The sequence below is a fragment of the Haemorhous mexicanus genome, chromosome 4 (genome assembly GCF_027477595.1).
Source record: "Haemorhous mexicanus isolate bHaeMex1 chromosome 4, bHaeMex1.pri, whole genome shotgun sequence".
NCBI classification, from domain to species: Eukaryota; Metazoa; Chordata; class Aves; order Passeriformes; family Fringillidae; genus Haemorhous; species Haemorhous mexicanus.
In genome coordinates, this window is record NC_082344.1 from 53,142,184 (window position 1) to 53,214,272 (window position 72,089).

Genomic DNA, 72,089 nt, shown 5'->3' on the forward strand with positions numbered 1-72,089 from the left:
ATCTTCACTTTGGAGCTTTCTGGAAGGTGCTTCAAGAAATCCTTCAAGAAAGAGGTGCCCAAGCTAAAGGCACTCAACAGCTCTGCCAATAAGCCTGGATTTGCCAAAACACTAAAGAAGTGAGAAGGGAAGGGTGACTTTGAGCTTTTAGAATTTATTAGATGGGGAATTATTATTTTTCACTTTCAAGCCTCTAAACTTCTGTGATATATTCCAAGTAATCGCTTTAGTTCTGAAATGAAATCTCATCTTTTGCAATTAGGATATGTTCTCCTTTTTACTGTTAACAATCAATCAAATGCATTGCCCTTCTAGTAAATCCTGTCTATTTTTTTGTTATTTTTTTTTAGTTCAAGATGAGAAAAAATAGGCTTTGTTTGTAATACCTACTTATTTCTCTATGTTTCAAGGATTTAGGAATTGGCAAATTATTCCTTTTCATTCCCTGATTTTTACTATTCTTACTCATCCCTGAGGAAGGAAAACTAGCCAAATCCCCAGTATATTATGAAACAATTTTTGTTTTCTAGGTCTGTAATAAATGCGTGCCAAAGCTGACAAGGTACCTTAAAAATGAGACCAGTGTTAGTTTTGGGTTTTTTGACAGTCAATATTTTATTTGCCTTACACAGACACCATAACTTGCTGACATAATGGCTCCAACGTGTGTCGTATTGCAGAGACTGCACAGTTCCCCTGTGTCATATTTCAGATTGATATACTGGGTAATGCAACAAGCCAGGGCCTGCTGTAAATTCAGGTGCTGTGCCCATGTGAGACAAGAGGTGTGAAAGATTTAAGGAGAAACTATTTTCTTCCAAGAAAATACATGCAAATATTTAGGGACAAGTGATGCTATGATTATTTGCATAGCTTTGGCATCTGAGCTATGGTGCTGGATCAGCAGGAACCCTCTCAAAGGGGATTTAGTCTACTGCATCATTAAAATTCAGCCAGCTCATCCAACTTGTGATATATGATATGAGCTTAAATCATGAGCTTAGAGCAGCTGAAATTATAGAGAGAAACCTGCTAGATTAAGAGAGGTGGTGGAACCAGCATCTACTTTTCATCAGGAACTTAAAATCCAAAGGAAATCATCATCACTACAAAACAGGAATGTTTTCACTGCCTGTTCAGTCCTGCTCATCATACTTTTCATTTGCAGCATCTCCATCTTACTTATGTATATAGTTACATCATGTAGCATGATTAGAGACATGCAGTGACAACTTTTGGCTAATCATTCTTCCTCAAAGATATCTCTACTTTCCCTAGAATTAAATAACACTTCTGCCCCTTTGGTTGTTATGCCAATTACTTTAGGATTGTTTTAAAAGTCTTTCAACATAATTTGTGCTCTGCCAGAATTTCTGTGGCATTCAATCCAGAAGACATTTGATCTTTGCATGATTACTGTGTGCAGGCTGTCTTTTTCCAGCAATATTTTTCAGGATTCCATGACCTTTCCCCATGAAGTAAAAATAGACCAACAAATTACTACCTCCAGATCAAATAACTTTGAAGGCATCTAGGCAACATTTTTGCCCAGTCTGTCTTATCTACAGCTATTACTGTGTACAGTCTCAAATGTTTTCTCTTGTTAAAGAACTCAGTGCTGCTGAAAATCTATTCTAAAACTGCATTTTCAAGTTCATTTGCTGTAGATCTCCTACAGTAATACAAAGTTTGCAGCAGAAGTTACAGTGCTAAAAGATCTGAACTTGCTAGAAACTCAATAAAAGGCTGCATGGCATAACTTAAAGTATCATGTATCATATTTTTTTCCCATTACAAGTCTCATGGTCTCACTGTCTCTTCTGGTTTGCCTAACAGACTGCTTCAAGTTTAGGGTACTCGACTCAGTCCTTTCCTCCCCAGAAACAAAAATTATGCATAAATTAGGTTGCATTTAGGAGAAAGGACATGGCTTCTGGTGTAGCTATTATGAATTTCTTTGTACTGGATGGTGATTTGTTCCAATGTGATAGGACAGAAAGACAAAACTAACCAAATAGCAACATTATATTATCACAGCAGGAACATTCACAGTTAATATTAGAATGCAACTCAACTTCATTGCTTTTTATTACAGGAATGAGACCACTGTGTCACCAGAGATGTGACTTTTTAGTGCAGCTGCACATCAAAGCTACTTAAATGCCATTTTGGAGAATGCCCTTAGTTTCAATGAGCATTTAACATGATCACTGACTCTCAACTGAGGCAGCAATTTCCATTTGATATAAGGTTGTGATACATTTAATCAGGTTAATTTTCCCTGTTATTAAAAAAATGAATTCATTCTAATGGAAAGAAAAAAAAATTCTTCCTCATTTACACAAGGAGACTGTGATGCCAGTAGTGCTTTGCACCAAAGGAACCTTTTCACTATTCAAACCATTAGGAATTTAACTGTTGTGTAACTTTGATACAGGACACAAAAGTTTTGCTTATATAATTGTCTTAGGTGGATTGATGACACCATAGAAATTAGAAACAAATCAAGGTTACCTAAAGGAAACTGGTCAAGAAGCCAATGCCAAAGCCAACTTTTACGGTGTACTTCAGAGGGACATTATTCAGAGTAGCAAGATTGACTTGGATTGTCTCATAGTTGCCTTCCAGAACAAAAAACAACAAATTAGGCAAGATCTCATCATTTCATATAATTCTCTATCCAAGGAGTAATGAGTCTGAAGCTATCCTGCTCCAGCAAAGACCAGAATGGCACTTTGCATTTTCTCTCAAAAAGGGCAAACCCAGGTCTCTGTGGAAAACTCAAGGTTCTTCGGTGTTAAAGAAAGAGAATTAGTGAAGAATATCCATATTAAAAAGAAAACCCAAGAAGCTATAAGGCACAGTAAAATGTAACAGAGAGCTTTCCAGAACTTTAGAGAGGAAGGTGTGAGGTCAGTGTAAGACACTGTTAGGTTGTGCCCCTGAGAACATAGTGGAAGAGAAAGCATTCAATTTGTTATTGAGATGAGATACATATAGGCAAGAGAAAAGAAAAATGTGAAGAACTTGTGCAGTGTTGAAAGTCTGGAAAACTTCCAGATAAATATTTGGAAAACTTTTGGAATGCCATGATTTTTATTTATTATTATTAAATGACTGATGTGAACTTATGCATTTGTGGGGGAATTTTATTTGTGGTTATTTTAAAGCTATATGAAAAAAACCTGAATACACAGCTTATGTTTGTTCGGGGCAAGTTTTTTTTTTTTTTTTCCATTTTACTTTACAGGATAAGTTTCACAAATTTAAGAGCTGAGTTGGTATAATCTCCTTCATCTGTAAGAACTGACCTTTAAACATTTCTAGGTGGAATGTTATTGGAGAGCACTAGAGGTACATGGCTGACCATGGGACCTTGTGAGAAGAATTGTCCTACCTGACTGCAGGTGCTCCAGGATAAATCACTGACTGCTCTTCCAGCATATCAAATACTACTAAACATCTTTTACTTAATAAGTATAAACACTGCTACTGATTAAATGTATACTTTGTACAGACAAAAATGCACTTCTGCACATCTCTTTCTGAAATGAAGTGGTTACTGAGAAAAGGGAACTGGAAATATACAAGCTCACATTCTAAACTGAATATTTCAGACTGCATTTCATTTGCCTTTTGTTTTCAGGTGTGAAGGTGTTTGTTTCTTGTTTGAAGCTCTTTTATGAGCTGTAGGTCTATACACACTTACTAGTAGGAATTGCTAAGCTTAAAGTAGATGGTATAAAGTGAAATGTTAAAAGAAGGTACTTCAAAACTGTAACAGAAATCAGGTTAATCATGTTTGTATTGGGTAACATGACAGGTGGTTGAGTTTATTTTGTGGAACACAGAAACCTCACCTAAGATCTATCATGTTCCTACTGATGGCACAGATTTTGGCCAATTCACAGAGGCACATTAGGAGAGGTGCTAATACATGCTACAGCATCCAAAACTCACTTGCAGTGGGCTGCACAAGGCATGGCCACACGTAGGGCATGACACAATACCCAAAACCTCTGCTGAAGTGCTGCAGTTTTTCCCAGTAGAGTCTGCTCCAGTAGAGTCTAGAGAACACATAAGTATTGTGCCAGGAGCAGGTTCTTCCACTTCAGACCCACTTCTGAGAATTTTGCAATAAAATGAGAAGGGCATGTGGCATTGCGAGAGCAGCAAAACAAATTCCTGAGTACAAGGACACAAACATTCAAGTTCTTTTCTTCAGAAACAAAGGAATAAAAATGGGGCTTTACTTTTCTAAGTTTTGGGTTTAACTGTGTGAGGGCTTAGGCCACAGCTGATGTCACTTGTGGTAAATATAATGGTTTCAGTTATTCATAATCTTCCTTCAAATGCAAGCAAACATTGCGAGCAGATTGTACATATAACAAGTTCTGGGACAAAAGTGCAGGAGAGTAGGAAGCTAAAATGTAGTTAGTTAATAAATCTTTATTTGGTTGATTTCATTTAATAGTGAAATGCATAAACTATTTCATCCCTGAAGGGTGGTAGATATTTTTCTTTCAACTAGATAAAGTATCCAGCTAATGTATGTGTCATAATTAAGTTCCTTCTCTTGCAGTCAAGGTAATAGCTGTCTTTCACAAATAAGATGCATTTTCTAGTGTTTGGTCAATAGAACAAGCACTGAAAAATTTTCATATTTCTGTGTGAAATGACGAAATATTGGCAGCCAGTTTCAATTGCAACTTACAGGAGAAAAAAATCTATCACAAGTGCAATGCTCAAAATTGAAAAATTTTTGAAAACACTGTGACAGCCTTTATTATTATGAAATGTAAATTTTTGTTTCTGTAGACATAGTCCAATCCTTTTGCACTATCACAAAAAACCACTCAGAATGTAATGACTGAATATATTAATAGTAATTTCATGTCATAGAATCAAATACTAATAAAGATAAAGAATATTGCCAAACTTCCTACTAGCATGTCACTGTGGACACCTATCCCTAAGAAGCAATGATGACATGGAGAACCTGCTGCTTCATGTTAAGAACAAATTTGTGACAAAAAAGATAATTTTTTAATGTACTTTGCAACACACTTGATTTTATACACACTTAGATTTTTAAAGTTAAAGCAGATGTTACATCTATGTTTAAGATGTAATTATTTCTAGATATCTAATAATATCAATAGAGGAAGGAAAGAAGGAAAGTTAGAGACTTATTCTCTGGTATAAAGCTTTTGGAAAAACTTTATACTTAAGAAAGGTAAATACTTCAAAGAAAAAATGTTTAGGTGTAGAAGACTTAATGTATTCCAATTTCTGCCTGATAGCATCTACATGAATCTGGGCATCAATAAAAATTGTTTTTATCTGGAGATTTAGATTCTGTGCCTCTGAGGCAAGCTGGGATGTTAAAACAGGTGTGTTAAATCTGATTTCCTATTCAGAATTGTTGTGCTGGTCTTCTCTGTTTATTGAATACTTTCAGACTCACAGCCAAGCAGTCCTCTACCAGTTTGTAATCATTACTTTCACTGTCAGTATGAAATGCCATGTTAGGAAAAAATGCTTCAGGGATTTAGTACAACTTGAAAAACACAAATCTCAAGTTAAGCCAAAAAGATACTGTCTGCTTTGGCTTTGTGCTGTTTCTCTGTAGGTGCATTGGATGAAGAAAGTTGGTTACAGTAAGTTAATAGCCCCCCTGAGGTGGCACTCAGGAGATCTGAAGGACAAAGATGACACCAGCTGAGGATTTAGGAGAGAAGGGTGGGAAGAACGACCTCTATTAAGCAGGACAGATAAACAGTTTGAAAGAGAGGGGATGCAGCAAGTGACCTGGGATCAAATTCTAAAACCAAGCTATTTCATAGCAAGAGGTTGTGGTCCATAATTTATAGTACAGCAAAGACAGAAGACAGAAAATGTCCCAGAGAGGACAAGAGGATTTGTGAGTAGGCCCTGAGGCTATAAATCATACTGTAAGCAGATATACCAAGTTCTCTGAAGGTAAGCATATAGTGTGGCATGATAAATTTGGCATTATTGAACATCAGATGCACTGCAAGAAGTATAAGCTGCAATAGGAAAGACTTATTGCCATCATAGACCTGATAAAGGAGTGCAGAATAAATATGGAAAAATATTCCAGGTTTCAAACCATATTGCTCATGATGTCTTGCAAGGTGAGATTTGGTGGCTATAAAGAAAGGAGATGGTTTACTTGTTAACTTTCCTTTGACACAGGATGTGAACATTTAGTTAAGAACATGAGAAAAGACTGGAAAATTTAGGATCATTATGTTCCAAACTGGTAAAAGAACATGGGATGAGGATAAAGGCAGCACAGCACCACCTGTCTTGGAGCACTGTGTGCACTGTTGAGGATATCACAAGAGTACAACATCAAATAGCAAGGAGCCCCACTGGGAAACTCTGCATCCCACAGAAAACACATTAATGCATCCCTCTAAAACACTGAGGAAGAGGGCTACAGACTAAACTTTCTGATTGGTTTGTCTGCTAACCTTGCTTTGGCTATTCTGGTGTTTTCTGAGTGAGAGCCTAAATGATGAAGAGAATAATAATGATAATATTCTACTTAGGTTTAAAAGTACGGTCCTGATGCTTGATAACGCTCTGGCAAATTTTACTCAGTGATTATGTTGGAAAGGAAAACTTACCAGCATCAGCTATTACCATCAAGCTGTACTGAGAGGCAGCATGATTTTCTTTATAATGTTAAAAGCAATGATTGCAATATTGCAAATATAAGAGTAACAATAATAACTGTTTATTATCTTTGTGCTTATACTTAAAAAAAAAAAAGTTTTTACTGAGTGTAATTTTGCAGGCTGAAGCATTGATCTGATGTTCACTCTGTCTGGTTGGATCCCTGAGGCAGCAGTTTAAAGCATTCATTGCCTGTGCAGATCTATTGATGCACAAGGATTAAGTATATCATCCCACAGGTCTGGAGGATTTCTGCTGGATTACAACATTCCTGTCCCACTGTGTCCTAGTCCCATATGTGATATGGTGAGGAAAGTTATTGTGCAAATGAAGCTGGAGGGCAAGACAGTGTCTGGATGTTCTTCAAAGTCTCTGATATTGGCTCAAATCAGGGGCAGAGTTCCAAAATAGCAGTATAATTCTGGGACTGGGAGTTAGCTTAGAGAGGATTCACATTTAGATGATGTTTTGTGTATTTGTCATCCTCACTCATTTATAATTTACCTGACTTGAAATCAGAGAGAATTTTGTCCACATCTGACAGACAAGAATGCATCCACTAGATTAAATATTTATAAAGTAAAATAGCCACTTTTAAGTGGTAAGTTGATGAGTGCTCACATTTATATGGTGATGATTGATGAATTTATATTGATCATCATTTGCCTGCTTTGAACAGATCACAATCAATAATGAAAATAGCAACTTGTAGTCAACTCTTCTGACTGGTCACAGAACTGTTGCTTGTTTTGTGTTGTCACAACAGGCTTTTTCTCCAAAAATAAATGTCAGCTGCCAAAGGGCATTACCCTGCAGCATATTTCTTTCAGGACACTAAAAGAAAATTTTTTTTGTTGAAATAAACTTCTGATTATTGGGACGGAGAGGAGTCAATTTAAATAAAACTTTGTTTGCAATATTTTTTTTTTTCCATCAGTAGCAAAAACATGACATCTCAAAGAAAAAAGAGCAGTATGTGTCTTATTGCAGTGTGGCTTTTCTTGAATGGAAAACTTACTGGTTTTCATAAACCTTTTAACTCATTTGAAACCAATTTTTCAAAGTAGAGCTGATAAGCTTGAAGAAGCTTAAACTGCAAGTGCTTTTTCACAGTCATTTCCTTCTAAAGCAATTACTTCCTGATTCACTATCCCTAAGCAAATTAATGCTAGAAGAAAGAAATTGGATTAAACAAAGATTTAGTTCTAATAATTTTTACTTTTCAAATTATCGTTGGATTACAATGTCCTTTACTATCATCTCTGAATTATTTAAAGTAAGCTAAGAAATCTTAATTCTCCTTACTAAATTATTTAGGGCATAAATATTTCCTGTTGAATGCTTTTGTGGTCAAATAATGTCTCAAGCTAAGAGAATAAAATTCATTTTAATGCAATTATAAAATGGCAATAGCTAGGAACAATACCTGGAGTGTCTTCCATTAGGTATTCACTCATGAAAAACTGTGGAACTCATGTCAGTAAGAGTCATTCCTTATTTTCATTTATAGAACTCCAAAATTCTTAAGAAATTCTTGTTACTGTTGTCACAGGACACTAAAGTCAAAAGCAGAAAGCTTTCTTACAATGCATGTTCACTCACAGGTAAACAGGTCTTATTTCAAGACCTCTCAGATCCTTTTCATTCATTATGATGAGTTCACAGGTATAGGAGAAATAAACCAGAGTGTGCGTGAACACCTTGGAGGGCTTCAAGACACCATATTCTTACTTTTAAAGAGGAATTTATACTGTACAGCATAAATGTATACAGTGAAGCATTAATGACATCATTCTGTATTTCACAGCACTTCACTTGTAAAGGGAAGATAGGCTAGACCCTATCAGGTCCCTCAGACAGGACCATGTCTGAGGTCAGAAAACTTCAGAATTAAACATGGAGGTCAGTAAGATCTAAGCCTGATGTAGTTTTTAGCTTTAAATAAAAGGCTAAGCTTGTTTTAGTGGCTCTGCCTGCAGGAACTCTCACCATTACGAATTTATATAAAATATTTTATTACAGTAGCCTGTTCACACATAACTGTGAACAGACTGTCTGTTTCAGGTATCTTTAGAAAGAATATACAATGCAAACAACGTTTGAACAGAAAGCAACCCCCAGATGCACTATCTCTTATTGAAAATGCCCAGAGTTTTTCCCCACAAAATTAATGTCCACTGGTATGTTAAAAGAGCAAACTACTCCCTAACAGAAAAAAAACCCCAAGTATGTTTATTTAATAGTGAAATATTAAATAAAACTTACAGTCCCTACTCCTTTAGTGTAAGTGAGAAGAAAATGACTCTGAAATAACCCATTATAAAGAAAGAACAAACAGGAGGAGCTTGAACACCCTGCTTTATGTGGTCCTCACTATTTAGAGCAAGAAAATCTTACCCTCTGCTCTGTCACAGCTGAGAGAGCCACAATACACAGAGTCTCACCATACAAGGTCAGAAAGCTCCAACCCAGACAGAGCAACACCATCCCACAACAGAAGGATTTAAGTGTCTGCCTTTCTTCAGCCCAACCTTCTATACCCCTCATGCTGATGCATTGCACCGTGTGCCCTCTGTTCCCCTTGGTGGTTGGTCAGTAACCTCAGCACTCCATGGCTCCTTGCTGTCAATGCTGCCCACCTGCTTTTCACAGCTGTACCCACTGGGGATGAGGCTCAGCCACAGCCCCACTCCCAATTACCACAAACTGTGTTCCTGCACTGCTCTTGTGACAGCAAAATTCTCTAGGGAGTTAAAAAACAGCCTTATGCTCAGATATGTAGCCCATTGGAAAGAGTGCTGCAGCTGAAGACTCCAAACCATTCTCTTTCTTAAGTTATTAAGACTTTTGCAAAGAAGCAGCCCAAGGATTCCCTTGCTCTCTGATACTGGCTCTCCTATAGGCCAATATGCTGAGCTGTCAGGCAGAGAACATTCACTTGGATCCTTACTTCAGCCTTGTCATGAGGGCCAGAAACAAGAGAAGCAGAGCTTGATGCATTTAGAAACAGAACATTTCCCATACAAAGATGCAGCTGGATGAGTCTTATTTGTTAGAGCAGAGGAGATGGCTGCTAGCTTCTTGGAAATAAAGATGCACTGCTGGTGTAAGTCAGAACAGACCTGCATAGCTCATTTTATTGCAGACTGACATAAAAGCTATATTGCTAGCTGCCTGATGCATCTCTTATACTAGAAACCATCATATCTCTCAACTGGCTCCTGGGCTTGCCTTTGTAATGCTGTCATTCTGCCACACTTAGTGATTCTAGGATGGCTGGGGAGAGCTGAGAAGCCAGACCCCAAACACTAGCAGAGATTGTAAACAATACAGTAAAAATATCTCCTTTAAAAAAAAAAGTTTTGTCTTTCACTCAGGCTGTTACAAGAAAAATATAACTGGAGAGAAAAAGCTAGCAATTCAGTTGATGAGAGAGGAGAGAAAAAATCCTTTTCTAGTATACCAACAAATACTCAGTGCCTGAAGAATACTATGTTTGTCAGCATTAGGTGTCCTGTGTCTCCCATAAAGATCCTTGGGGGGAAAAAAAAGGTTCTGCAAAGCTTGACCTTTTGCTTTCATAATTTTTCCTTCTAAAAAAACCCAAAAACTAAGGAGGTTTTGCCTTGTCTTTGCTCATTGGCATTAGGTGCCTCTGAAGGGTTAGAACCTTGGCTAGGACAGTCTGTCTAGATTTCTTTCACAGAACCTGGAGATGAATCAGGAAAGAAGTGGGATTTGGTGCATTTGTTTCACTCAGAAGAGAAGTGATTTTCTGATTTCCTGAATGACAAGAAAACCAGCTTCAAACCCTTCTTCCAGGTCAATGAAGAAATTTAGTTTTCAGTGAACCTGAAAATGTTTAGCATACTTTGTCAAGTCATAGTAATTAGTTCCTATGGTGGGTGAATGGTGATATGAACCATCTCATCAGGCAATATGTCCTCTCAGGGGTGAAGGCTGTGGGATTGCAGTATCACAAATGCTCTGGCATTTTCTTCACTAGTAATTTCCCTCAAGGATGAATTTGAGTATGCCATCTTGAGCTCAGTATTCACTACTGTGAATGTTCTCCCTCTCTAGATCCATAGCAAGTTAAAAACTGAAAAAGTTTGTTTTCATGCATCAGAAATGATGACTTTCTAATCATCAGTATTCTGCTTTAGGCTGCCTTTCATTCTGTATCATACCTGTCTGGACTGCAATATTAGCTAGAAATAGAAGGTGCACAACTGTTAAATAAAAGAAGGATAATGTATTTTATTTCTTCTCTTCCTACCCATGCTGTAAAAAAGTAAGCACATCTGCAATTCAGAATTTTATAGATGGGATGCTGCTAAGAATTATGGATGGCCTTTGTATAAAATTTAATCTCTCTCATGCTATGCCGAAGATCCAGATGCTCCCTCTGAGCCTCAAGGTAGAATGTGCAGGAGCAGTAGGATCGTACAAGCACTTCCAAGCCTGCACATTCAACATGCAATAGAATATGTATGAGTCCCTTAGATTCAAATGTTGAAAGAGATAAGTAAGCTCAGCTTGTCCATCTCTTCAGCACCAGCTGCAACCTCTAGACACAGCAAGTGGAAGGGAGGTGGAGGAAAGATGGTCTGATGATTCAGTGAGGAAAATATGACATCAGAAAAACAAAGGTCTTCAGAGGGTTTGGGTTTTTTTGCAAGCCATGTTCTGTGCAGCTGTGGCTATCCTGGTTTATACCACAGCTGTGCTGTGCCCAAAACACTGAAAGCATTCCTGGGTTTTTCATCACTGAGAAATTAAGGGAGGTTATATGGGAAAGAGGGAAGGGAAATGGGGTACCCAACCAGAGTAAACAACATTTAGTAAAGCAAACTGCACCTACCTAAACCCCAGTCAGCACAACTTTACAAAGAATAGGGAAAGAGGCATAAATTACACGGCTCAACACTTGCTAATGCACCTTGGGCAGGGTGAAATGACTACCAGGGAAGCCTTTTCTAGCCAACACCAATCTCAGCAAGATGCTTTCCACTACCTTTCTACCACTTGTGCCAGTACAGACTGGCAGCAGGAACATGAGGCAGATGTGCAATGTCAGAATGAGCAGTTGGTGATGGCTGCTAAAGTTACCCTGTTAAAAAATATTCTGTGGAAGTGCATGAATGGAAATCCACTTCCAAACTGGAATGTATTCAGTGTGGAGAACCCACAGCCCATGAGACCGATCGCTGACTAATTCTCTTGTGCTTGTGTTGGGGAAACCCACTAAAATTGGCAGAGGTATTTACAGTACGAGAGTTGTCTGGCCATAGACCTGGGCCTTCCTGGGGAACAGATGCCCTGAAACAACCATGCCAGGCTAGCCATCAAACCTCAACATTTACTAAGCTGAAAAAACTGAAATCTCATCCTCAATTATTTTATATGCAATTTATAAAGCTGTCAGGTGTTCTCACTGAATCATTTTAAGATCTACTGTGACATACAGGATCATAAAGCTCTGAGATACTACCATGGTTATGAACATCTAGCATTTTAAATGTTTTCATAACTTTGTCTAACAACAAGAACAAAGAGAAAGCAGTACTAAAAGAGAAAGTTGATTCATGGGACTTTCAAGAAATGTTTCTATTCTTCTGTTGTCACATAGAATTCAGGACCAAATTCAGCCCTAGTGACTTTTCAGGGAAGTGCTGTGTGGAACAGTCTTGGGCAAGTCCACATTACAAAACCTTTATTTTCACTGAATTTGAAAACAGCACTGCTCAGTAATTTGTAGTTGAAGCTTCATTCTGCTGCAATTTTGAGTGCATTACTCAAAAACACATATGACTGCTGATGACCCCATATAGGAAAAGAAAGAATTCATATATGTGATCAGTTTTCCAGACTACAAATCTATCTATAAGGAAACTAGAAAGATATATTTTAGAGTTCATTATATGATCGACAGTCAAAGATTAAAAAGCTCAAATGCTCAAACCAGAAGTATACAACAAATGGATTTTTATTGACTGCTTCGAATAAATGGATTAATTAAAAAAAATACATATTACAAACTGGTGCAATACCATAAATGAAGTTTGAACTCGTGGAGGTGCCGTTTTTAGCCTGCACAGCTCCTGCAGCGCTGGAGCCCGTTCTCGTTGCAAGCAGTGCACTTGAGGGCTTTGAAGGAGTCCGTAAAGCAGTTCCGGAACACGGACATCTTGCTCCCATGGCACGCTGAGCACGGCAGGAAACCAAAGCCCCCGCAAGAGAGGCACTCCTGAGGATGCTGGACTCTCTGCTCAAAGAATGAAACAAAGACAAACATGTTACCTCATCAGCCACCATAAGGTCTAGGACAATCTCCAGGACAGCTGAAAATGCACATCCTGGTTCCCATTTTGGGCAAGGCCCACCACCCCATCGCATGCCAAACCACCAGGGAAGAGCAGTAGGTCTGCTTTTTCCTTTGGCCAGATCTACATGCAATGTCAGAGAGGCTCACTGCAGGTTCATTGGTCACTTAATACCTCCGTAGCCTGCATTTACACTTGCCAAAACAGCAAGCTAAAGGATAGCTTGCCTGCATTCCTTGGATGTTGTTTAGGTCTAGATTAAATCTAGGAGGTATTGAGATGATTGAATCCAAACTCCAGGCAGTTTATGCTGATGTTATGTTTTTCTGTGCTGTACATTGACATATATATTATTACTTTCAGCATTTGCATGCTCTTGCTGAACATATTATACCTATTACAGTTAAAGCTGATGATATCAAAAAGCCATTCATAGCTTCTGACAAGTGGTACTCAAGGAAATAAGTGGTCTACTCAAATTTATGGGTGCAGAATGCTGAAGCTTTAAGAGTGAAGAAGAAAGATCAATGTCCTGCAGTTATACCCAGAGAAAATTGCTTCAAGGAAGGCTTAAGGCCTCTTAATTGTCCCAACTCCCAAGTAACACAATAAATTTACTCTTTTTTTCATTGGATTAAAGACAACGGTGCACAGAAGAGGAGATTTCAAAGACTCTTTTAAGTTCCACTTGCTGAAAATTTGGCTAGTTTATTTAACAATTTCCCTAAAGTTCAAATCAGAGAAAGGAAAGGTATGCCACTTTGGGTACTTACCACCACCTGTTTTAGCACTGAACTGCTGAGTACGGACTTTGCAGGTTTGTTCACAAAGAAAGAACAAAAATCCATACAATTCCTGCTACTGTCAGTCTGAAGGATTATGTACCACTACAAATTAGTGACAAATTATTACCAGAGTACAGAAAAATGCCCACAGAAAATGTAGCACCTGGAGCACCATCGAGAAAAATGAAAATATTTCTGCAAATCCATTAATAATAGCATTCACCAATTGAAAACTCAGATAAACAAGCAAACAAGGCATTTTTTCTCTTTGTTCTGTAGCTCAGAAACTTGCTGTACTTCTTCACAAGGCAAACAGCTCCTATTACTATCAGCTCTTCCAGGGACAACAATTGGAAATATTCAATGTAAAATTAACATTCTTTTTATCTCAGGCGTGCTCCCATCTTTTGTAATTTTTGGTGATTGTTTACTTTATTGAACATTATTGCCAATAATCTCAATATTTTAAGATAATATTTTTTATCTTTACGTTCATTATTGCTCGTTGGGCTTGGAAATATACAGATACATTTGGATGTAGCGAAGAGAACTAACTAAAGTTACAGAAACAAAGCAAAATTGCTTTAGCTCAGTTTCTGGAGCAATGGCCATTTCCTCCTTGAACAGATGGCACTTTGTGGAACCACTTTTGGCATCTGCAGCAATGAAGAAAACAGACTGCTCCTTGCAATTGTAGGAAACCCATTTTTGAGGGAAAAAAAAATAAAAGAGAGGGAAAAATCCCCAAACCAACTGAACACACCCAAAAAACCACCAAAAGGCACTGAAGCAGTGTTTGTATTCAGTGAGAAGTTATCAGTTTCCTGTCGTCTGACGTTGTTTGTCCTGTATATGTACTTTTTTGACCCAAGATTAGGACACACATTTGGCTTGGTAATAACATTTTAGGGCCTCCACCTCAAAACAGTAAATCAAAAAAAGCATTTGGGTTCATGAGTTTATAGCAGAAGAAACGGAAATGGCAAAAAAGAAAATTTACTCGATTACAAATAGTAAAGGTATATTCCCTGTATTTATTTGCAGAAATACAATTACCTCAATTTTGGTTAAGAGATCCTGCAGTTCCCCAGATTCATTCATTAGTAAAATTTTCTCAGCACCCTATTAGGAAAAGATGAAAAATGTCAGGTATTTTACCATGCAAAAACCAGAGATGATTAGAAGATTTGGACTGGAAACTTTAAATAGGCTGAGGACAAATTTGATTCACATTAATTATATTGCAATTAGGTCAACCTTAGTAAAGCTAGAAGGAGAGGAGAATCTAATCACAGGTCTGATAGCAATGCCTAAAGTTCGTTAGCAATGTGACATCTCACATTGCCTTTTCTGTAAAAGGTAACACAGCTTGGAAATTCTGACTGTCTTCCCCTTATTTTACAGGGTATGTTTCCTGACAGAATAAAAAATATTTCTAGTTATTATGTCCAAAAATTACAATTTTGTAAATATACAACACATCAGAGAATGCAGCAAAATGAGAAGAGGAGATTGTATTTCAAATATTCTGGCAGCTGAGCATTGAATTAAGACATAATGTGCCTAATGTATAACAAAAGGAGAAAAAGACTAATGAAAATACTCTAAAACATTAAAGTCAGACACAAAAGTATGTAATAATAACTTAGTCTGACTGCATTGGGCCTCTTAGGGTTCTGTGTCCTGAGCCAAAGCTCTACTGAAGCGTTGTGGATTTTTTGACTCCAGAAAGTAAATGCTAAAAGATCTGCAGACAAAATTCAAGTGTTAGGGAGGATTTGGAACTCTTGTTCCCTTCTCTTCTAATTAGAGCACCACAGATTTGAACATCTATACTTCACTTAGGGAACAAATTTCATTGAATAGTAAATATTGTGAAATACTTGCAGACACTTTTAACGAGAAACCAACAGAACTGAGGAAACTGAGGCACAGATACACAAGCCTTACTTGCTGCCGGGGCACTTGGCCACATCCTCACCCACGGTGAATTCATGCCTTGTGCTGCCCCAGTTTGCTGGTCCCTGCATTTCCAAATTGTTACATTTTGTCTTTGAGCTTGCTTCCATCCTTAGCTAGAAGGTGTGGTGGGGCACTGGCCCAGGGCTGAGGGGCAGTGGGATGCTGGCCCGGGGCTGAGGGGCAGTGGGATGCTGGCCCAGGGCTGAGGGGCAGTGGGATGCTGCCCCGGGGCTGAGGGGCAGTGGGATGCTGCCCCGGGGCTGAGGGGCAGTGGGATGCTGGCCCAGGGCTGAGGGGCAGTGGGATGCTGGCCCAGGGCTGAGGGGCAGTGGGATGCTGGCCCAGGGCTGAGGGGCAGTGGGATGCTGGCCCAGGGCTGAGGGGCAGTGGGATGCTGGCACACATCTCAGATGTGCCATTAGCTTGAGCTGCCCGTGGTCAGCCCCAGCTCCTCTCCAGCACCTCTCCTGGTTCCTGGGCGGTAGAGGAAAAGCTGCTGGTGAGCACAGGGAATATATGTGTGACTCTAATGTACCTCTAAGTGCCCAGCCATTCACACAACCTTGCTGGGGACTACTGAGGCTACGAGTGTGTAGCTCAAAAGACAACTAAAGGCAACCAAACCTATCAAAGTTTTTTTTATGACACCCTACTAAGGTTATTTTCCCTATAGAAAGTATTTTTGCTTAGGTGAAAAAGCAGCAGCACTTTTGACTTTGTGTTTGATGATTTTAGTTAAAAAAGAAAATGTTAATATTTTAGTGGATGTGGAAAGCCACACTTTCAGTGGACACTACTCTTATATGTTACACTTTCAAAGAGAGATATTTTTTAAAAAGTATCACACAAGGTAATTAGTTGTAGTTAATTAGTCAAAGAAGATGACAGGGGACTGATGAGCCCTGTCTGACTGATTATTGTGCTGACTCTTGTACTGAAATCCATTACAGATAACGGGCACAGAGTGCACCAGCTCCAGCATGTTCATGGGGCTGTCTGTGTCCCCAGCAGAGCAGGTTTTAGCAGTCTGTTGGCCCCTTTCATGCTTGACCTCCCATCTTTGCTTTCACACAGAGGAGCAGGCAATGGGAGCAATTGGCACAACGTGGCCAAGGCAGCCCATGGAGTATTAGCTTGGGGTTTGAATACACTGCAGCAGCTTAAGACAAAGCTTGTGCTGCTCATCTGAAGTAGAGACATTAAGGATTTGCAGCTTTATTGATGATGGGATTGCAGCACTCCAAATTCCTTAAGCTGGACAAGCCTCAATTTGCCCCCTTCAGGAAAAGCTCTCTTCTCTGTTGCCACAGGGAAAAGCATTCCTGTGACTTCTGCCCCATGTTTCTGTGATGATGTATAATGCTAATTGGCTTTTACAACCCGGTAATTAAAAGTTTGACAGGTTTCCCATTATAGCTTTATATTTTAAAGGATTTATATTTCTGATGACATTCAGTGAGTCAGCTGTGTTCCTTGCAAAGTAGAAAGCCATGGTTTTTAAATTAAAGCCCAAACATCAGAATGACTATCAATGTTTTTAAATGCCGCTCCATCTTCTCTGACTAATGGCTACCCCAAGTGAAATACAAGTAAAAGCCTGTAGAGGTTAACCTTCCCTCTGGATCTTTGGGTCTTAACACACAGAATCCATAATTAATAGAGTAATTAACACAGCTGTTAAGTCCAATAGGTGCTTTCTGACCAAAAGTGATGCCTTTCTTTTTCTTCCTAGGTTGTGCTCAGTTCTCAATTACTCAGAAAGGTTTGTGAAGCCTTAAATCATCTGTCCCTCCAGAGAGTAACATAGGGAGTATGAGGGACAATGGGCACAATATTCAGTAGTAGAAGTGAGTAGAAGTAGAGAAGTGAGTTTTCAGGTTTTTTACCCATCTTTTTCAATTTCAAAGCAGAACCCTGTGAATCATTTACCTACTAATATTGCTGAATCTCTCTTTGCTGAATTTTGCTGGAGGAGCCCAGGGGTCGTAGTCAGATATTCCACTGGCAAGGAAATGCCACAGACTTGGCTAAATCACTCAGCATATTTTCCAGATCCTTTCAATTCATAAAATTATTTTCCCAATTTTTCCTTGAGGACATCCAGAAATTAACATCATATTTCAAACATTAAATTTCCATTAACTGTAGAACTAGGACAAGGTGCACTAAGTTTTCTACTGCCCCAACTCTGTCTGGTCAATAAACCTGTCTGTTGCTACCTATCTTGGATATAAACCATTACCATCTCCAAGATGTAATTCCTCATCAAGGAATAAACACAGATATATGGCACTGCATTTGGCTTTACTAGAATACCTGCAGCTTTTGGGAAGCAGCCTCTCTTCCACATCATTCCTTATATACTGAGAAAAATTAGCGAGGCCCCACACCATCCCTCTTGTGGACACATTTGCAGTGCAGATAAATTGCATGCCCAGTTTCCTATTTTGCTGAGCACATCAGCAAGGCCTCTTGTTAAGGCAGCAAGAATGCACTGACACACTTCACCATCACTGGCCCACATTGTTCACTGGGATGTTGCAAGGAGCTGGGCTGTGTGTGTCCTGTCTTTGCCGCAGCTCTCACTCCCTTCTGCCCACACCTCTCACAGCCAGGGGCCCCCTGGAAGCAGGGACACAGAGGGTACAAATACCTGCCTGGAAATCTGCCCATAAACTGAGAATATTGACACTGCAACATAGCAGCAGCACCAGAAAGTGCAGATTTGCTATGCAAAGAACGGGAAAGGTTGATGTGTAAAAAGCAATTGAACTCTGTGTTTCCTGACATGTTAAACTGCAATATGGAGGAAACAAGTGGGAAAATGCTAGGTGACTGTTGTTGAATGCAATAATTAAAGAATAGTTTTACTGTCACAGAGCCATTCATATCATCCCATCAAGTGAATACCAGAAGAATGTATTTAACAAAACACAGAGAACAATTAAATACATACGGCCACTGGAAATCAGCTAAAAGGAAACTGTTGATTCCTGTTTCACAAAAAAAAAAAATTATACACATATATTTGCTAAAAGTCAGTTACAAAAATCCTCATTATTCTTTGGAAAGGATCATAAACAATGTGTCAAATAAAATAATTTTACTATAAATCTCATACTGCTTTGGATTCATTCTAGCTGGGAAAATGAAACAGGAGATATTTTCTTCAGGAAAAACAGTCTTAAATTCACATATCTGAAAAAAATCAAGGAGGTATGTAGGGCAAGTGAACGCTGGAATTCAATCATATATTTCAAGTGTAAAAAAAATACATGTATTTTTAAAATACTATGCTGTGAGTTGACATCTTTACAAAGAATTACTTATTTGCCTATTTTATTTGCATCCCTTTTCCAGGAGTATGGGTCTTTGCATAACATAAACCTTTAACTATTCTGAATGCATTTATATGAGAAAATAAATCCTATAAGAGTAAATAAATTATTTTTTTCTGTGTGGCTTTCTGTTTGCTGGAAGCAATTTTTTATTCTGCATTGGTATCCCAGCAGATGGCATAATTCCATTTCAGATGGAGACAACTTCAGGTGAAAAGAAGGGATTAGATCAGCCAATAAAGAGCATGCAGCAGAGAGAAACAGCAATTTCCTGACAGACTGATATTTAGACAGTGTGTGTCAAGAAATACAATGGTTCAATCCTGAAAAAAAAGAGAAGATTAAAAGCCCTGCTGTACTGCAGCATGCAGTACTTTCCTTGACAGGGGCTAAATACGATTTTTTTTATTGCTTCTGCCCAAGTCATGGATTTGTTTCATTGTCCCTGTGAGGCAATGATAAATTCCACAGCACTGTGAATATTTATCCCCACAGCCTGCAATGCTCAACCAACTTTGTCCGTGCTTCTGAATAGCTTGGGTAAAATACACTCTGTCAGATGTACATATGCTGGGTTTTGGTGCTTTTGTTACTTTTATCTCATTAAGAATAATCTTTCACCTTTCAAAACTGTTCATATTTTATTTCAGGGTTGGGGTTTTTTCTTGTTATGACTCATTGAAAGCTGCATAGCTCAATATGATTCTGCTTTGTAGTGCTCCATGCAATCTCCTTCAGGGAGGGATTTCTCAGGAAACAAATATTCAAAATGAAAAAAAAAAGAAAAAAGAGAGGAAAAAAAGGAAAATAATGCATGATTTATTTACTGACACACCACGCTTTGGGATTTCTGTGTTTCATTTGCATATCAGAAGTTAATTATTATGAAAAGCATTATAGAAATATCCATGTTACCAACGAGACCAAATTCTGTAATTAATTCTTGATTGCATTTGAATGAAACACAAGCCTGACACAGGTTCCAGCCAACATACAGCCTTTGGGGTCATGATGCACTGTCTTCTGAAGGTGAATGGACAGAGCTGGGGTGGAATACTTCATTGCCAGACCTTCTCAACACACGCCTCTCCTTATTTCTCTAAATGAACGCATTTCAGATTCTCTTGTGAAGACATATAAGACAGAGAAAAAACTGCCATAAAATAGTGTGACTGGCCACATTTACCAAACAGAGCGAGGGCACACAGGTCCCTTGAGCCTGTCCAGGTGACAGGCTGTCCTGGGGCTCTCCTTCCCAGCCCAGCAGCCGCAGGTGCTCTGCTCACAGCCACAGAGCTCTGCCCATGTTACTGCCCTGCTGACACTGAATTGGCTTTCTCATCCTGCTAAAGCACACCTCCTCCCAGCCAAAGCACCCAGAGTGCTGCTGCAGCTAGCTGCAGTGCCTGCCATGATGATAATTAGTGGAGAGCATGGAGGGCACAGACCTTGTGCAGGAGGAGGGGTGAGGCAGACGCTGCCATGAGCTCTCTGTGAGCGGAGGAGCTGTCTGATGCATTGTTCCCTGCCTGCAAAGCTGCTTTCCCATAAATAATGTCACTCTTACATAGAATAACTCTAATTAACTCATTAAACTAAAGTTTTTTTCCAGCTAACTACAGTGTACATAAAGTTGAGGGGAAAAAAGAGGAAAAGAAGCAGTAAAACACACCCATATCTGGGGATTTTCCTGGTTTTTAGCAGCCCAATGCTTTTAGTTTTCTTGTGCTAAACAATGTAAGTGGAGTTTCCTTGCTGCAATAAATGTGTCTAGATCAGAGCACTAAATAATTTCATTTTTCTTTACCTATAGAAGGTAGATTTGTCTCTTCCATAGTAAGCTATCTTCCTAATTCACTTGCCTTCTTTTCCACACCTCTCTAAGGAATCTCATACAGTACTTAGAGAGTTTTAATGAGATTTTATTGGGTTTTACACTGTCACTCCTCTTTTAGAAAACAAGTTGCTCACAGTCTTTGAAAACAAACAAACAAACAAAAAATCCCCCACCTGGCAGTGACTTAATGGGCCATCCATCATACCAAAATGACCATATCCAGGCATTTCCTCCAGTTAAGCAAATAATTTATTTAATCAGCTTCAGTATCTTATCTGAATTCTTTTGACAAATTGGTCATATGTGGACTGAGATTTTCTTGGAGACAATCATAACTGACTACTTACACTTTTAACAAAATAATTACATGAACAAATCTTCATCTGGATCCTGTTGAATTTTAAACTGCTCTTGAATGTAGCACTTTTACTCATGGCTGGCTGGAGAAATCTCCAAATCGGAGTTTGGATAAAAGCATATTGTACAGTGAATTAAAAATCAGCGTCTGCCAATGTTCTGCACACAGCTGGTTTTACAGCTGCTCTAGTGGTCTGGCAAGGCCTTTGACTGCAAATGCATTTGTTATAATGCTCAGGGAAGCCTAACTCATGCAGAGCACATGGAAATCTTGGAAGGGATGGGGAAAAAGAGGAGAAAGTGTTCATACAGCCCCAATATTTATTATCCCTGATTGTTGGTTACACTGCATTTTATTACTTAAATGCTTTGTAAAAATGAAAGCTGTAAGTGATGCAAACACAGTAACCTTACTGTGTTTAAATATAGTTTGCCTTCACAAATCACAGGCTCACAGTTGGTGCTAATTGCTAGCTTTTCACCACTCAAGACAAGTACCTTTCTGAGTTTTCAAGCTGTTTTCTTTGTGCCACTTTCCAGAATCTTTTTGTTTTGATATTTTTTTCTGTTTATGAGAAATACATTTCAAATATACAGGTTCAATAAAAAGGTGATTTCAAATGTCAGTAGGCTTCTAGACCTAGAATAGTAGTGTACAAATTGGGATTTTCCATTTGGAGTTTATGTTTTGTAGTAGGGCAGTGTTGGGCTCTTCTTCTCTCTCTTCTACAGCCAGGCTTTTTAAAAAGTAAATATTAAACAATTTTGTATCTAAAATATGTTCAGTTGATTACAGATCCTGATGCAGACTGCATCATCTAAAATTCAATGTATATTTAAAGTCTGACACTCCAAAGTGTTAGTCTCTTATTCAACACAGATATTAATAAATGACAGGTTTATGCTGTGTGTATCCATCTTCCTGGGTCAATCATACATACAGGTTCTCATAAGGAAAAAAAAATCAATTTCTCTAGATTGTCATGGTTTCAACTACACAATAAGATATTTTTTTAAGAAGCAGATGATATCTTAGATGCATTATTGCCTCTTACTCCCTGGTTATCTTTTGCACCTTCACATCAAACTTATCAGTGAGGATCTGTGCAGCGTGTACTACAAAAGGATTTCTGTCTTAGCTTGTTACCATCACTGCAGCATCATAGGAAATTTTCCAAAAATCCTGCTTCTCATTCATCAACATTTTCATCTGCTCCTCCCAACTGTACAATAAAATATAGGTTCATTCTTTACTTACCCCAAGATAATGGCCATCAATGAACACAACAGGGAGTGAGGGAACCTCACAGACACTTCTGCATCTTTCATCTAGTTCTTTTCCGTAATCACTGTTCAGAGCAATGTTTTTTTCTTCAAACTTAACTCTGTGATTTTGAAATATCTTTCTAACCAGTTCACATCTTTCAAAAGTGGTTCTCACCACACGAAGACTGGTAGTATAAATTACTATGCGGCCAAACTCTGGGACTGTTGAGACCTGGAAAAAAAATAATTCCCATTACATTAAGCAAAGGGTTAATATCTTCCAAGTATTGATTAATTTTATTTAAAATATTATTAAGGAAAAAAAAAGCAGCATCTTAAAAACACAATTCAACTTTCAACTTTTATTCAAATATGAAGATGGAACAGGAAGAAGGAAGTTCCTGAAAACAGCAATTTAAGGCAATCTAAGTTCTTTAAGTAAGGTGCAACTTGACTTTTTTGGAAAGTCTTAGAGAAGGTAAGTCAACATATATTTTCAAGAAACAGATATATTTTAGATCCTGATGGACTTCCAAATGGGAATAAATTGACCCTGTTCTGCTGATGTCTGATTCTGTTAATACAGTCACTTGTGTTTGCACAGTTTGATGGGACCCAGACTAAGACTAAACTTACTAGCTTAGATGTCATTGCCAATCTGCTTCAAGACAAGAGCCTAAGCTAAGCCTCAGCACATCCATGACCAAAGATTAATTCAGAATACTTTAGGTCTCCATGCTGAACTAGATTATGACTGCAGAAGGTACAGATGTATCCCTAATTTTTAATGTAGTTCCTCAACAAATTACTCTAACATCCAAACTACCATAAAAAAATATATTTTTTGCGTATTCAATGTCCAATCAAAAACCTGCTGCAGTTGGCTGGAAAAAAGGTTCACACTACAATTCAGACTTTACTTTTTACCCCACTTTTCAATATGTGAAAGTTTATGCTGTTTCTTTCCTTTCTAGGATGACAACAATTAGATAGTGTAAATACTACGGGGATAAATTTCCTCAAGAGTGTGTGATAGATTTTCAAGAAGCCTAAGAATCATCCTTCTAAATAAAGATATTATGTTCAAATATATAACTAAAATCCCATCTTTTTAAAAGGGTGGTAATGCATTTCCAAGCTTTCCAAATTATCCTTTGTATTCAGCAAATTATATTTAATTATTTCATCAGTATTCCAGGAGTCAAAACACAAGTTAGAAAACAAAAAGCAAGGATACCTCTACTATACTGTAGCACTGTATGGAAAATGAACCTTGATGGGTGAATAGATAATTTTTTACCTATCTCATGAATTAACTATAAAAGCATAGCTGTTAAATTGGGCAGATGTTATTGCAGATTTTGCGATATAGCCAGTCATCATTTAACTTGCTACTTGAATACCAAAAAAAAATCCTTGAAAAAGTATTTTCTGCTTAGAGAGCTGTTTACAAGGTTCTTCATATAGTAAAGAGTTCTCAGGAAAAATATTTGCATTTCACAGATCACTTACAGAACACTGGAGGTGTAATTGCCAACATATGTAGCCACGGCTTTCATCTCCCATTCAGGAAAGGAACCATGCTGTGATAGGTCAGTATGTTTCTCTTAGAATGGACATCAGAAATTCAGTTTTAAGAATAAGTTTTATAAAAATGGGCTACTTTTCTGCAGCCCGTTTTTAGGTTGAAAATCTGTTGCACTGCTACTGCAGTATGACTCTCCTCCAGCATATCATTCACACATTCCAAGCCAGAGAATTAGCTCGTTCTCTCCATAAAAGACAACTACTCCACATAAATACTGCAAAATATTTTTGTAACAAAACATGGGTTGCTTGAAGGAAGAGGAGTTTGCTGTTTTCATAAGTAACCAAAACATGTTCTTAAAATATTACATAAATAGAAAATTTCATGTATTCCTTATTTCTTCCTCTTTGGAGTGGCAATACATTTTGAAGTGCAAAACTATTCAACAGGAGGGAAGCTCTTGTTCCTCCATAGCTCTAATCTCTAATGCTGCTTGTTCCCAGACACTAGAGGCTGGCAGTATGGGTACAGACAGTCATTATCTGCTGCAGCATCAGGACTGTGGTGTCCCTGCAGCATACAAATAAGCAGCTGAAGAGCTGGAAAAATGGAAAGTTGTAAAGTGATCTGGAAAGATATCAAGTGGAAGGGGTTTACAAAGAGTCACTTTTATGTTTATTCCTTTCTTTTTTCCTAAAGTGGCAGTGAAGAAATACCATTTTTTGTCCTGCAAAGAAGTATCAAGAACACTGATAAAACAATTCTTCAGGGAAATTTTCATAGAACGCTTGTTTTCTATGCTACAAATGTACACAACTTGTCCCTGCAAGGACTTTTGCCATGGAAAGGTATCCTTCTTGCCACCTGTCTGAAAGCAACATTGGTAATGAACAACAAGGGGGTTATAACCTATATTAATTCTTATTTTTCTAAGCAATACGGAGGTTGAAAACTGCCATATTTAATTACCAGAATACACTCTTGAAGTAAACCAGTAAACGCTGCGCTTTTCCTTCCTAGGTTGGAACTGTGGCAAAGCCATAATAAATAACAAGCAATGTAAACAAATGAAAAGACACTTTTGAAAATGAACTCTTACAATATTGCTTCGCAAATTTGAAATTCAAATCACTTCATGTAACTCACAAATGTACATAAAACTCTAGGTGAAATTAAACAGAAGGCTATTCTCTGGTTAACGGGCATGACAAAACTTTAATAAAGCTGTGGAAGTTGGACAGATTAATATATCAAAAGATTTGGAGGAACTTATATTAACCACTTATTTGCACTTCTTGTAGGTGGAATTCTCATTGAAGCAAGAAGCTTATGATCCCTAAGCTTTCTATATATTTTTCATATATTTGTAGCTTTTTAAATAGCTACTGCATGGCTGTAGCTCCAGTACTTTTCCTACCCTTTTCCCCTAGATATTAGAACAATAAGCTAACCTTGTAATACATTCCTGAAATAGTGTTTAGTCTTATTGTCAAGTAGATCGCCTACAAGAAGAAAACTTTTCTTTCCAACCAAAATCTGAGACATGATAACAAGAAATGGGGCAAAGAAGCCCTTGGACCAAAGCCAAGGGGTTGACCAGGGCTGGGTTACTGGGACAACTGAGTCTCCTATTGGGCATATCCATTAGATATCCTAATTAATCAACATTGTAAAAATTGTAGAAATCCAGCCAGGTGTGCCTATCATCACTGGGACACCTGGAAGCTTCCAAATCAAGGTCTGCTTTTTACTTTACCATTCTAATACTGTTGCAAGGCTTTTTTCTCTTTTGATTATAAGTAACACCTATGGATACCATTTGACCTAAGGTGGCAACTACTGCGTTGTATTCTGGAAAACCCTGTGCACACGGGGCAGGGTTGTGCTTCAGAGAGAGTGTCTGTATGGAAAGATTGCCAAAGAAGAAATTCAAGTTTTCAGGAGGAAATAAAGTTGCTTTAGTAGTAGTCCTCTACATCATTTGCAGCTCTTAGTTTAGCAGCCCAATGTTACCATCTCTCCAAGAGTCTAAGGGCAAATTCTGCTTTACTGCCTCAGCCTGAGGAGCTTGCATTTTCCTAGGGAGAATTGAGTAGCCAGCAACAGCAGCAGTGTGACCTGCATCACTTCACAGCAGAGCTGCCACTTCCAGCCTAAGAAACAGCTGCCCTTTTCTTCTGTCTAGAGAGAAAAAGTAATTGCTTCAACAGTTCAATCCTGTTCATGACTGAGCATGAAAAAACCACAATGTTACTTACTTTGTTCCTGACTCAGTCTTTCCCAGAGTTCTTTATCAGGTCAGTCAGGGCTTTTGCAAATCATAGAATTATAGCATCATTGAATGGTTTGGGTTGTAAGGCACCTTAAGGATCACCTACTTCCAACAGCTCTGCCAGCAGCAGGGACACCTCCCACTAGACCAGTTTGTTCAAAGCCTTGTCATGATGTACTGCTGGGGGAAATCTATCCCTCTGCCATCCCACTGTTATCCATCTGACATGGCTGACTAAATACAATCCTTAACTGACTAAATACAATCCTTGTCATCCATGAGGCTAAACTTTTGAGCTCATTGTCAAGTGGCACCACAAAAGAAAGGAAGAAATTGCTGATTAAAAAGAGAAGGCTTAATAGAGCAAGCAGATGAGGAACAAAATGAAGGGATTCTGGGACTGAAAAAGGGCTGAAAATACAGAACCAAAACCTAAAATGTCAGGAGTGAGAGAGCAAGAGTAGTAAACACTAAATGTAGAAATAAAAATATGACCAAAAAAACACCCCAAAACCAGGCAGTAAAACAAAACAAAGTAGATTATAAAACGGAGAGAAGTTCACTGAAATCCTGAGCCTTTTTTAAAAGAAATCTCAGTAGTCAATGTAACTGTACAACAAATACATTACAGAATACTTGAATCTCCAAGTTGTTTAAAAATTTTGGAGTGTCTTTAAAAAAATGGTTTGTATTACTAGAGCTTCAGAAATATGAAATATTTGAGAATCATATTCCTAAAACTTGTCTTTGAGAATTTTCCTTTTTCCTATAACAGTTGCCTCAACAATAATAACAGACTTCTCAGTAGCTCTGAAAAGACAATACAATAGTCAGGTGTTTCCATGGTGCTTCCGAAAGCCAAATAAATACCATTAATCTCATTCATATTTTTGGGTTCAGACTTTCCCCACTATATCTCATCCCTGATTTTTGGGTCCAGCTGCAACTGAAGCAGCAGCAGAAGTATCCATGTTTTTCTGTTGGTCTCATAGTTACCTTGGCCCTGACCTGTCCCACCAGTCTGAGCAGATATTTCTCTTTGGGAGGGGAATTTATAAAATTAACAATTGAATAACAATACCAAATAAATTCTTCAGCATATTTGCCGTGAACCACTCTCTAAACACTTTAGATTTTATGTAATATATTTTACATTTTTGTCGGTTTGGTGACTTTGAGTGGCTTTTTATCTTTGGACTAAAACCCTTCAGATGGACATTTTTGCAGCATAACTAATAGCTATTAGTGGTCCAAGCCAATGCTTTTTTGCTTGTAATGTAAGAACCACTGTATCCCTTGGGCATAAAGTGGTTGCTCCTAAAACAGTGGTGAAATTTGCTTTTTCAAAACCTTTGTATATGATCATGTCTGTAAACAACTAAAAAGACAAGTCCATCAGTAAGAGGAATACTGTACTCATGATGTTAGCCTCATTTTTATTTGGTTGCAAATGAAAACCATGAAAGCAACACTACCAAAGTACTCCGTCCATTTTTTTTAATCCTCTATCTAGAAAGAAAATATAAGCATGTGCTTTAACCCCATTGGTTGAAAAGAACAGCTACATACATAGATCATTAATTTCAATGGAAGCATCACCCACAAATTTACATTTGATTCTTTTAAAGAACAAAATAATAAATAAAAAAAAATTAGCTGTTATAGTACCTTGTACTCAGTACAAGCTGAAATGCTTTATCACATATGACATTTTTAAAGGTTTCTACTATGTTCAGGTATAACACTCAACATGTTATTTATGCAGTACTGAATTGCTTGTGTGACCTAAATCAAGGACTGATATACCCTTCTCTGTCTCACAATATCATCTTTCAACATCTCAGAGAGTTCTGCTGAATTATGCACCCCTTGGCTCTGTAATTAGATACTATCAGACTGGCAGAAGTATCTGCTTCCCTAAGTGGGCTGAGGCAGGAATCTAGAGCACATTACAAACCTTGTGCCAGAGATGCTTCAGTGAATAAATGCAACACTCCTGATCCAACAAAAATGTTGAGCAGAAGAAAACTAGTTATACATAAATATACATGCTTGCCTATTTTGTATGTGTGCTTGCATATCGAAAAACTTTGCATTAAACTGCTTACTTCATAATTGGCATTACATCATTTATAGCTTGAATTTGTATCAATACCAGAGTGGCAAGAAGAATTGTGATTTAACAATAAACTGATCACAATCTGGTTTGAACTTTCTGGTTTTATTTTACACTCAGAAAAATGAAGGGAAGAAAATAACTGAGTTTCTTGTTGAAGAAGTTCTGCAGGAAAAAAAACACCAACACTTAACCATTTAATTTCTGCAATATTTAAAAGCTTTTACTAGCTTTTGCAGTTTAAATGACTTCTAAAATATATACTAAAAGTAGTTAGTAGTTATTCTGAAAGATAATTTGAAAGTCTAAAGCTGACCAAAATATTTCAATTTTTTCTACATGATAATCCATGAGAACATACATGTTTTCAACAATGTACAGTGTTTTATGAAAAACATACTTTTCATCAAGTCACTGTTTATATGAAAACATGCAACATTTGAATGAGATGGCTGAAGATTTAAGGTCTACATTCAAGCAAAAACCACAATATTTGCCATCATAACCACACAGAACAATGCTAATGGTGTTGTGAACCAGTCCATTCTGTTTGTTAGTTGCCTGGCTCAAATTAAAGTTTTAATGCCATTTTCCAGGAAAAACTGATCTGCTGGTCTCTTCCAACACACTGATTTCATCTACCAAAATAAAATGTTTTTCTTGGGTAAGATCTGTTTACACATACTGAAGCTGCTGCAAGTAGTCCCCAGCCAAGGTGTGAATTCCTCATATGAAACCACATTCCCTTCCACTGCACTGCTTGCAGTCCAACCCTTTATGGGCTCTCACACAGCAAAGCAGAGTGCACATGTAAATTTGGATCTTCACTGTCTCTTAAGCACTTAATGCATTAAGACTGCAGTCCTGTTTGCATTGCCTTCAAGGACCCAGCACTACATCAATATTTGGAAAAAATTCAGAACTTTATTAAATTTAGCATATTACAAAAGCTCAACAGAATGAAGTCTGATTTCTGCAACACAGCACTCAACTACTCAAGTGAAAGCATGTACTGGCCTTCTCTTAAAATGACACTATACTTTTCCTTATGCAGTTTTGGCAGTTTAAGGGACTATGAACTGTAGGACTTGCCACCTTTGACCCCTCAGGGCAGTGGAATGATATCACCAGGAGCCATCCTCATGACTACCAGCAAGCTGGGAAGGACCATGGAGACCAATTTATAAGTGAAGCCACCAAGATCTGCACTCCTAAACAAGGTAGCTAGAGAGTCTGGGACGTTCCCAAACAGATACTAGCTTTGCTTTCTCCAAAAAAAGGGGCCAGGTCACTGCTTTTCTCAGCTTTTAAAATAGCACAGATTCTTGTGTGGCTTTGTGGGCTGTGTGCTTTACTCACCTCACACACAAACAGCAGCCCCAGGAACACCTCAGTTTCTAAAAGCTGTGAGGAGCCCAGGCTCCTCCACCTTGTAACACAGGACATGAAACATCTCTTCTGTTCCTGTCTGCATTTCATAGGGCTAGATAACTCTGAGGAGCTGGGCAGAGTTACAGGGAAGGGCTGTGATCCAGCAACAATTGGAATTCTTTGGTCTTCTAACTCCTGGGCTATGCTTGTCTCCCTGATCTACAAACACAACATATTCTGCTGATTGTAAAATAGCACAGCTTTACCTCCTGAAGGCTGACATCCTCAAAATTGTTCAACTGTAGTGTAAAATAGATCCAGAATGCAATTATACCTCAGATATTGGTATAGCATATTTATATATGTTTGTAATTCATTTGTACTTTTCAGACTGTACATCAATGATGGGGATGTCAGAGGAAGATATTTATACTGTTCCTTTTATCCAAAAATCACTTGGCAGTATACTAAAATATGAAAAACCCAAAGGAAGTCTTTCCATCCTCTGACATCATGTGTATGTGTGTCATTACCCTTTCTGTTCCTCAAATAATACAATATAACATCCCGTCTCTTTTCCTGCCACTGCAGGCTTTTCCATATGTCTTCAGGGGATATCAAAGTGTTTTCATTTCAAAGCAGAAAAAATGCTTATAATACCACAGCAAAGGAGCACAGGGCATGACCTGGCCTCTCCCTGCTCTTTGTAGTGCTCCAGCTATGGGCAGGCTCAGAAGGTACAAAGGCTACAGCTGAGCTCTCCCTCAGTGTCCTTACTGCTGCTCATGCAGCACACACTCACACAACAGGTTGCAGCCTGCTCCCAGGTGACCCGAGCTCTGATAAGAGGGCAGGTTATCTCCCCAGGGCTCATGGGCTCTGCCTTGCAGCCTCTGGAGTCACACCGTGTGATACACGTCTAGCTCTGACTCCAGGAAAAGCAGCTCCTGTTCAACAGGGCACAGCAATGCTGCCAAGTCAGACAGGGCAAAATTTATTTCAAAATAATGAAAAATACGTTCAAATTAGTTGAAAGAAGATCACTATCTCTCCATGTCTGATCAGATTTTGTTTATCAAGTGCTGAAAGTTCTATGAGTATTTCTTTATTAATGTATTTATGCCATTCAGCATATGATAGGACAAAATGAAATATTTGAAAATCAGAAGCAAATCTGTGATTAACTCTGACCTAGTCTACACTTCTCCTGGGAAGAAATACTGTAATATAATGCTTGTTTCTCTTTTGCTTGCTCAGTCCTTATTTCTCTCTTACCTCATATTTACCAATTTGACATCTCCAAGAAATTCTTCTCAAATGAAAAAAAAAGAGAAATGTTGGAAATGTTCCTCTGGCTGGTAAGAGAGGAGAAGCATTTCTTTGCTCTGCAAGGACACTCCTTACAAAGATTGAAGGGGAAGAGGCAAGAACTGCTGAAGATAGTTTTGTTCTCAGCAGTTTACATGAGACACTAGAAGCCAAAACAAGGAGGGTCCAACAATCTCCTTTCCCATTGTGCAGTTCTTTGAAGCATTCCTGCATTCAGCAGAGGCCAGACAAGATGCACCTAGACTGTCCTGTGACATTTGTATGAAGCCCCTTCAGGTAGAGCCTCCTGTGTAGGGAACAGGCTAAGAGAAGTAATAGCTGAGCTGTTACCATTATTTGAATACCCCTTAATTGTTGCAGAGAGCTGCTTGATTCGATTTACTAGTGTCCTCTTCCCTCCCATTAGCCTTATAAAGGCACCAAGAAAAACACAATTCTATGGAGCCCAAAACAAATATCAATACAATATTAAAGCCAGCCACATGGTCCAGCAGGTAATTTTTCTGCCTGTAAAAAGATGGACTGCCAATAACCTTGAAATTACCAGTACCAAAGAAAATCACAGAATCATAAAATGGTTTGGGTTGGAAGTAGACCTTGAAGTCTACCCCCATATTATGGGCAGGGACACCTTCCACTAAACCAGGTCACTCAAAGCCCCACCCAGCCTGGCCTTGAACATTTTCAGGGATGGAGCAGCCACAACATTTTTGGGCAATCTGTTCACCACTGCCAAAAGTAAGAATTTCTTCCTATATCTAATCTAGACCTACTCTCCTCCTGTTGGAAATTATTCCCCATAATCCTACCACTGCATCTTTATGACTTCTTTCGCATCAGAAAAATTCAACACAAAATTCAGCACAGTACAATTTCCTTAACAGCATTAACACAAGAAAATTATTTCAGAAAATTTTCATCAACCATCACAATCACCTTGCAAAAATAATATGCAATAATTTTCTGAGGACAGACAGGTTCAGTTCCTTGCCATTTACAGCAGGAACCTCCCAGTGCAACACTAAGGCAGCAGTCAGAAAATATCCAAGCCAAGTTTCAGCAAGGCATATGATAAGATTCCCTTTCATTTTCAATGGGTGCTGTGGGATCTCACACCAAAATAGACAACTGAAACCCCATATACAACCTTTCAGCCTCACTACGATCTCTCCTGCAAAATATGTCTCTGTAGCCAAATATTTCCTGGAATAAGCAGCACTTCAAACCAGGAATTGGGTGTTGTCCCATTGCTTTGGTTCCTTTGAGTTTATCAATCATTGTAAGCCATGGAAAGAATTACTCTAGGATGATTATTTTAGATCTATTTGTTTGGCTAACAATACACATACATTTCAAGGCCTTTAACCAGTTCTAACTGGTGACCAAGATTCAGCCTTGTAAAAGTAAATGTCACAGAGAGAATGCTCTGTCTTTCACAAGGCATTCAGTAAATAAAGTGAGTGAAACAGCAGTATTTCCTAGAATACACTAGGCAAAGGGGATGTATTTGTCATTAAGAAGGTTGACAGGAGGCATACTTCATAAAATTTGTTTCTATCTCTTGGAGCACAGTTCTTTGAGTACACATTAGTGACTATTCACCTGGCTAAAGTTCCATGGGAGATAATGGATGCATTTTACCAAATACAGTGGTTTCCTGTCAGGTGAGCAAAATGGGCTCAGACCACCAAGGGAAGTACACTTGCTTTTTCTGACATTGATCTTCATTTTCACTGAGAGCTTGAGTGTTTCTCAGCCTTCAGTGAGAAGGCCATGGCACATTCTGGCCTTGTTTTTTCATCTGTTAGTTTAGTAACTGTATTTTGTCATCTCTGAAACAAACTCATTGGGAAAGGAGAGAGTAAAGTTGGTTGTTGCTCTGATGCTGTTGATCAAACAGCCTGTTCTTATATTATCTTCTTCTTCCTTCATCAGTTCATTTAGGAGTAACAAGATTTGCTATACAAGAGACAAGGTGTTGGGATTACTTTACTTATAAATACAATATTTTCAAAATGGCTCCTTTGAGGCAGGAAACAACATTAGACCATAAAACCTTTTATTTCCAGCAAAACAAGCTCAGTTTTTCAGTGGGAAAATGCTGCTCTTTCTGATAAGTACATTTTGCTTTTCCTGGCTGTTTTACAGTATATTTAATATGAACATGCTTAATATCTACCTTGACCTATATAAAACATGGCATTGCCCAGAGAAGTTGTGAATATGGGACTCTGGGCAACCTGGTCCAGCAAGTGGCATCCCTGCCCATGGCAAGGGGGTTGGAACTAGATAATCCCTAAGGTCACTTCCAATGCAAACCATTCTATGATTCTGTGATTCCACACGGTGCAAACTCCAGTCAGCACCTGTCCTAAAAATGATCTTTCTCTGGCATTGGCTCATGCCATATTTCCCCTCTGTGCCTACTCTGTATTGCAAGGCTGATTGTAGTGTGCTGTAACCTGGCATCCAACCAGGGAAACATTTGTTTTCCACAGGTGCAGTACTAGGAGATTTATAAGCTAGTGTTCCTGATGTTTGATTATCTGCTATGTTTGATAAATTGCTTTCAGCTGAACAATCTGAGTGGCAATATAAACATTTTTTCTTTGTTTGATGTAATCATTGGATCAGGAAATTGAAACCCATACTTCTGCACAATTGTGTAACAGAGTTACAGGATATATTAGCCCTCTCATTTGCTTCTTGGGTCTTTGCATAAAATAAATGCTGATTGGAAATGCTTCTTAAATTTTATTACCCCCTCTTAATATCTAGACTGTGGTGGGTCAGGTACAGATAAAGAGTGAAATTCAGGAAAATTAAATGGTAAAAACAGCACAAATTTTGCAAAACTTCAAATTACCTTATGGTCAGAACTGAGTTTCTGGTGAAAATTACACTAAGATTTGTTCTTTTGGCTAAAAAAAAATTTACAAAGATAATTCACTATAAGATGCAGTTAAAATATATGTATTTTAAAGCTGTCATCAAAAGAATGAACAAAAGGATTAAACTTAGTGTTGGTCACCAGCAAGCGTGGTTGAAGTACAGTGTTAAAATAACCTCCTACGTACTCCCATTCATCTGTCTTTGCCAAAACTTCTGAATTCAAGTTGTAATTGAAAACCCATGTTTCTCTCATCCCTTTCTCTTTCTTTACTTCAAAGATCTGACCGGATTGCAGAGTAAGCTTCCCTTTCCCCCCAGAAAGCCTGATTGCTCCTCATCTCTCTTCCATGTCAAAGTGATTAATTTTTAAATAAGTTTTTAAATGAACATCCAATTTTGCCAGGCCTCCAGGAGTGATTTCATTTCCTCTAACAATGCCAAAACGTGGAACCCCTTTTTTTCTACTGCCTCTCACTTTTGGCTTCATTCTCTTAAGACAGAGTACTTCACTGCCACACTTGAGGTTTCTGACAGATATTAAGTAACTGATTTAAGGTGAGCCCTTACCTTTTCATGAGATTTACACAAGGTCAAAATTACAAACCTGTGCTCAGCTGGGCTGTGGGGGTGGCAGGGAGCTGATTTCCATGGTGCCAGCTCAGAAGTATTTGGCACCTCCTTGTTATGTTTCAGTAGGGCTGAGCAGGTAATGAATCAACCAAAAATGGGACAGAAGCCCACCAGAGATCTCACACCACTAAGCAGAAAGATGTCCCCAGGTGGAACCTGGGGCATTTGTGGTGAGCACAGTTTCCTGGTTTCTGCACAACTATACTCACTGAAACTGTCACAAATATCTTTCCCTTTTGTATGAAGATCATCACCGTGCATTGCCACAGGCCATGTACAGTGCCACCATTTCAAATGAACTCTGCCCTTCTGGCACGTTCTGTTAGTTGCAGTTTATGTCTGAAATGTGTTGAATTCAAAGGATTGCTTCCTTCTCTGGTAGGTTTGTTGAGGAATTCTCTGCATCCAAGTGAAGGGAGGGGAGGACCTTTGCTTCCACCAGCAATAACCTATTGTGTTTTACCCATAAAACCCCAATATCCACTCATCATCGTTTTCTATCTCATCTCCTGTACTGCTTGATGTAAGTTAATTCCTTTAAAAACCATCAGATACAAAATTTACAAAAGTTGTGAAGTACTTGATTATGTGTAAATAATTTGCAATCAGATTCACACCCAGTCCAAAGAAACCTGCTATGAAGCATTGCATATCAGTGGTCAAACTGAAAGTTCCCTCTTCTGCAAGAAGAATATTATTTCTGGCAGATATGGCTGATGTTGTGAGAGGATTGCACACAAACATTATGTTGCTACATGAATCCTGTGAGCATTTGGAGATACATTAATTTAGGACTAAATTTTGGCTTGAATTGTCATGACAGACTTCTTTTGGCTGTGGCAACATATCTGATCTATGTGAAACTAAGGGGACCAAGCTTTTAAATTATCCCAGGGAGGGTTTATGACTTTGTTACATCTATGAGAAAAGACAAGGAAAGATCTGAATTTCCACTTTGACTATTTTCAGCTGTTTATCTGGAGACAGTTTACTGAAGACTTTGCTCACAGAACAGCAGCATAGCAGTTTAAGCAATGTGCCTCAGACATGAGTAAGATACAGGCATTTTAAAATGCTGGAAATTGGGAAGTCAAACTAAATGTGAAAGTAAAAACCATTCAGAGTTTATCATTCCTATATGTTTTCTGTGTCTACTAACAGACAACACATAGTTAGAGAGCAGGCAAACTGGAAGGTCATTGTTATTTCAATGTACCTTGCAAACAGAAACTAATTAATGTAAAAGAGGGGAAAAAAGTCTACAGCATGTCACCTAAGGAAATGCTGCTATCAGTAAATTAAAAATGTATGGCTTGAGCTGCATCACATCTGCCTACCTGAAGCTGTGCCTGTAAATAGTGTGGAGGACCAGAGAACTGAAACAATGGATCCCAGATGGCTCATGAGAAGAATGTTAGTATTAATTACACGATTCTAAAAAAACTACAGTCCCAGAAATCTGAGAATAAGTCTCTGCTCTTAGAAGATTTGTCCTAGATTACATCATTTAATTTCCTACTATTTAACAGTTATGAGTTACCACTTGGTGATAACAGTTATATGTAGGAGTATGAAAATAATTATTATTCAGCAGCTGATCAGTGTTTATTTCACTTCTATCTTTTATCACTAGCAGCAGGAATAAATACAGAGTGAAATGAAAATTGAACTTTGATAAAATGGAACTTCTTCTCTAGCTTAAAAAACATCATTCAATTTTTGCCTTTTTTTTTTTCTTCTGGGCCTTTCTGTTTTCTGGTTCAACTCAATATTAGAGAGGTTGGAAACAGAAGGAGGGAGCATGTAGGTCCACTTGAAATTGTTCTGTTTAGCACTTAGTGTTTGGTCACTTGACCAAAAAGGACTTTTTAACACCTCTAGACTTGCTTATATTTGGATGTATGTATGAAATATTTGAATAAATGACTAGTTATTTTTGTGGCATAGTTATTTTCCATACTGTCAGTTGACATTTTAAGTTACTTTGGGGATTTATCTCTAACAATATGAGTAAAATTTTTCAAATATGTTTACTTCTCTTGGGAGGGAATGTTTAATCCTACTACATACTCAGACTTTGGTGGTAATTCTGCTGTTTACTTATGTACCATTTCCCATGATGACGCCCTGAATTGTCAAAAAAATAAACACAATACATTTGCCTAAAACAGCAGCTGTGGAGCTCAAATCCTATTTTCTCCTGTCATGAGCAGCTTTTCATTTTCTTGTTATTTATCACACTGTTCTAGGTGTTTGAACCTATGTTGTGTATTTGGGGACAATCATTGACCAGCTCATGTCCTCTTTGAGAATATTCTGTTGGAAAGGATGGCTTTAGTCAGAAGTGAGCTAGAACAGGACTTGCTGAGGATAGACAGATAAAAATGAAAGTGTTTGATCTCTCAGATCATGTGGAAAAGTTAGCAAACAGCATGGCTCTGAGTGAGTCCTGGTTTGTACCCTGACCCCATCTGTCTGTAAGCACAGCTCCTTCACTCAATAGAACATTTCATACTGCAGAGAAACAGACTTGTGTGATCAGCAGCAAATGGCTGTCATGAGAAATACAATGTCTGCTCTGGCCCATTTATTTTTAAGTTGGCAGTAGCTTTGGAATACCCTATATAGTGTTTTCCCTCTTTCTCTTTTCTCCTCTCTTTCACTAATTCCTTACTCATTCTTTATAAAATAGACTTCTACTGCTGTAGAAACTGATAAATGCTAATACTAACATAATAGTAGCACATACACACAGGGATCTCTGAGTCATTTTACATTTAAACATTGCCAGGTGCAGTTAATGCATGAGGTAATCTCCTTTATAATTCCCAAATTTCAGCTAGTTTGGTTAATTAATAGGCATTAGAGGTCTATGAAAACTGTATTCTAGTCTGTTGAGCTTCTTACCAATGCCATTCATCATGTTTCTGAGTGGAGCATAAAACAGTTAGCTGGTAAGATCTTGCTCATGTTATTACATGGCTCTGCCTTTTTTGGTCAGCTATGCTTTGTGTGCTAAGTGGGCCTGTTTTCCCAATACTTACTTTCAGTATATCAGACTCTCTTAGGAAACAACACAATAGTCCATTACTTCTTTATATTTGCAGCAGTGTTGCAACTGGTGATTTTCCTAGTGCTAGAGGGAATCAGCAAGTAAAAACTGGTATTCAGGAAAGCCCTAATCAGTCACACTTAGCTCAGTCAAAAATATATTGCATTTTAATTGAAAAATGTTTCAGATTTTCATGGATTAGTTACAGCCTGGAGTCAATCTGTCATATAGAACAGAACTGTTGACTCATAAACTGAAGAAGGTAATAGCATAAATGAAATAAAGTGTTACTCTCAACTCCAATCATCAGCAGAAAAAATTCAAAAATTGCTATCATTCATCACAATTTACCTTCCTAAGGAATAAAACAAGTGGAAAGGGTTAAATGAATCTTGGTTTTGATTTGGGATACACCCTGGAGTTTTCATGTTCAGCAGACAACAAGCTTTCTGTCAAAAGTTATTATACCTTTTACTGCATTCCTACAAACAGAAGCTGAAATGAGATGCACTAAAATCCTGAAACTCCCAGGGAATGGTGAGCAAATCAGGGAAACCACCACTGTCCCTCAGTTTGCAGTTCCAAACACCTGACACGTTATGTACTTTTCTTTCCTGACACTTTATATAACTTGAAGTCTAGCTGAAAATGTTCCCCATGTGGGTGGAGATAAAAACAGGCCATTGTGTAAAGGTTGGAGTTGTCATTTGCACTACACTCAAGTTAAGGAAAAGGACAACCATTTCTCAGGTGGACACGGAGCATTGCCTCACCCGGGGTCACAAAGCCCTCTGCAACCAGTAATGAATCCTGCACAGGCCTTTGAACAAGGCAGAGATCAAAGCTATGGTGTGACTAGTGCAGCCAAGTGCTGAGTCAATCCTTAGCTCTCAGAGAGCCCTATCACTCAACACGTGGAAGTGTGCAAAGGGGTATATTGTAGTTATAGCACTCCTTTGTCCTGCCCTGGCACTGAGTGATGAACGACCTTGTTCACCCACTATATTACTTAACCTAATTGGAACTATGCTCTCAGCTATCTCATTACTTAATAATACCTAGAAATTTGGTACCTTCATCTTCAAACCCTGAGTAGTTAATTATTACTTATATACTCAATATCCATTTTTAAAATTAAAGATCTGTCTACACTGCAGACTTTAGGTGCTTCATTTCCTTTTTTAAGCAACAGATTTTCAAAAAAGGCAGAGAGTTCAAGATTTTTATTCAGATACAATTCCTAGACAGCACACATAAACCAGCTCTTCCCTAGAATAGCCTACACTGTGGCTGCTGGCCTGATGCATGAAAGGGGACAGATGACTCATCCACCACTCTTCTTTAGAAGTAAAATACAAGACAACTTCATGAAGTAGAATTTTAGACTTCATTGCTGGAAAGACTTCAAGTCATAAGCTTTTGGGGTTTTTTTGTTTTTAACCATATAGGTATAATGTCTGAAAATCAGAATGTAGAAGGTTGTATGCTTTATACCAGCTCCAAAACCTGTTCGTCAAAAGAGCTACCAAGATAGTTATTATGTACATATCACATCTGCAGCTGGACTAATGTTTTACCAAGGCCAGTGTAAGCAGCTTTACGTTCTAGTCTGATTCAGGATTTTCAGAAATGTTTCAGAAATGTTTTCAGAGATGTTTATTTTTTAAATAAAATATTCATATAATCATACTTTTCATACAATAATGTTCTTATAGTGGGGCTAGAATCTATATCGTGTCATAGAGTTAAATGTGTTCTGTTCCAGGAATACGACAATAAATGAAGAAGCTGAGATTATTAAATCACCTGTCTGGTTTTCTTTTCTTTCTTTCAGTAGCTTCTTTGCATAGATAATCATTTAATACCGTGCAGCAAGAAGAATCAATAAAATTCATTCTAATTTCATATTATGTCTTCAAAAATGCTGAAACTCCACACTTGATTGCATTTCCGCCAGCTGAATAACCTTCTTCCAAAATGAGAATGGAGACAGCACAAAAAACAGGTCAGAAATTTCACTAGACCGCTCTCCTGTTTTGAAACCTCTTGCCCTTATTTATTTTGTCTTCCCCTGAGCCACTGGAGTAGCTGATGATGAAACCACTTGACTGAAGGAACTACATGACTCAAGTCTGCTCCCAGTCAGGAGCAGCCAAAAAAAAAAACCCAACACAACCTATAGTATTCATTATCTGCATTCAGGTGTAATATTGGCCAGTGAAAGTGTCCTTCCACCCCACAATCTTCCACATGAGAATGCAAAATAATATCATCCACCAAGCAGACAGGTTTGCAAAAGGCTTGACCACCCAGTAGATACAAGAGCTGTCATGGCAATATCTTCCAGTTAGATTAAAATAATCTATCTTCTGAAAAAGTCCTTTAGAAATGATCTTTTTAAATCCTTATGACAGTTTGAACTTGAAGGGTCTGAGTAGGTGCTTATATTTTTGAATTATTGTGAGATTTGAAAGAACAACTAGATTTATCCAGTGTATGTGAGTGAACCTGATTGAAGGCATCATAGAATCATAGAGTACATTGACAGGATACTTTCAACTAGACCAGGTTACTCAGAGACTCATCCAACCTGGCCTTGAACACTTCCATGGGACAGGCATCCACAACTTTCCTGGGCAAGCTGCTCTAATGCCTCATACCCCTAAAGTAAAGAATCTTTTCCTTACTATCTTTGAATTTGAAGAATTCCATTCCCCCTTGTCTGTCACTACATGCTCTTGCAAAGAGTCTTCCCCATCTTTTCTCTAAGCTCCCTTCAGGTACAGGAAGTCCACAATTAGATTACTCCAAAGCCATCTCTTTTCTGGGCTGAAAAAACCCAATTCTCTCAACTTTTCCTCATAAGAGTCTGATCAACTTGGTTGCCCTCCTCTGGACTTCCTCCAACAGGTCAATTTCCCTTCTGAGTTGAGAATCCCCAAGCTGGATGCAGCACTGCAGGTGCAGGTCTCACCAGAGACCTCATCAGCCAACACCTGGAAGGAAAAGTTCTCAAGGTATAATGTGACAGGTGGAAAGAAGCAATAATGCTTAAACCTCTCATTTTTCACTGTGTCTATCAATCTGCCTCTCAGGACATTCTCCACTTGAACAACAAGGAAATGTTTCATAGTTGCCTGCAGGGCTAGGAGGGAGAGTGCTTTGCATTTGAATGTAGTAAACAAATAGCAAGACATGAGCAGCTGGGCAGGAAAATATAGCATTTTCTTTAAAAAGCTGTAAGTTCTTTTGAGAAAAAGTTCCTTCTGTGTTACATAATTTTCAAGGAGAAATTTTCTTAAATAGCAGTGTATGTCTCCTTACAAATCCTAACAGTTTTAAAGCTTGTTAGAGAATTAGCAATCAGTAGTTCCAAAGAAACTGTTCTTTGCCTTTGTACCAGCATTGGCTGATGTGTCAGTGCAGTTCATAACACTGCATGGTGTTATAAATGTGTGCAAATATTGGCCAGAAAGACTTTTTATATTTCTTTTTGAGAAATGAAGGAAGAATGAGTCCTTGTGGTTTTACTGCAGTACAGAAGACATGCTCGTCTGACATTGATGGATGATGTCCCTAGATAAAGTTCCAAAGCAAAATGATACAAAGGTTGTTAAAATGCTTTCCACAATTCATACTAGCAATGAATGATGGTTTTTCTGTCTTCTTTCTTGCCATGCGTGAAATGAGTCTCTACCTCAGTGACTCCAGCTGCTCATCTGTGACCATTTCTGTTGCTTTCTCTGATGGAGGCTATAGAGAGTTGTGCTGTGGCAGCTTCTCCACAATATAACTACTGCATCAAGCAAAACCACGAGATTGCCTGTTTGGATGGGGAGCTGCAACTTTACAGCTTGTTTCAAAATCAATGGGCTGGGGATGCTGTCCTATCTATTATTCTTCTTACAAGTTTTGGAAGAATTCATTGAGGTTTAATTTACATGTTTTGTACTACCTTGCAATGGATGTTGCAGCAATTAGAAAGGTTTTCATGCATGAAAGCCATACCCTTTTCCCTCTGGTTGCAAATTTCATTCTAAAGAATGTTTTATTATATTTCAGCTACAAAATTATGATGCCACAAAACATTACAGTTACAGGCTAAAGTTCCAGCCAAGAAAAAAAATTGTCTTTTGGACCATTTCTTTCTGTCAAGCTGTTAATCATGTACCTTGTTTTGGTGCAGTATGTAATAAACTGTAGATAAATATCCAACCTGAGTAGATAAATATCACAGCAAGCTGTAGACAGACTGGAGCAGTCCAGCAACAAAATACCTGTGGCACATATACATTTATATTTTCTAGCTTAGTGTATTTGCAAATCCTAGTTCAGAACTGAAACAGTTTTGAGATCTGTAAACTAAATAATGGGATTTTAATGCACTTAAATTGTTAGAATTTTTTTTAAGTTTTAATAAAGGGATTTTATCTTCATTATTGTTTTTTTTCTTCATTATTACCATATTTTTGCAACTGCACAGCTGTGCACTTTGATGACGAATTGGCCCAATGTAGCCAAATATTTTCTTCCATGTTTGCAAAGTTATAAGCAAAAGATATTTAACCTAAGACACTCAAGTGTGAGAACTCCAAAATATTTGGTTGCAGATGAATTTATTTGTACACAAAATTAAGGGTCAATGACCAAGTATGAGGCTAGGAATTAAGCACATAGGTAATTTATTTCATCTTTATGTGTTCTACAAAATGTATTTGCTGTGTTGAAGGCATGCAAAGGTTCAGGGTCAATGAACAAGCAGGCAGCCTGTTGTACCATGTCAAAGAAAAGTGAATAGCCCCAAATTTTCTGAACAGACTTAGTTATAAGAATACTTCAAAACACATTTTCTCCTTATTTTCCTGCTGAGTGACAAAGTTGAGCTTAACAGATAGCAAAAGACAAGAGTTATTGCTACTAATTAATGATTAGGGCTAATCAGTTAGTCTTTTTCATCTCTGCTGTAAGAGGCCAATTCAGGAAAAAAAATCATCTACTCAGAATAAGTAGAAAAAAATTCTGCACTAGCATCCTAAGATATTTTTGATAGGCTGCTTGTGTAACATGACCCTTTTTCAAGTGAGTTGGAAGAAAGATGAAGCATTTTCCATGTTAATTCAAAGGCTGAGCACCTTATTGAGCAGTCCCACAAAGGGACATTTTTATGTAAGAGTCCCAGAGCAGAACATAGGATCAGATCCAGTGCTCGTCTGGTATTCCAGGTCAACTACCAGCCTGATAATTAAAAGTAAGAGTCTGGAAAGCATATATGGCATTTCCTACTAATACTGTTTTATTTTACGACTATCTTCAGCTCAGAAAATTTCCTGAGGCAAATATGACTTAGGAATCCCACTTAGTACAACCAGGAAGCCTTTTCTTCTATTTGGCAGTTGCATTCATTCTTTCAAAAAGAAAACAAACCTAAATTTAGATTTAAAGAGAGAGGATGCAACAAGGCAGCAGAACATGATTATTTGCAATCTCTCATGTCTTGAATACCAATTCAGTCTCCTCTCTTATCTCTTCTCTCTAACAAGCAAGTCACAGGCTACAAGTTTTTCTAGAGTACCTCCATTCTGTAACACTGTCACTACTACTGTGCTTAAGGGAGGGAAGGAAGTGGCGGAAGGAAGTGGTGGAAGTGGCGGAAGTGGTGGAAGGAAGGAAGGAAGTGGCGGAAGGAAGGAAGTGGCGGAAGGAAGTGGCGGAAGGAAGTGGCGGAAGTGGCGGAAGTGGCGGAAGTGGCGGAAGTGGCGGAAGGAAGGAAGGAAGGAAGGAAGGAAGGAAGGAAGGAAGGAAGGAAGGAAGGAAGGAAGGAAGGAAGGAAGGAAGGAAGGAAGGAAGGAAGGAAGGAAGGAAGGAAGGAAATGGAAGTCAAGCATGATGCTGAAGAATGCAGTACTATTTGGTATGGCAAATTGAGAATCAGCAATCCTGTGTTCTACTCCACAACTCCAAGAACTTATTCTTGCTATCTTGTGACTGTCAATTTCAAAGTACATCTCCCATCACTGCCTCCTGCAGATGCAATTTGTAACAAAGCAGCATATGCTTAAGTGCAGTTTGTATAGCAGCTGATCTACCAGGAATGCTCATGAAGCCATGCAGCTGGGACAGGCAATGGAACCCTTATTTTATGGATCCCATAGGACACAAGTAGGAAGTAACTGTGAGGTGCTGTCAATCCTGACATGCTGAGACACGTGGCCAAGGCAGAGCATTAGTGAAATTGTCATTAAGGAACAGCTTTTGGTGCCTTTGAGGCTAGGTGGCAGCAAGAGAGATTTGGAGAATCTTAGTTTTTGAGCTTGATGTTTAAGTCCTTCCTCAGAGGCCTGTGAGTTTTTTGAATCTATACCTAAAGTCTTGATTCACTCTGGTACTACATATTCTGTATATATATATTTCCTGCAGTAACACCACTCCTTCTTTGTTTTGCTCTTTCCCATGAAAGGGACAAGGGTCTCAAGAAAACTGACCTCATTTATGGACCCTTGACAAGCATCAAGACTCATCACGGCAAGAATAATTTTGAGGCCATGCAGTGCACTGGAGCATTAGACGGATGTCCAGTACATGCTGTCAGACTGCCAGCAGTAAAGCTTATAAATTTTTATTCAATTATTGGTTCAGTCTTTAAAAAGTGATATATTTAACCATAGTTTTGTTGGTAAGCCACCCAGTGTTGAGTGTATTGAGAAGTTAAGTTATCCCATATCTGTACTTTCCAAAAATGAGACAGCCGAGTCTTTTTTAACGCAAAACTTGTGTATCACTTTCAGAGGTTTAGATAGATAAAAATCTATTTACTGCTTCTATCAAGTATATGTCAAATATGTATTTTAATTCTAGCAGAAACAAATCCTAAAATGCCCTGAATAGCCTAGTAATAGATTTGCCTGACCTCAGTGCTTTACAATTGATTTCTCCAACAATAAAAACCGATATCTTAAGAACTGACCAAATCCAGGTTCCAGATGAAAGCTCACAGACCTGACCATCTCCCTTTTTAATTCAGTGTGTCTATTTAGACAACCACTCTGGAAACCACTTCTAATAACTAGAATATGATTAACAGCATCAGCAGAATCACAGTCCAAAGCAGTGTGGTCACAGATCAAAGCCCTTCTGAAGCTACAAAGTGAGTGGTGAAACAACTCTATGCCCATTGCAGTAGTGATCTAGTTTTCCTTCTAACTCTGAATTTTCTGTAACAAGCAAAAACCTGCTTTTCATAATCACTTGATCCTCCATGTTATTACAATTTTTCCTGTTCTCCAGTGGATTTCAGTGCAACACTGTTCAATAATTAGTCTTCCAGACTTAATAACACTAGGAAAATACACTGGAAGCTTGTAACTCAGACACTGCCTCTCACTGGTATTTATCTCTATCCATATAAGGGATGTTACTACATCAAACACTCTTTACAAGCAATCCATTGTTTTCTTTTGTAAGCTATGTCCATTTGGGAGTCAGAGTACTGTGTATGGAGGAGAATATGAAGGCAAAGATCAGGAGAGTTTTTAAAATCTTTGCCCAGTCCTAGAAGAGGATTTTGAATTCAAATAGTCCAGTGATTTCTGGAGTGTCAGCACTGATCATCAGCTGATCAGCAAGAAAGAGACTTCTCTTTATCAAGAGAAGTCTCTTCAAGTCTTGTCAAGACTTCTCCAATGAAAGTGCAGATCTCTCTTTCTTGTCTCCCCAGACTTTTGGGGATTGTAGTGATATATGCTCCAGAGGCTGCAGTGGTATACAACATGCCGCCCATTCTTTGCTTGTACTACTACCCAAGAACCTTTCCTTAACATCACTTTGCAGCCTCTGACTGCTTTGGAAGATGGTTGGTTTTTCTGCTGTATTTCACTTTATTTTGTTTGTGGTACTAGCTAGCCCTATCAGTTTGTAAGCTCTGCATGTCCTGCTGTATATTCACTTTTCCAGGTCACTTACAAGTAAAGAAAGATGAAAGTGCTCTTAACCCCCCCAAAAGCTCTCTTCTTAACAACCTTCCACATGATTCTTTATGCTTTCCCACCTTTCTCTCTAAACATTAATAAGCTCATTCTTCATCAGGCTGAATAGGGACTTGCACTTGACAACCTTACATGTGAGCTCTACCTGAGGAACTGTGCTTGGAAACTTTGTAAAGACTGTGTGTGTTATGTCTGACTCCTCACCCGTATCCTCTCTGACGCAATGCTCGCCAAGGCACTCATCAGGTTTGTTAACCAGACCTGCCCTTTTGCAATAGATGTCAGGAAGCCCTGCCTGAGAATGAGTTCTGTGGCTAATTTAGCAGAACCTGACCTTTCAGAGGAGGCTGGAAGGCCAGTGGAGTGTATAAGTATGGGAATGGAGGAAAGATACCCATGCTGAAACATGGAAAATGAGGAGAGACCTGTGTAAAACCTTTGGCTGAGCTCTATTATTACTTTGCACATTGGGATGGAAACCCAGTTTGGCATAAAATGGTCATTGCACTACATAGTAATATATGAGACAACCCAAAGATTTTTGCTTTATGTGACTCGGCCATAGCCATAGGTATGGCTTAGTCATAAAAATTGGTTGTGAAGAGAAATATATTTATTTCAAGGAAAAAAGAACTACTTCTCTACTGCTTTTTACAGAAAGTTATGGGAAATGTTTATATCCGTTTGCATTTAAACAATATTGTAATATTAGAATACGGAATTTTTGGTAGAATACTGAAATAAAACCACATTTACTTCAGATATGCAGAGAAGGGGCTTATGCTTCTGACACAATTGGCAAGTCATGTCCCCAGCTTCACAGCTGCCAATGCTGTCAGCTTTAGAGTCTCAGCAGGAGAAAATTTATACCAAGGAGGTGCATGAACAGGGGGAGTGGGAGCTCCAGCTCCCTCCTGCTTTTCAGGATTTTCAGTAGTGTGTGTTTCTCACAAATAAACCATTCCCAGCTGTCTGCCGCCTGCATTTCCAGCGCTGTGGGAGGCTATCCCCAGGCCCAGATTGGGTGCTAGTGGAGGCTGGGTGACACATGTGACTGTCCTTGCCTGCCACAGATACCACCAGTGTCCCCCCTCCCACCTTCCCGACCCAGAGCGGTTGTTATGTCAACACCCATCCCCACCCCACCCACCACTCCCTCACCCTGCCAGGATGTGGTTGCCATGTCAACAGTCTGTTTGTGGCATCCACCTCAAGGAGGAAAAGGCTGGAGGTGTTGCCATGGAAACCATGCTGTCCTGAAGCATCAACAGAGCTGGTCTCTCCCCCACCTTTCTTCCCCCACAATGGTCTTGAAGCTGAGGAAACCCCTGGACCTGTCCTGCTCTGTCCCACATTCTTTCCCCTGGCTGTGTTGGCCCCAGCTCCCACAGCTGCTCCCTCTCACCTGGCAGCAGCTTCACCAGGGGATGACCTGGTGTGCAAGGCTGACCTAGAGGGAGACCTTTCACTGTCACAGCACTGGAGCAGCTCTCATCTGGGGATTCAGACAGTCCTCAGACAGAGTAATGGGAAGGACTCAGCTTCCCAGGGAACAGTGGAAATGAGAGATCCGGGACTGAAAGGGCGAGAGAAGTGCTGAGTGCGTGACTGTGGGAAGATGTAGCAGGGGACACACATCTAGATATAAATTCTCAGATCAGGCTTGTATCATATAGCAACAACGACCAAAAGACCTTTTCATCTAAAAATACTTCCTGCCTTACATCACTGTCTTAAAATTTAAAAAAGCTCCAGAAGGTGTGATTTTTTTTTCAGATAAGTTTGTTGTGGGAAGAAAGTGTCTGAATCAATTCTGTAGAAAGGCTGTAGTAAGAAAGTGTGAAAAAAATATTCACAAATCCAAATATTTCCATAAGACATTAAAATACACAAGTGCTTTTAGCACAAGTATTTGAACAGAGAAAATCAAAGGTCTTGACTGCACAACATAATGAAGCCCAGTTAATGAATTCCTGTTTATCCCTAGAATATCTGAATGAAGTGATTTGCTTTAAAGGATCTCTCCTCTATCACAGGGAGCCTCTAGGGATTTGGGGAAATTGTATATTAAAGGAGTTTGCAGATAATCTGAAGAATCAGAAAGCTGATATTGCAGAAAAAAGCCACGCCCTAGTTTCAGGATCACAGGACACTCACACACACCCAGTATTTGGCTTCTCACATGCACATTTTAGTTAGACAGTGATGTAGTAAATACTAAATAAGAAGCATTTGCATACAAGAATATATCAGTGCTTAGAATACAGGATTGTCAAGAGTTCATGTGAGCACTCTGAGATTAAAAATACCGACTTGACAGCACTGCTGAGAAATGTACAATGCATTCATGTCATATGAGTTCCTCCTGTTGAATCATCCAAGGGGCAGAGATGGACTCTCCTCAGGGAGGAGCACTCTCCTCTTAACAGCTATACATTTGCTGCTACTTATCTAAGAGAAACATGTAACTGGAGATGATCTCACATAATTAAGAAGAGGCTAACTTTAAAAATGCCCGGATTGAGAGATTTTGTGTTGTACCTGCTAACAAAGACATGTTTCTATCTTACTTAGCCTTCAAAAGAACTCTTGTTGCTCTCTAACTGGTATTATAGCTCAATAGTCTGGAACATGCTTACAGAAAACTAGAAATCATCCTCTAATCTCATTCTAAAGGCCATTATTTCATTTGTGATTGGATGGATTTCACACATACTTCTCATTAGGATCAAGCAGTTTCAAATCCATCTCAAAGCTAACCTTTGTGTTCTGCACTCCTCTGTGCTCAGCATGTGGCACACAAAATTGGCTCAGAATATGACATAAAAGATATGCAAACCATCATTCTTTTTCACTAGACTAGGGCTTTATCTCTGGGGAAATCTGAACTTGTGTAGAAACCTTAAATCATTCTGTCCTCAGTACTGTTCAATATATGTCTTAATGAAAGTATAGACAGTTTTTTTCTGGACATCACTCATCTAGACCTGCCTAGGAAGAAGCTTCTCAGTTCCACAATGTATTTTCCTCATCCACTTTGAAAACCTGCCTTTTCTTTTGGACTTTGCAATGCCTGTAGCAGAGTTCTTCATTGAAATTACACGCTGTACGAAAAACTGTTTTCATCTGATTATTTAATTTTTCCTCTTCCTTCCACAGTAAAATATTATGAATAAAAAAAAAATCCTTACCACCTTTTAAGCCAGTCATTATTTTACAGGTTTTAATTAAGGAATTCTGTGGCAGACTTGGATATATGTACTTTTCTGAATTATATATGAGATGGATATGCCTCCTTTCAAGAAAATACTTTCTTCAGCAAAACACCTCATGGAAATAGCACTGGTCCTACCATTAACTCTGCTAGGAATACAAGAAACTTTGCAATCAAAGTACATTCATCTCAGTCCTTGGGTCTTTCCTGAAGATCTTCCAACCTAAAACTGGGGATAGAAAAAGCAGGGATAAGGCAGGGACACTAATTAAAGTGCATGTCTTCAAATGGGTCTGTTTATTTAGCTGATTCAAATTTCTTAGCTTAGTGTTACTGATGTAGTAGAAGACAGCTTTTAGAAGGGCATGAGGCTAGTGGGTGAAATTGGGTACTCTGTGTAGTGAAATAGCACAGGACAATGGAATTGAAGTTGGAGAAGAACCCAAACATGCCTCAGTTAATACTTACTAATTCAAATCTACTTTTAAAAAGTCAGTTTGTTACAAATTCTATCAGAAAAAGGAATTAAAGACAAACTCTTCCATGAGTAGCTCGAAAGAAAGCAAACTACTTGAGTGCTATGTGATGTAAAGAATGAAAATGAACAGGAAATTATTCTCTGAAACGTCAACTTCTGCAGGAACATTCATATTGACAAAAAGACTGTTAATTTAGCTATGACATAGAGGATAAATTCCTATCCAGAAGCAAGAGAATGTTAATCTATTGCCATTTATTAATGTAATATAAAATTACCTCATTTCAAAGTAATTTCAAAATGCAAAAAAAAGTCATTATTAAAATAAAAATCCCCATGATTTAAAACTGCATAAAAAGTTTTAAAATAATGCCCTGAAACCATCACAGGATAATTTAATTGAAAAGCATAATTGTGGATTTTAAGAACATCAGAAAGAGTCTGGTTGTACATTTGTTGCTGTCTGTGTGAATATTGATGATTGAAAGGCTTGACTAGCATATACAGATAAATTATATATATGAGATAAATATTTTAGAACTTTTATCTTGATTTTTCTGAAGGCCTGTGTTTCTCTGACTAAGGCATTAGTGTGGCATATACTGTTTCAAATACAGATATTCTGCTCCTTTTACAAAATAGATAGAAAACAGACATTAATAAAAGAGACCTCTAAGATTTCATTCCCCTGAAATTTTCATGTGGGAAAACCGTCATTGCTGCCACCCTGCACCTACTTTGATCTACTTTGCAGATTAAACAGAATGGAATTTGCAAGCATACATATTTACATGTAGGGGACAGTAGATAACATCGTAACCTCATTGGAATTAATATAATAGGAGTGGAAACATGACACGTTCCTGTACAGGAGACCTGTATAGATCTCCAGCAAAGCCCCAGTTCAATCCTCTGGCACATTTCTTTCCTCATCCAGACATGGAAAGCACAACGTACATATTTCTACTCAGCAAATATTAGATCAATTATGAAAAGCAAAGTTCATAGCCAATATGGAGTGTGGAGCTGTTTGATACTAGAAGGACCAATGAGCCCCTCTTGGGCAAGTGGATAGCAATGGGAACGAGACAGAACATTGAGAAATCCTAAACGAGAGCAGTTTGAACAAAGGGAAGAATAATGTGTGGAATTGAAAGGGACAGAGAGACAGCTTACAGGCAGCCAGCAGATCTGTACCACCTACCTGAAATACTTTTGCCAAATTGTCAAAAAGGGCTTGACCAGCGCTGACTTTATGCTTGACTCCCCTGACTGTGCCGTTCTTGCTGAGGATGTTGACTCGCTTTGTACCAAACCCCTTCTCTTTAGTGGCTCTGACTAAAATGAGCAAGTCATCCTGCTCATTGTCATTCTCATCGCACTCCGACCCCGCGTGCCCATTCTGCTGCCCGTCCACCTCGCTCAGCCGGCTGGTCTGGTCGGTCTCTGAGCTGCTGGCATACTCGGAGTCCAGCGAGTCGGCGGCCTCGCCGTCGGCGTACACCTCCTTCAGCACCCGCCCGCTGTGCGAGGACGCCACGCGGAACCGAACCTTCCTCAGCAGCCGCTCGCTGTCCGCCTTGCCCTCGCCTTTGAACATCGCCTCCTCCATGGAGATCAGCAGCTTGCATTGTTCCAGCGTGGTGCCCATTGCATCTGCCAGTTCGTCACACTTAACAACAATATCAGCGCTGTTTTCTGCTGACAGGGGTTCTCATATTAAACTAAAGAGGGTTCCCAAGAAGCCACTGCCGTTCTGCAGTTAATAATGGATGCATTTGTGCTATGGTTACCTTTAAACTAAAACCTGTAAAGTGATCTCGTTAATTAAATATTAAAAAGACATTGTGTACTTTTTAGCACCAAGGAAGAAAGCAAGAAAGGGAGAAATTATATTAAGGGAAGGGAAGGGAAGGGAAGGGAAGGGAAGGGAAGGGAAGGGAAGGGAAGGGAAGGGAAGGGAAGGGAAGGGAAGGGAAGGGAAGGGAAGGGAAGGGAAGGGAAGGGAAGGGAAGGGAAGGGAAGGGAAGGGAAGGGAAGGGAAGGGAAGGGAAGGGAAGGGAAGGGAAGGGAAGGGAAGGGAAGGGAAGGGAAGGGAAGGGAAGGGAAGGGAAGGGAAGGGAAGGGAAGGGAAGGGAAGGGAAGGGAAGGGAAGGGAAGGGAAGGGAAGGGAAGGGAAGGGAAGGGAAGGGAAGGGAAGGGAAGGGAAGGGAAGGGAAGGGAAGGGAAGGGAAGGGAAGGGAAGGGAAGGGAAGGGAAGGGAAGGGAAGGGAAGGGAAGGGAAGGGAAGGGAAGGGAAGGGAAGGGAAGCATTTGGACAATGCTCTCAGGCCCAAGGTGTGACCTTTGGGGTGTTCTGCACAGGGGCAGGAGTTGGACTTTGATGATCTTAATAGGTCCTTTTGAACTCATAATATTCTCTGATTCTGTGAATCTGTAGTAAATCAAATAATAGCAATTACACAAGTTTATATGAAAGCAGTTTGATTTGCTAAAAAAGGCAAAGAGGAAGAGTTTTTTCCAAGATCTACAAAGTCAAAACTATTTATGTTCATTGCTCCTGGAGGAAAAATGAAAAATTTAAGCACCTGAATCAATGATGAGTACATTTCTTTCACAAAACATTAAACTTCCCTACCAGTCAAACCTCATTCAGCAAAGTCTGCTTTTTACACAAACTTACAGAGATTCAGCAAGGAGCTGCTACTTGATGGCTTTCAGCGCTGACCTTTTCACAGACTGGCAGAGCAGTGGAGAAGCAATTAGTCAGAATTTGTTGCACATTTATCTAATAACACAATGTTATTAAATAAAACTGAGTTGTAGCTAGCACCACACAGCAACCACAGCATATGTTCTGCTTTGTCAGGGACTGGGCAAGGGAATCTGAACAAGGAGCAGGAAATTAACTGAGGCAACAAGGATCAACAATAAGAAGTAGGGTAACATGGATTCATCCACAGGGAATCACATAGCCCTATCCTAGCACATCACAAGTAGTGGTTGCCTCAGTGTTCAGCACCCAGCTCTAGATGTAAAAATAACCAACCCACACTTGGTTTCTAGCTGTGTCTACTCAATATCATGTAGTAGCACCTTAAACCCCCAAGCTGCTTCTGAGTTTGCATGATGATTCCTACTTACAGTGCTATTTCTGTGTTTTCTCCATTTAAAGAAAAATGCAGCATTAAGACCTCAATCCCCTTCTCACTTTCCTGACAAACATTCCCTAGACACTCTCCACAGCTTCATTTTCTCTCTAGACTCATGAATACTGAATTGCTTCCTGAAGGCTGTGACCCCCTGACAGGTGTAGGCATGAAATGATGCTCAGCCAACCCAGAGTGGTAATGCCTGCACTCACAAGCAGCTGCAGAGCTTCAAGCATCTGAGACTTTCTGGTCAAGATTTTAAAAATGCAGGTTCAAATCTTTCAACAGTTATGTGGGGGTTCTTTTGACTTTATTTAGAACAAGAGGCATGAAAATATTGCTCTTCAGCCCAAATAAAATCATGATTTTTCAAGGCTGAAATCTAAAATTATTTATTTCCTATCCACAGAATGGAAACACAATGATTAGTGGCATTTCATAGCACTTGTGTTTGCCACACTTCTGTCTACATAGGATGATTCACTGTATTATTAAGTACTATAATTAATGCATTAAAAATAGGCAAAAATAATAAGTCACAAGAGTTAAAATACATTGTTACTTATCTTTCAAATAGAAACATCTAGTATCAAAGTCTGTACTAATATTGAAAATAGTTATAAGAATATTTGTGAAATTCATTTGAGGAGGAGGATGCTGAATCCCACTGGTTGTGTCATAGCCACTTGCCCACAGGAGTTTTGACAAGAAATATATTTCATTAGTACTAAAATGTGACTCAGAACAAAGAACATTCTGTAGAAGAATTAATAGTTCAAAGTATCTTTTATGGAGTTATCCAAACAGGGCTGCAAGATACCTGGAGAAATTACTTAGCCTGCTACCTATGCTGAAGTTAACTGTAACATAGCATTTCCATGGTTATCTGAGTGGCTTGGAAACCTGCAGTAATTTACTTTGGTCATATTCATTTTTATTTAAACAACACAAAGCAACTGTCTTTAAATGAATTGCCACACATTTAAAAAATCAGATCCTCTATAACACATATTTTGCAAAAAAAATTTCTTATATTTTTATCTTCTCCAATTGGCACTATATATCCTTTAACAGAAACCATTTTACTGCTGTTGCAGGCAAGGAATAAGCTTGTATTGTCTGGAGCACAAATAACTTGATGCTACCTGAGTGACTTAAAAAGCTAATGTAGCATTGAATAATTGCAGAATTAATCAGTACCACATTTTAAAAACACTCGAAATACTGTTCACATCTTGCACTCTGTTGGTAGGAAATTAGCTTGTTGTTTAGTTTCATGGCAATTCCATTATTCACTGGGAAATATTTTTATGTCTGGTTATGACAGATAAGAAACTGTATGCACAGTTTTCTCTGCAAAAAAAAAAAAAAAATTAGGCAAAGTGGAGTGAGCCTCTTGACAGAAGTGTTTACATGCATAAGATTTCATCCTGGTGTTCCAGCTGTGGACCTTCTGTGAGCAAATTTGTGACTTTGGGGCTAAGTGCACATACCCAGTGGTAAACAGATTAAGACTCTAAACAGGTTGTATATGTGACATAAGACATTTCAGAGTTCAAAAACAGAGATGCACATATTTGTTCCATCTGCCTGGGTGCATGTTCTCAGCAACAACAGAAAGGATAAAACTTGACTAAGCATCTCTGTTCCTCCTGCAGACTAAAACTGTATTAAAGGCCTAAACTAACTCCATTTGTGCAGCTTGATGCTGCACCCTGCCAACTGTTTTATTTCTGTTTATCATTTTTAGCTTTCCTACACACACTTCTGTTCATTCAAAGGCTATCTCATTTAATGAGCAGTATCTGTTAAAAACACAGGAGTTTTGCAGTAGTGAGATATTCCTTGTCATAATTGTTACTCTTCCTGAATCATTTGGCTATTGTTAGATTTTGTTTCTGCTTAGCTTGGTTCTAATGTACTGCCACTGATTAATTCGAGGACAGGGGTTCCAGCTACCATAAAGTCAAAGCACACAGGAAATAAAGTGTCTCTAGAGAGATCTTGCCTGAATAGAGAAGCACTCTGTAAAAAAAAGAGCAAACACTTGTAAAGAAACTATTTCATCCATTCCTTTTTATGTGACTGTTTCATTTCACAAGGAACTGGACCAACACATTACCCTGATGCTGTGATAAATAATATGGCTGCCAATAAAAAACACAGATTTATCATGTTTAATATATCACTAAGTTGAAAGAAACAAAGAAGATGATGCTTCTGCTAGTTGTTGCTGCTTCTTCAAAGAAGATGCTGCTTCTGCTTGAAATAGAACTAAGATACCAGTACTAGATGAAGACCAGGGGACAGATGCTGTATGTGGAAAACTGAAAGACAAATGGCTACTCTGAGACTGACATTTGAGAATTCAGGCTCGGTGAAAGAAGGTACCTGCAGAGGCTGCTCATTACAGCTTTCATCCATGACAAAGCAGGGAAGTCTAGATAATAAACTTAGTCTCAATATTTAACTTTTAAATCACTCATATTAGGTCAAGTGAGGCAAAGCCTTTAATAATTTTATAATGAAAAACTAAGACAAAGTAGCAATCACATTATGCCAAGTGAGACCATTATAGCTGTACCAGGAAGGAAAAAAAAAACAGAAGAGAATAGAAGGAAACTGTAATCTCATTTATAATTCTGATGTATTTTCTTTAATATATAGGTAAATCTTGCTGTCAGAGTTCATCATACATATACATACTTCAATTTCTACAGCTTACACAAGCAGAGAATCTCCCCTAGGTGTTCCATTTCACTAAGTTTGGAGCACTACCAGCTTCAACTCTGGAAAGAACTACAAATCAAGAACATTAAACTGTAGCAAAATGTTTGAAAGAGTATCTAGACATGTATTAAGAAGCAAAGATTGTTGGCACTTTGCTGAAGAAGTTTAGAGTGGGCTGTTTGAAATTACTATAAAAAATGTACCTTGTGACATTACCATGCATCAGAGAATAAAAGGTATAAAAAAATAATAGAATTTCTGGCATTCAAATAGCAGCAAAATGGAACCAGAATCATGAAATGAGATTTCAGGAGAGAATATGTTAAAAAAAAAGAATAAAATGGGCTGAAATCAGCAACTGCCTTCTTCATTTCTGAACATGTGACCATTTTAATAGACCAGTTTACCCCCTGACAAAGCATTATATGCTCTGCTTTGATGCACAGTGTTTGCAGGGCCATTTTGTTTGATGTATTTGCAGGTCACTAAGTATATATAACCATTCTGTAGGCTGACTTGATACCAACCACACTGGTGTCATTCATCATTAGACAGATGGTATGAATTCACAGTGACATGTCTTGTGATACTATTTTTTTTTTTTTTCACTCCACAAAGGACTGTTTGCAACTGTCTCCAACTCTATTACACTGGCAGTAATCAGAAGCACATTCTGTAATCTCTAATTCTTAATACAAAATTAGCAGAGTAATCATCAGGACACAGATATTCAAAGGACCCAAATTTCCCTCCTGTTGATGGGGAGCAGGTGTTTTGGTTTGTAAAAGCATGTGTGGTAAGCTGAGTTTGTTCATTTTGCTACAAGGAAGTAAAGTTTGTGAGCAACACGCTCTATGCTTTAGAGATTACAAAAGCAGATAATTTGAACAGTGAATGCTAACCGAATTGTTTCTATCTGAGACAGATTTAGTGCATTTCCCACTTGTTCAGAGAAGGAATACCCCCATTTGCTAAGTCAGCAAAACATCTGTCTGCTTTTCTGCAGGTCCAGAATCACTTTTTGGCTGCAGTAAAGTTCATGAGGGCACTCAGAGCACGTTCAGGTCCCCATCAGGGAACTCTTGCATCTGGCAATTGTTTGTCAGGTTTAGCCGCTGCTAGATGGAAATAATACAGACAAGAACAAACCAAACATACTGTTGCTATTGTAATGCCTAATTATTCATATGGTAAGTGCTTTACACTGTCATTTCATTTTATTTGTAGATTTCATTTAACTTCTGTTAAACAATTGTTAGACAGAATGTCAAGGGTTTTGTGCTTTTATTTCTGTTTACATTAGTGAATTGGGTGCAATTTTTGTTCAATTTCTATAATGAAGGAATTAAATGAATGAGCAAATCAAGACCTGTGTCTAGGCCATGCACACAAGTGCACAAGGACCTACAGAGACATAGGGAAACTTTCTGCTATCCTTTTTGTTAGGGTGAGCAGAAAGCATTCATTTCCAAAATCTTAAGAGAGGAATTCTCTACATTGCATTTGGAAATGCAATCAATTAGTATCCTGAACTTGAAATTCACAGCCATTTGAACAGTTAATTCATTTTTATTTTTCCCATAGTAGGTTTTCATAGAAGTCAAGCTGCTGAGCTAAACACAGAAGCAGCAGTACATGAAAAGCTTCTGTCATTATGTGGTACTTCCAGACTTAATTTGTTTATTTACTCTGGCCAAAGTAAAAGGTCAGCTATTAAATATGTTATATTTTATTTGAGTCATGCAAAGGAAAGATCAGTTTTCCTTCAGGATGACCTGGAAAACACTTAGAGCCTACTGACTGTAGTAGTAAGAACAGTGGATATAAATTTTGATTCATGCCAGATAGCTAGTAACAAGCACTATTTTTTGTTACTTCTCTTACCCAGCTGGTACAAAAAATTTATTGTTTGTAGCTCTTTCTTTTTCTAGTCATATAAGTGGCCACCATAACACATGTGTAAATGTTAGCTGTTTCTCCAGAAGCTCTGGCTTGTAGCTAGATGCCAAAGTTTTTGGTGGACACAAATTTTACAGTCTAGATTAGAACTGAATTCCCATGCTGAGCTCCATTAAGAGCTCTGTTATATCTTCTCCTGTGTTCTATTTGAACAGGAAAAAATAATGAAAGAAAATTATTTACAGTAGAGCAGCAATTTGTAGAGGAAAGAAAAACTTTGTTGTGACAAAAAAAAGTTATGTAAATAAGAAGCATCAGAGAGAAAAATCTTCAATTCAGCAGAGAACAAAAAAAACATGTTATAAGATGGACTCAGCTAGACTGCTCCTTCATGTGATGCACGGGCCAGATATTAAAATAGACATTTAGTTCCACCCACCCAAGCAACATTACCAGTTTCTGGGGCCACATAAGTAGTCAAGACATCCTACTTGGGGGTAGGATTAAGTACAGAAAATGTATCTCTCCACCAACCCACCTCCTTACTGACAGGCAAGTCTCAGGGAAGGAGATCTGGATGCCAGAATCCAGCACAGAACACATCTGAGGGTCACTAAATGTTTGCCAGGCTGTGGAGTAACCACTTAAAAAAAAAAGAGAGAAAAATGTTGATTTCTGTCTGATGATTCCAATAGCTCTGCCCGAGCTCCACTGAGCTTGGATTCACTGTCATTTACACTGGAAACTATAGGTAGGGCTGTGTTGAGAAAGAAAAAAATTGAGATTAGAAGATAATAGCAGAGCAAAAATATTTGTACACAGTCCTTGTAACTTCTGCTTAAATTTCCTAAATGTGAAAATGTGTTCCCATATTTTTTTGTTTGAAATCTCATCTAAAATCTGTTACAACTTCTCCATCACATGTCCCAATCCAAATACCAAAGCTTTGGAAGAAGAACCTGCTACAGGAAGCCCTGATTCACTAGAAAGAATATCCCCTCCTGTATCCGTTATAATGCATTTATCATTGTTTCAATGACTAAGGAACAGCCAGGAACTTTAAAAAGAGATACATTCTTTGCTTGTAAAGAAAAATGACTAATGATAGTTTTCAAGGTTCATTTTCAAGTATTGCAATCGGTCCTTCTTCATTGCAAACAAAGATGAAAAAGTCAGCATGAAAGCTTCAGAGAGACATTTCCATTCTCAGAGCTCCAAATGAAACAGTTTCAGCAGCAGAAGAGATTCCTGAACCCTGTCCTGAAATTCCTCATACATCTATTTCTCCTAGCTCCCACTAGAGATAGAGCCCATCTTTCCGTGTTTGGGTGGTTGAAAAATATAAATAAAACAAGTATATGGAATAAAAGGACCTGGCATTCTGTTACATTGAAAAGAACTAATACTCGAGGGAAATACAGTTTAGTGCTGCTCTTTCTCATGTGATTCATAACTATTTATTAAGTACCACAAGTACACTTTCTAGGTTATCCATGTTTATGGATAGCTTGTCTGGGTAGTATCAGCTAAATAAAATTTCAAATTCTGTCAAACTTCTGTCATCTTTTGACTCATAAATATGTGCACATTTCAGACACAAAATCTTTCTAGCTCTTTTTATAAGGTAGGTATGTTAAGCCTACATGTTGCTTTCAACATTTTGGGCAAACTTCAAGTAGATAATTGAATGCTGCTAAATTTAAACTGTTAAATTTAATTTAAACCGTTAAATTTTGATGGTGGTGATCCTACCCACACACATTGTTTTGTTCTGTTAAACAGCTTCTGAGTCCTATTGCTGAGCTCTAAACTTCATTACTGAGTAGCCTTATTTAAATATATGTCTCAAATATTCCTTGGATGCAAGAAAAGTTTAATTATAAAGTTTTGATTTAATTAATCAGAGATTCTTATACAGAAATTAAAAGGACTTAAAAGTACTGTGAGTAGGCTTATGTTTTCTTAAATTTTATTCTTAGGTTAAAGCAATGTTTTGGGTTGGTTTATATCCAACCAGATCTTTTGGAGGGGCAAAAGTTATTTTGGGACTATCACGCTGAGGGAATCAATGCAAACAACATGCAAATAGCCCTTTTTTGGGTCAGATTTATTCTTTTGTGGTAATTATTGCTTGCAGACTTGGAGAGACTGGGCTGTTAATGTTTAATGACCCAAACAATCGACCATTTAACAGCTCAGAAGCAGAGGGAGTGCACACCTTGGCTGGAGGCTACAGCTGACTTTGAACAAGGTAAGGGAAAAGTCTGACAAGAGGCAAATCCTATGAGGTAGGATAGCACTTTTCATCATGCCAGTGTCCTCCCTTACATAATGGCTGAAAATTCCCATAGATAGATAGATAGATAGATAGATAGATAGATAGATAGATAGATAGATACATACATACATACATACATACATACATACATACATACTGTGTGAAAACTCCCCTTGAGGAGAGTGCCCAAAGGTATTCACCCCTGCTGATGGGCTGAAATGGGCCATGACTGACTTAATTTCACTGACAGGAGAGGAGAGGTGGCTGTAATGTTTTAGAAGGTGCCCTAAACCATCAAAGAGTCCTGAAGTGTCCCGTGATCCAAAGTAACATCCAGTGTGAAACTCCCCTCCTCAGGGGAGGTACCTGGGCATTCCCACCCGAACCTTGGTGAGTATAAACCCAGTGGACTCTATGTTTCTTCAGCTTCTCCCATCCCATCAAGACAGAGACCAGCATTTTGACAATACTGGGATGCTCACCACTAAGACCGGAAGAAGGGGACAAACAGGATCCACAGGATTCACAGCATCTTTCTTTTCCTATTTCTTTCTCCTTCTTCCTCTCTATCTCACATTTACTGTTACATTAAAATCCATGCTATTGACTTTGTTACATGGTCTCATTCACACCTTAATTTGGGCAGAGACTAATATAATTTTAGACTCTAATAATTTTAATAACTGGTTCTTAACAAGGTGGAAAATTCTGCTGCTGAGCATACAAATATCTACCATAACCCTCGGTCTGACTTGAAGCACGTATCTTGCATGCCTCCCTCAAGTATTCCGCTATGTACTACTTCTGACATTTATTTTTGAGCCAAAAACATGACTACTAGTCAGCTATGGCTTTTATGGGAGGAAAAAATATATTTAGTGCTTTCTTCTTATCATTTTATTCTCCCCAGAAGACCACATCATTATTGTGGTAGTAGACAGCAGATACTCTAGCAATAATAATACATAATAATGTACTTTAGGTCTCATTTCACACCCAGAAATAAAAGTGATGAAAATAAGATCAAGGACTTTAATTTAGTTCTATTGTTACTAGCTGATGTCACCTCTAGTATTCTTTCTGCAGGTTTCTTTCATTCAAAACGATAAATCTTTATATGTTTGTTCTCTAGGTCTTCAGTTTTTTCAGCTGAGACAAGAAAAAATTTTGTGAAGTTGGGTTTTTTCCAAATGCTGCTGAACATGACATCACACTGACTCCTACATAAAGAAGATGATTTGCATACAGCGTGATTCCCCATAGAGCCATCAGATGATAAGAAATGTCATCCAATCCCTGAATTGCTATGCTGTTTTTAATTGAAGGTGGATATCAATTTTTGTGACAGAAATATTTCCGTATATACAAATATATTCAATGCTAGATGGTGTTTCATACAGCTTCAGGATATCAGAAACATATCAGCCTTCTCTTATGTGCCTCTGGGGAGAGTTTAATAGCCATGACATCCCAAAGGTAAATCATTATGACATCTGGAGGCAGGAGAACCATTCATGGACACAGAAGAGGTGAGACTGGTTTGACTTTTCCACCTGAAAGTGAACCATAGCTGAGTCTAGAGGCAAACATAGGAAGACCAGATAGAGGGTATTGCTCTGTTTAATGGCTGAGGTAATTGCAAGAGGGATGAATCATTAAGTCACTTAGGCTATGTTTTCTCAGCAAACAAATGGGGAATCACCTCACTCAGTCTGAATCAGAGAAACCCTTACTGTGAGCAGGGAAACAATGTCAGCAAATGCTTGTCCAGACTGACTGATGAAGCCACTCTGAAGCGGGGTGAAATCACTGCCTTATACCAACAGAAATTCAGAGTGTAGTCAGTGCAAATGAGCAGCCTGGGCAGTGATTCACCCACTGGCGCAAGGATGTCAGGCTCTGTCAGAGCCAGGCTCTGGGTGACGCTGGCACACAGCAGCCCCAGGCAGGTGCAGGAGGGCTGCAGAGGCACTGGCAGCAAAGGGGGGAGGCTTCCTTTTCTATCTATCAGCAGAGAAACAGGTACTTTTTGATCTAGAGGAAGGAAAAGCTAGGAAGGACAGAGTACTTTTTTTTTCTTCTGGCACTAATTGTTTTGAAATCTTTGGGAACAAATGATGCAATGAGGGGCAGCTTTTTCCCCACACTTGAGTGCACTGTTGTTATCATAAATCTAGTTATTTATGATTCCAATTTGCAGTCACTTCCCTAGGCCATTCATTTGCTATTTAAAAAAAGAAATGACAAACATTGTCCAAAAGGATATGCACATACCATAGCACCAGGGAAAAAATTAAAATATGAAACCTTCTCCCTACTCCTAATCTCTTTAGAGACTGCTCTTTAGAAGTGGGAAACACTGATGCACTGACTGAGTACCCAGCACTCTGATATTTGAACACTGTTTAATGGGTTACTTTGTATAATATAATGAATCATATCTCCTCAGTCATATATTCTTTTGTTGTTATTATTATTGTTGTTGTTACTGCTACTATTATTATTTCAGTCTTACTTCCTAGTATAGCCACCATACTCCACTCTTATCTTGTTTTCTTTTCATTGCAGCTTGGATTTTGGACACTTCAGCTGAGTTAATTCAATTTACAGGATCATTAACTAGACTGCAAATGAAAGGGGAAGACAATGTATCTCCACAGGAATCCTCAATGTCAGAATGGTCTCTGGGTCTTAAAATCTTGGGAGCTTCTTGTGCAGCATCAGTCTGACTTAATATACTTGCAAACCAAAATAGGATCCAACAGATGAAAAAAGTGGCAAAAAACTGAAATAAAATTGTAATTCTTTTTCCTCCACTAAATACAAAGCTGATGTCATTTTCTCTTTAAGCGTCCTGGTCAAATCTTTACAAATAATGACTGACTTGTCAAAAGGCTTGTATGCCGAATCTCTTTTTTTTTTTTTTTTTTCTGATTTATCTTGAAGCTGTTTCAAAACAAAAGAAATAATTTTTCTCTCTGAATCTTTGTATTTCTAGCTCTATCTTGATTTGTCACTGCTGGGAGACAGTGATAGCATCCAGCACTGTTTCCTGAAGGCTTGTCTGAGGGCTGTATCCTGAGCCTGTACAAGCTTTTTGAATGTAGCCACCCACACAGCATTATTCTGATCACATTGCTATTCCACCATTTAGTGATGAGAGTCTTTCTGTGAGTGAGAGATTCCTTCATTTATTAGTGGCTTTCTGGTTAGAATACCTTTTGGAGAGGCTTTTTGTTTTGTACTGAATTGTTTTGGTTTTATTAGTTTTACTCTAACTGTCAACTTGCTATTTCTAATTTCTTTGCTCCATGGAGCTGAATTATATCAGTTCCCAAAGCATTCAGCCTTCAGCAGAACACACATATAAAAATGACTATTTCTTTTGTCATGTGTATTCATCAGAAACAAAGTCAAATGCACACTCTCATTTTACTGGGTTTTTACATTTGAAGTAAGTATTCTCAAAAGCACACAATTTCGAACGAAATTTTTGGTGAGGTGTTGTGGCAGTCCTAATTCTAAGTAAGCTTAGCAGGAGCTCAAACTGCCTCCTTGTCTCCCCATCAATGATGTCGAGCTCAAGATATTGACTGTGCTGCAGCACATTTAATTTTAAAGTTTACCCTTTGTTTCCAGTTAGCCACACACGCCTCAAACAAACCCTGTTCACGGGCAGTGGCCTTTATGCCTGACAGTTAAATGCCTGGTGAATAAATGTCACCTCTTTAAATGCAAAAGCTATTTCATTGTCCAGAACTGTCCCTGGAACACTGAGCAGCATAATGATTCCTGATAAAATAGGCACCTGAGATGTCTGATACTGCAGTGAATTTTCATGGACATGCTCTGTCACTAGAATGCCTTTACTGTGGTCTCCAAAGGCATTTATTGGATCCAAAAATCTCCTTTCACTGGGACTTCAATTCCAGGCCAAGTAATTTGTGAGATTTACCCTTACAAATCTTTCTGTATCTTACACTTTGAGGGAGAGTTTCTCATTTTCCTGCAGCAGGCTTTGTTTATTTTCAACAAAAACAACCCAGATGAAAACTAAATCCACTGGGCAGGTGAAGACATCTTTTCAAAAAGTGAAACATTTTGGTGGTTTATCTTTAGTGCAGAGATCAGATTTAAGGGTGACCCAGGGAATGACACAAATTATCAATGGCACTTTCTAAACGTTCAAAACTACTGAGTCAACTCCCCTAAAACCTGAAGACTGGGTAAATATGCAGTTTTAAAATGTGTGCATATTTCTTTTCTCTTTGATCTTGAACTCATTTGTTATTTTCAGACCTTTCCTTGCAAACACATGGAGAACCATCACATTTTTTCAGAGAAGCTAAGATCTCCATGCAGTCCTTTTACTTCAGCAGTTATACAGTTGCCCATGACTATGTCCAGTTAGGTTTTGAGCAATCATATTTTTCAATCTTGTGCTGAAGATCACCAGTCATTGTTACACAACAAAATTGCAAGAATTGCCAAAGCTGGTATCTTAAGGTGAGTTGCAAAAGGGTACAGCACCTTGCATCTCTCTTGGACCTCTTTCATATAGTCTATTGTATAACGATAGGCCAGCAAAAGTTATTCCCTTCAGTGAGATCTCAACACTTGGCATCTGATAATCATCAGCCACCTGTTTACATGGATTTCTACAGTCAATTCTTGCCAGGTCCACATTACCACAGTGGATAAGCACCTAACCTTATTTTAGAATATCTTCACAATGTGCAAAAACATTCATCAGCTATCCACATTGTTCAGTCAGGGAATAGCTGGATAGCAAGTTACCACCCCTGGCTGTGGGAGGACTCCAGACGTGGAGGGACCTCAGGGGTGAAGTTCTTTACAGAAGGTAGATACAGAAGTATCTATAGTTCACATGTCCTTAATTGTCCTACCTGGAATTTTAGTGATAGCATTTTAAATTTTAATTACAGTTCAGGTCAACATAGACCTTTCTCAGAGGGATGCTCTGATTGCCTACTACAGGGGTAAGGTTGTGTGAACACAGTAGGCATGCCAGCAGCTAATGGAAGAAGCACTCTGATCTTTGAAGTAAACATAGATTCTGTGCCATCTCCCAGGCCCTCAGTGATACTCACACACTTCAGTCTTCCTGGACAGACCCAAATCTCATAATAGGAGATGGAGTTTCTGAGCAGCTCAAAGACTTCACAGTAACTGTGGCACTGTATGGTATTTACCTGAACCAGCCCACTATTAGGGCTCAGATGGCTGGACCAGTGTTTCTTGATGAAAAAGTTGAACTCTAGATCATCTGTCAAATTTTGTTTTTGTTGTTTCAGTCCCTCATAATATTAAAAATGTCACAGGCACCCAGTAAGGCACAGGGTTAAAGCCCCACTGAGTCAAGAGAGGGCCAAGTGCTTTAAGTGGGGGCTTTATGTGCCCTCTCCCTTCAGAAGCTTGACAGTGGAGGGCAACACAGAGCACAGCAGGGAATCAAGTTATAATTTGCATGAGCAAATGGGACAAAGTTCCCATCAGAAACACTGACAGGAACTAAGGGAAAGGTTCTTCAGTTTTGGAATCTCAGCTACAGTTTTAACAATGTATTTGCCTAAAGGATTTTTTAAAATACTGCTTTTTAAAAATTACTACTTGTCAAACCTGGAGGGAAAAAAAAATTCTCATAGAATGCCTTTCCATGCTTTTATGAGCTCTGTATCACCATTATTTGTTCATGTAATATGGATTTCTTTCCTGATAAACAAGGATGTCAATTTTTATACACATTATGTCCCCAATTATACACGGAATGCTTTAATCAAACACGGTATCTGAACACCTTAGAAACTTGTACACTTTTGGCTACATCTATTTCTGTTTCTTAGGGTTTATTACCCTATCACTTGATATCATTCATAGGCCTGAAAGATGTTCATTCTGGGATAAAAGTCAGCATATAGTATGATGATACAACTTACAAGAATGCCATTATTGTATTACTGAAAATACATATGTGCTGTAAAATGCTTCTTTATACTGATAAATAATTGATTTGAATAAACATGAAGTTTAAATCCCAGTTTTGGTTTTATGTGACTGTGGCTGGAGTAGACGTACACACACACACACTCACTGGAATGAATGTGTCTTGTTATTTTCCTTTTTGAAAGAAAACTAAGATTGTTTCCTCTCTTGTTGATGCATTGTTGCAGCCCATACTTCATAAGACTACACTAGCCAGCGTATATGACAGATTTCAAGAGCTAATAGGTTTCCTTGGTGCATAGTAATTGAATTTGGTGCCATCAGCTACAGCCAAGAGTCTCACTTCACCTTACAGTAAATAATGCTGATGTTCTTTCATTTTTAACAAACCCATATTGATGGATTTCACATGTGTATCACAACCTCTTTGCCATGTATTGTTCAATATGATAAAATATTTGCATGTGTGTTTCAGTGTCAGATTTGAAGTCCTTCTACCTCCCTTCCTCTGTCCAAACTTCTCTCAGCTTGAAACACTTTCCTCTGACTTTCAAGCACTGTTAACAAGAAAATAAAGCAAAGTGAGAACGATATTAATTGGTATAAAAATTTCCATTAGGTTCATATACAATGGTTTCATTTGAAGCAAATATTTTATTATGGCAAATTCTCGGAAAGCCTTTTAATCAATTCAAAAATTCTGTCAAATTGAGTGGTTAAAGCAGAAACATTTGCATATTAAGCAAAGTTTTTACAGTCCTTTTTTTTCTCCACTGCTTTGATCCCCTGCTCATCTGCCTCCCCACCCCCCAAGCATTGCCACTTTGCCTGCTTCTTTCTGATTTCTTTTGTTGATCCTTCCTTGGAATCTCTACACTACTTTTTACAGTAAAATAAAATAATTATTTAGAATGTCTAGCTTGTAAGCTTTCAGCAATATACATATTCATTTTCAGAAAGTCCTGATTTATCAGCTATATAAAAGAAATGCATAGCTCCTCTGACTGGAACAAGATAGATCACAGCCAAGTCATTTCCCACCAAATTTTCAAACTATGTAATTTGCTGTTTCATGATCAATAGATGGTGTAATGCAAGAATTGATTTCATACCTCTCTGGGTCCTGTAATAAAATAGTTTTATTACACCAGAATTATATGTATTATCCTCAAACTAACTGTAGAGCTTCATGTGCTATCTTGGGAAACATACATATTCCTATTGAATTGGCTGATACTTTAACAGTGCTTTTTTTTACAGTTTGACCCGAGAAAGTTATCTGTCTTCAGTGTTCCTAAAAACCTAGTATTTAAGGGAAAAAGGGTAATATTTCATTTGATCTGGGCATTTCAATTATTGTTTCCTTTGCTGAAATCAAAAACAAAAGTTATGCAGGAATAAGAAATTAAATTACATTTACAAATGTAGCTTGAACTGAGGCAATGATTGCAATGCCCATTGATTAAACTAATTTCTTGTTTAAATATTCAAACAATCTGACAAGGCAGAGAGTAATTTTGTACTTGAAGTCCAGCACTGCAAAGAGTTGATATTTACATCTTTGCTGGTTTACATATGTTTTCCTTTGAACACTGTTGCTTTATGGGTCTAACTCACACTCTCTAAATTGCAGGATTGAAATATATAATATTGAAACAATAATTAAGCATCTACTATCTGGCAATACACTGCTAAGTAAGTAACTGCCTATCTATATAATTAAATAATAGGCATATCACTATTACTGATTCAGCTGCATAATTTTGAATAATTATTGCATACAATTTTAAAGCTATCATCACTCAAGTACGGCTGCAAGTCTATCTATTTTTACCATACCCCACAAGTCTTTCAGACATAGATGTGATGGACAGCTCTGTGGGTTTTCTAGGAGAGCTTCCTCCATCACCTCAGAAGATGGGCCAAGATCGCAGTCTACAAGTCAGCTTCACTGTTTGTAGACATCTTTGCTCCTGGCATCAGAAGGTTGACCCCCTCCTGTGTTCCTTACCTGATATCACTCCTTATTCCAATTTATTCTATTTCCAGAACCACCTTTTTGCCACTCTTGCATCTCCTTTCCTTTCACCAAACTCTTCCTTAAGAGCCAGAGGTGGACCAGATTTTTGTTTGAAGGCATATCTGGCATCTCTTCACCTTTGAGTGTAGTGGACCTATCTGGTACTTGTCATCCCCCAGATAGTGTAGGATCCTTCCTCTTGGTGCTAGAAGTCAGCAGCTTCCATGCTTTCATTTCTCCAGAGGTTGCACTTAGGACTAGGTGTGGACACTGTGAGCCCTTTTATCTCCTCTTACCTCATCCTCCCCTGACAGCAGCAGGCACCCTTAAGTTTCTCAGAGGTTTCACAGCCATTATCACTGATCCTGGATCTTGTTCCCAGAAGGCCCAGAAGCTCCCTAAGCAGAACTGCCACATCTGCAGCTGCCTCTGTTAGCTGTGCTCATGAGAGTCCCCACAGCAGGAATCACTGAAACCCTGCAGAGCAGCTAAAAGAACACAGAGTCCCAACAGCTTGGACCAGCTCAGAGAAAACCAAGCCCCATGAAGCTTTGTAGAAGTGAAATATCAGTTAGATAACTGGAAGTATCTGGAAAAGCCTAAGCAATCTCAGTATAGGTAAGCTCTCAATGCTGTTACATTTTTCTATGGCTGTTTTCCTAGACCAACCACACTGCAAATCTGAATTTAAACTGAATTTAAACTCTACTCCAAAGCAGTAATATATACTAAATATACTAAATTAAAAGGCTGTCTCTTGTGGTCATGTGTTTGCAATCCTATGATACTAGTATCAGAAGTAGGGCACAAAAGCCTTTGCCCAGAGCCTGAGCTATTTATTGTATTGACCTGATGCTTCAGGTTATACACACTAACACTACAGACAGCCAGAAATTTTGGACTATGGCACGTGTCTCCCTGACACACTATCCCAAAGACTCTTCTTTGTGGCCTTATATTTTGTCACATCCCTTGATGGCAAAGTTATAGTTTGACACTTACTACATGTGCAGGCCGAGAGCTCAACTAGTTATCCGCCTCTCAGGTTGTATAATGGAAGGTTTTGCAGATACCCAATTAAACTGTGATCACTGAAAGATAAAAGAAAGCCGTCATGAGATCAGGCACAGACCTACAAAACATCTTGTATGTAAGACAGAGTGGCCTCAAACACCAATGCCCTTAAGCTCTGTAATGTTTTTGATTCCCAATGACTGCACGTACACTGCTATGTGGAGCACCCTACAGGCTCGCAGTCCCAATGATGCTCATCTGCACTACTGCAGCGCAGGATGTCCTCATGGTCTGCAGAGTTTTTAGGCTAAAGGGAAACCCTGGGTATAGACTGTGCCTAAAGTGTCTCTTAGAGCTTACTTGCCCTGTGGACAGGATAAAGTATTTTTCTACCTGACCCTATTGCTGGGATAGATGTGATAGACAATACTGAAACTGCAGGTATAGTGCAGATGGAACATTTTTGAGTCAAGATGTCCAGTAGCAGAGTTTTCTTACTTTTTTTTTTTTTTTGCTGTTCATTCATTAAGATATTTGCACAGATGGCAGAAATTTAAACAATATAGTCTGAAGAATGTAAATATGCTCAGGGCAAACACAAACCTGTGGAGACCTATAAAGGGAAATCACTACATTCTCAGCCTCCATTTTATTCATGTTTTGTTTACTATACAAACATGGAGAGGCAGAGGTGATGAGGCATTTGCTCAGGAATTATTCAGCACCATCTGGCATCTTGAGGTAATTAGTCTGCACTCTATCTCCTCTGGAAACCATAGCAACTCTACAATAACTTGTGTTCTCTGATGATAACATAATAAATAATAAGTGTCACTGCTATAATATACTAATCAATGCATTTTCAACTGCCCAGCTCCTGTATACAAATGTCCTGACCATTATGGCTTTCTTGGTAAAAAGTGTTTGCAAAATAGAAAAAAAAAAGGATTAAAAAAGAGCATAATTTTGCATGACCTCACTCCTACATAAATTCAAGGAGGAAATGGTACATGATTTAATTGATTAAGAACTGCAGGAATCAGTCAGTCAGTCAACATAGTATATGGGAAATAACATCAGCTTTGTCAAACAAATCTAATTGCATTTCTTAAGAGCCTAAGCTTTGATGATTAAAAATAACTTAGCATATATAATCCACACAGCTCTTTAAGGCATTTGATGTACTGCAACATGAGAAAATATGACTAGAAATTAGTATTACACAGTATCAATAAGGTGCTTATTAAAAAGATCAAGAAAGGGCTAACAAATGGGCAAGGGGGCATGACAGGGTTTGTGTGGAAGCCAAACCTCAAAATCACAGTTCAGCTTTGCATACTGTAGAAACAATGAATACAACCTATTCAGCCAAAACATATGAATCAGAAAAGTAGTGAATCTGAAAAATATCTCTGAGTAACACTAAATTCAGAAATTCATCTAGATTTTTGAGAAGAGAATACAGGCTAGTGGATCCAGTAGCAATAAACCTGGTGTTAGAATATGGTTAACAAAGCTCTGGTGCATGCTTGTATGCACTGCATGCTTGTTTCCAATGCAGGCAAGTGAAAGAAACTATTCATAACTGGAGAAAATACCCAAGCAGAAAAATGTGCCATGCTGCAGCCTTGGCCATGGCATTAGCCAGTGTTTGTCAGGCTAGCAGTGGGAAGTCATACAACTGCAGCAGCACAGTGCAAACATGCCCAGCTGAAAGACAAGTGTTATTTACTCCATGTGCTATCTCTTCCTTGATTAATTCCAGAACCTGTGCTCGTACTTCAGCGTAAGGCTGCCCGAGAGAGTGAGCAGGGGCCAGCTTGCCCAAACCTAGCGCAGGGATCTCTAACCAGGCCCAGGGTCATGTTATTTAGACATAGCAATTTTGTGCCCAGATCCATTCCACCATGAAATACGGGAAACTGAAGCCAAATACAAATTAATGTCCTAAAATCAGGTTGAATATTTTTCAGGAACACCCAAATTACTGGGCTTAGTCCAGAAAATGGTAGTAATATAATGGTCTAGGATATAAAGAGGATGTGACAAGAAATGATCACATGGCCCCAACCAATGAGCACTGACCTATGATTTAAAAAAAATATACAGTCACCTCATGGTTTACCACCATTACATTGTCACACTGTGAAAAAACAGCAGAGTGATCCTCCAGTCCTGGAACAGCACAAAATTTAGAAATATTGCATTTTCACTAAGACTCAATTTAACTAATCAGACACATTTTAAAATCAGATATTTGTCAGTAAAAACCAAATTCCTTAATAAAGGAATTTTCTAGGGCAAAAAAGTGGAATTTATCCAACTGAATGTTACTGAGAGTTAACTTAGTGCCATTGTCATGCATTCAGAATGTCAACACAGATGTCTCCTAAGTGACAATAGTATTCATTTCATTTCACAGTGATAGGACAAGGAGTAATAGGTGCAATTTGAAAGAAGGGAAATTTAGGTTAGATACAAAATGGAAATTCTTTACTGTGAAGATGATGAAACACTAGAACAGGTTGCCCAGGGAGGCTGCCGACATTCCAACCCTGACCATGTTAAAGGACACGTTTATAAGCCCTTGAGCTACCTGGTCTAGTGGGAGATGTCCCTGTCCATGGTGGCAAATGGGGCTGGGACTGGATGTTTTTTAAGGTCCTGTCCAACCCCTTAAAATTCTATGAATTCTTTGATTACATAAAACACGGGTACAAAACAGCGTGTTTGTTCCCTTATCCCTCCAGGCCTGTTGGCCATGTTGGCTTTGATCCACCTTTCTTTTCTAACACAGATATGACTGTGTTGATTTTCCAGCTCCTTAAGAAGGAATGTACACAGTGAAATCCAGTGCAAGTAAATACACTTGTGTTCAAAGGGGTAACTGAAATATTTTATAAACTTATTATTACAATACTCAGCCCCATTCTAGCTTAGGCCAGAACTGTACCTTGATCCCTCACAATAGACCTAGTTTGTTTTATGGCAGTATAAATGGTGAACTATGAGTAGTTGTAGAACAAAGGTACTGAAGATAATATCTCAGTAAAAACAAAACAACAAAAAAAGTGGTTCAAAAGTATAATTATAGGTTAAAATATATTGATAGACTAGGGGAAAAAGTTGCCAAGCATATACACGGGACTTTCAGAAAGAGCAAATAATCATAAGATAATTGTGAATTATGCTTCTACTCCTCATGACTCATATTTGACTCATGGTAAGTGAAATCAATTTCTGTCACAGGCATAAGCAAAAATTCTTTTTTTGTGTGAAGCTAAAAGTTGTTTTGACTGGTTATTACCTCTGCCTCAGACAACCATTCCCAAATACCTAGGGAGAGCAAAATCCCACAAGATCAAATTCTGCTGAACTCAGCCCCATTCCAGCGCACAGAAAGAAACACGGGAATGATTGTGCAGTTTCTTCCCTTTCTCTGGCAGCCAACCCTTTCCTTAGAGACAGATCAGATCATACCATCTGCTCAGGCTGAATCTGGTCCCAGCAGAGGAAGGGTGCTGAGGCTGCCCAGGCTGCCCTCCCCGGCGCCGTGCAGTGTCCTCAGCCCGCCACACGAGGGTTCTGATTC

The 72,089-nt window shown here is 38.6% G+C and overlaps 1 protein-coding gene across 1 annotated transcript; it reads right to left on the reverse strand.

Annotated features, from left to right (window-relative positions):
- Window positions 1-12,774: 12,774 nt before the first annotated feature.
- Window positions 12,775-51,040, reverse strand: GRXCR1 (glutaredoxin and cysteine rich domain containing 1). The gene is made up of 4 exons (XM_059845641.1): window positions 50,624-51,040; window positions 22,569-22,790; window positions 14,873-14,938; window positions 12,775-12,973 (listed from the first exon to the last, which is right to left on the reverse strand). The coding sequence occupies exons 1-4, from the start codon at window positions 51,038-51,040 to the stop codon at window positions 12,794-12,796; spliced, it is 885 nt and encodes a 294-aa protein (XP_059701624.1). The 3' UTR covers window positions 12,775-12,793.
- Window positions 51,041-72,089: the final 21,049 nt, after the last annotated feature.

Bases quoted from the DNA above. Each gene is read 5' to 3' on its own strand.
- GRXCR1 (XM_059845641.1), bottom strand. From the start codon at position 51,040: ATGTTCAAAGGCGAGGGCAAGGCGGACAGCGAGCGGCTGCTGAGGAAG. The intron at 22,791-50,623 runs GCTGCCTGTAAG...ACAGTCCCAGAG, and splicing joins TAGGTGGTACAGATCTGCTG to TTTGGCCGCATAGTAATTTA. The intron at 14,939-22,568 runs GTAAGTAAAGAA...TTTTCCTAATAG, and splicing joins TTGATGGCCATTATCTTGGG to GGTGCTGAGAAAATTTTACT.